Below are 72,089 nucleotides of genomic sequence, written 5' to 3'. Positions count from 1 at the left end.
AGTGATTGCTTTGTGTCAGTGGACTGGGCCATGTTTAAGCACTCATCTAGAGATCTGAATGAATACACCATCGTTGCAATGGACTTCAGTAAAACAGCAGTGGTTGAGTGTGTCTCCACTAAATCATTCAGAGTCTTCCTCAGTAAGAAGCTCTAGATGAATCATGAGATCTGAAATCTGCTGAGGGCCAGATCAGAGGCATTCAAGTCTGGAGACCGAGAAAGCTACAAGAGGTGCAGGTATGATCTCCAGAAAGCCACCTCATGGGTGAGGTGGAAATTCTGGACCAAAAAATTTGGACTTGAATCAACGAGGGATGACCAACCTAGGAATTGGCCTAGAACATCACGGGTAAAGCCCTTCCAACTATTGAGAACATCTACATGAAACACTGTTGTAAGAAAGCAGCATTCACCATCAGAGAACCCCTCAGGATTTGCACCACCAGGTTCAAGAACAGTTACTACCCCTCAACCATCAGGATCTTGAATAAAAGGGGGTACCTATGCTTACTTGCCCCATCATTGAAATGTTCTTACTGCCACTGATCTCACTTTAAGGAGCCTTTATCTCATTATTTCATGTTCTCATTGTTTATTGTCTTTTTTTATATTTGCATTTGCACAGTTTGTTGTCTTCTGCACTTGGTTGAACTTTGGTTGGTCTTACATTGATCCTGTTACAATTACTATTCCATAGACTTGCTGAGTATGCCCACAAGAAAATGAATCTCAGGATTATATATGCTGACATAGATGCACTTTGATTATAACATTTATTTTGAACCTTGAACTTCAGAATGATCCCAGGTATGGAGCACTTGTCCTTTGAAGAAGAATTGAATAGGTTGGATCTGTACTCATTGGAGTTTAGAAGAACAAGAGGTCTACAAGACTTTTTGGGACTTGAAGGGATACAGGATTATTGGTTTCCCTCAAAGGATAGGCCTGGATCAGCAGGAATAACCTCAGGATAAAGAAGTGAGCATTCTCTCAAAGCCTTGGTATTCCTCGCCATAGAAAGGATGCAGGCTCAGCCCTCGAATATTTTCAACTTTGAGATGAAGAGCTTTCTAATTAGTCAGGGAATCAAGAGGAAAGTTAGATCACACAAAATCTTAAATGTCAGAGCATGCTTGAAGACTAGAAAGACATTTTTCCTGTTCCTATGTCTTGTGGTATAATAATCTTCATTAAACCCCACTTCATGTTGCAGTCACATCAGGAGTTGAATCTGTCAGATAGGAATTAGCTACCCTAGTCTGTGTGCCCAGGTCTGTCTCCTACTGGGTTGTTCAGTTATTTCAGTTTCTGAATACCTGGAGTAATAGTTAGACACTTTGGAAATTTTACCAGGTTCCTTATTCCACAGCATCAACACAACGTTAACTATTGAGTAGTACTTCAGAATGTGATGGCAGGATGTGCCACATTATCTCTGCAATGCCCTGAGGTGCCATAGAACAGTGAATAAAACATCACACAAGAGGTTATGAAGCCAGTGGTGACTATGCTGGCTCTTTGTCTGGCTATCCAATTAGCCACGTTCCCCAGCTGTTTTCCCACAGCTTTACACATTTTTTCCTTCAAGTGCGTAGAGCCCTTCAAGGAATTACAATGTTGTAGTCGCGCGCCAATGCGCTTCTAAAGAAACACACGGAGGCAGAGAAAGCTGAACTCAGAATGCCTTTACTGATTCAAAATCGCGCACTTAAATCACCTCTCCCATGGGCCCCCTCGACCCCCGGGGCGGACGTGACGTCAGACCGTCCCCGGAAGGTCCACCCTGAGCGGGTAGTTCCAAACGCGCTACCGCGTGTCGGCCCGCGGCTCCCGAGGGCGGTTCGAGTACCGCGTGTGCGGGCCACCACACCACCCTTCTCCCAGAAATGTTCGTCGGGGGAGTGGAGCCCCCAGTCTGTGTGGCCTGCCTGGGTAGCCGGCCTTGCCGGCGAGGTGTGGGCACCCTCACTGGTTGCTGAATGTCCAAGTGCGCCAGTTTGAGGTGGTCCACTGTAAAAGCCTCCTCCCGGACACCCACCTCCCCGACACACGTGGGTCTGTTGTGCCGGATCACCTTGAAGGGTCCCTCGTATGGCCGCTGTAGAGGTGACCTGGGCGTGCCCCTGTGAATAAAAACATACTCACAGTCTCGGAGGTCCTTAGGGAAGAAGGATGGTGTGGGACCATGCCTGGAGGTCGGGACTGGTGCCAGGGTCCCTACCTTGTCCCGCAGCCTCGTAAACACCACTGCTGGAGTTTCTTCCGAACCTCGGGCCTCTGGTACAAACTCACCTGGGACCGTCGGGGGCGCCGTACACCAATTCCGCCGAGGAGGTGTCCAGGTCCTCCTTGGGGGCTGTGCGAATGCCCAGTAGGATCCAGGGAAGCTCATCTGTCCAGTTGGGGCCCCTGAGACGCGCCATCAGGGCGGACTGGAGATCCCACTAGAATCACTCTACCAAACCTTTGGGATGGTACGCTGTGGTGTGATGTAGCTGGGTGCCCAGGAGCTGCGCCAGTGCTGTCCACAAACCAGACGTGAACTGTGCCCCTCTGTCGGAGGTGATGTCTGTTGGGAGTCCGAACCTGCTGATCCCATTTACAATGAGCGTCCTGGCACAGGACTCAGTGGATGTGTCTGCGAGCAGTACAGCTTCCGGCCATCTGGTGAACCTGTCTACCATGGTAAAGATATACCTGGCACCCTGGGAGACTGGCAGGGGGCCGACGATGCCCACATGGATGTGTTGGAACCTCCTGTGCGTTGGCTGGAACTGCTGGAGGGGATCCTTCACGTGCCGCTGGACTTTGGCGGTCTGGCAGTGTACGCAGGTCCTGGCCCAGTGTCCGACCTGTTTGCGCAAACCGTGCCAGATGAATCTGTCCGCTACCAGCTTGATGGACGCCCGGATGGACGGGTGGGCCAGGTCGTGCAGTGTGTCAAACACCCGGCACCTCCATGCTGCTGGTACCACAGGTCGGGGTTTGCCGGTAGACACGTCGCACAGGAGTCGATCCGCTGCCGGTCCGATGGAGACATCCTCCAACTGGAGCCCCGAAACAGCGGTGCGGTAAGCCGGGATCTCAGTGTCCGACCGTCGTGCTTCCGCCAGTGCTGCGTAGTCTATTCCTGAGGACGATATGCCTAGTGAGTGGAGGCAGAGGCGAGACAGTGTGTCGGCGACGATGTTGTTCTTCCCTGCGATGTGGCGGACGTCCGTGGTGAATTCTGAAATAAAGAACAGGTGCCTCTGCTGCCGAGCTGACCATGGGTCTGATACCTTGGCTGGTGCGAAGGTGAGGGGCTTGTGGTCCGTATACACGGAGAACTCCTTTCCCTCGAGGAAGTACCGGAAATGCCGGACAGCCAGGTAGAGCGCTAGCAACTCTCTGTCGAAAGCGCTGTACTTCATCTCTGGTGGCCGTAGGTGCCGGCTGAAGAAAGCCAGTGGTCACCACTGGTCCTCGACGAGCTGCTCCAGGACTCCACCGACTGCCATGTCGGATGCATCGACTGTGAGTGCCGTGGGCACATCGACTCTCGGGTGCACTAGGAGCGCCGCCTTTGCCAGCAGCTCCTTGGCCTGCTCGAACGCCTCCGTGGACTCCGCGTCCCATGCCACCTCTTTGGCCTTGCCGGCCATCAGGCTGAACAAGGGTCTCATGATACATACCGCCGCCAGCACGAACCGATGATAAAAGTTGGCCATCCCTATGAACTCCTGCAGGCCCTTGACCGTGCTGGGCTTGGGGAACTGGCGGATGGCCTGGACCTTGTCCGGTAGGGGAACTGTGCCATGTCGGTTGATTCTGTGGCCCAAGAAGTCGATCTCCGTCAGCCCGAACTGGCACTTCGCCGGATTGGTTACCAGTCCGTGGTCGCTCAGGCGTTGCTCCACATTGCTTGCTCTGCCAAAGGGCGTCTGCTTTAGTCACGACTCTGCGTGGGTCGCTGAAATCCTCACTGGCGAGGAGCAGGCGGATGTCCTCTGGCATTTGCTCAAGGAACAACTGTTCAAATAAAAGGCACGGCTTATGGCAGTCCATGAGCACCAGCATATCATTCATGAGCTCGGATGGCGTGCGGTCGCCCAGGCGGTCCACGTGTAGGAGCCGCGCTGCCTGTTCGCGGCGGGAGAGTCCAAAGGTACGGATCAGGAGCGCCTTAAGCTCAGTGTACCTGTCCTCCGTTGGTGGCTGACATAGGAAGTCGATGATCCGGTCTGCCGTCTCCTGGTCAAGCGTGCTGACCACGTAGTAGTACCGCGTGGCGTCGGCTGTAATGTCTCTGATATTGAACTGGGCCTCAGCCTGCTTGAAGCAAACATGGGGCTGAGTGGCCCAGAAAGTCGGGAGCTTCAGAGAGACCGCACTGTGCGAGTTACTCGAACTCATGGCTGGTCGCTGAGTCGCCAGCTCCAGTTGCCGTCTGGAACGTTGGGGTCACCAATGTAGTCGCGCGCAAACGTGCTACTAAAGAAACACACGGAGGCAGAGAGAGCTGAACTCAAAACGTCCTTACTGATTCAAAATCGCGCGCCTAAATCTCTCCTCCCATGGTCCCCCTCAACCCACGGCGCGGACGTGACGTCAGACTGTCCCCGGAAGGTCCGCGCCGAGCGGGTAGTTCCAAACGCACTACAGTGTGTCTGCCCGCGGCTCCCGATGGCGGTTTGAGTCCCGCATGTGCAGGCCGCCACAATGTCAAATAAATGATCAGATATTGTTAGGCTTCCAATCCTATGCATCTGTATATCATTTACACCATAGAAACCGGCCATTCTGCCCCACTATGCTATGGCACTGTTATAGCTGAGCATGAACTGCCTTCTACATCAGGCTGTTCTCACGCATCGATACATCCCCCTTGTAGCAGCAGTCACTGTTATCTCCCAACCTTTCACTGTGGAACAAATCAGCTGCTGAAGGAACTCAGAGCGTCAAGCAGAATCTGTAGAGGCAAGGGACGGTCAACATTTTAGATTGAGATCCTGCATCAAATACTTTTTATCTAAATATAAATGTCACATTTTTCCTTATTTGATAACTAAATCCCTAATAGATTGGCAAAGGTGTGGTTTAGAACAAGCAGAAGCAGGGAATGCACCTACACAACTGTCTGCTATAGCTCTCAAACCCCTCCTCATCTCAAACCTAGGAAAAGTAACATAAGCAACAAACAAAAACCCAGTAGGAGACAGCCCTGGACATACATTCTGAGGTAGCTAATTCCTATCTGACAGATTCAAGTCCTGATGTGCCTGCAACATGAAGTGGGGCCATACCAATTCAATAGTTTCAGTTTCTGAGTACCTGGAGTAATAGTTAGATACTTCGGAAATTTTACAAGACTTCTCCAAGACTACTTAGCTCTAGGTTCCTTATTCCACCGTGTCAACATACTGCTAACTATCAACAGCTGTAAGAAAATGTACCAGATGATAAACCACATATTAGAAACCAAGCAGACTTCAGTCCTCAGTGTTCATAATGTGAGGCAGCCCAGACTTGATACTATAGCATCAATGTGGGTGCCACCAGCAGATTCACTATCACCCTCCCAGAAAATAAATGAGGTTGTCGCCAAACACTCATCAATCTTTCTAAGTTTGGAGAGTATTTACTTATTTGCAGTGATAAGAAACAAGACAAAGTTCCCATCTATGTCTTGACTCAATGCTAACAAACACAGTCATATCACAGGTGTTTCTTAACTGATAATGTAACGACGTGGTCAAGACCATTTCTTTGGAGTTACGGTTACACTCGTGCACAGATTGAATTTCATGAAGAATCATTTTTATCTGTTGTTTTCAAAGATAGAGTTGATTAAAATAATTAAATTTTACTTTTCATTCTTCAATAACAATGTGAGAAAACACAGCTGGGGGATCGTATGAAGCTCTACCTTTGTATGATAAGGATGTGAAAAACAATGACTTCTTTAGATAGAGTGCTAGAAAGATCAACAGTCAGTCTCATGCACAACATTATTAGTTTAATTGCTCATATACAATTTAAAAATCAGTTAAAACATAAACTATATATTAAAGAGATCAAATGGTTGAACTCCCAGGTTCTTCTCTCCACTGGAAGCAATGGGTTATCACTAACCACATCAGGGTAACCTACAGTGGATCTATGTCTTATGGATAAATGGATGCAGCGGGAACCCAATGTATTATGTAGAAGTTCAGAGAGCTCACTATATAGAGGACAGCTGATATGTGAAGTTGATGAAAGAAGTTCAAACAGTTCACTATATGGTGGACAACTGATCTACCCACTCCTATTCAGGAGTGAAAAATCAGAAAGAACTGAGATGTGGCTCTTATAAATCATACTAAGTCTTTAGACAGCCTCCTCCATGCAAAACTAGCTAGTTAGGGCTTTGATCACTCATAAAGAACATGCAAAGAATTTTACAAATTAGAAACTTTTAAAATATTAATTTACCCACATTTCCAACTACATCCAATTGATATTACAGAAAAAAGTTCTAAGTTCTAAAATCCTTTTCAGAAGGGTTTAATAGCATTCATTTATGATTTGATTATGAAAATAAATTCAGGTATATCTGATAAAATTAAGATTGAATAGGAAAGAGAACGCTAACTTTATTTACCTATAGAAAAATGGAAAATTTTTTTCAATTAGTTAACGTCCTCTTTATGTGCTAAACATACATTGATACAATTGAAGGTGGTGCATAGGGCACATATGTCTAAAGACAAATTAGCTTGTTTCTGTTCACATTTAAGCCCAATTTGTGATAGGTGCCATTCTGAAGTTGCTTCCTTGACTCATATGTTTTGGCCTTGCCCTTTCTTGTATAAATATTGGAAAGATATCTTTGATATTATTTCTACTGTTTTGCGTATTAATTTACAACCACACCCTGTTACTGCAATTTTTGGGTCACCAATGATGGAAGATGGTTACTGATCCCCTTCAGCCTGTCGGATGATTGCCTTTTTAACATAAATGGCTAGAAAGTTTATTTTATTGAACTGGAAAGAGGTCAATCCCCCTACTACATTACAACGGTTTTCTCAAACTATATCTTGTTTAAATTTAGAGAAAATTAGAAGTGGCACCTCCGACCCTGCTATTAAATCTGAAGAAACTTGGAGACCATTTATTCAACATTTCCAGATGATGTAGTTTGACCTTTTCGAATCCTTTTTTTTTAACTTAAAATACGCGGATAGAGGAGTGGAGTTAACGACATTAATGATTCTATCCAATGTAATATCTTAGCCTGTCTTTTTTTTCCTATAGTTTTGTTTTTAGTTTTATTTAGTTTAGGTTACTATCACTTAGTTTAATTAATAAGTTTTTTTTTCTAATTTGGATTTTTTTTAGATTTTTTCTTCATCTATCCCTTCATCATGGTTAATTATATTTAGAGTTTGGGAAACTTTATATATCTGTATTATTACCAATGCTATATTTGCAATGTCAATTATTAATAATGTAATCCCAATCTCTGTTCATTAATATTGTTGTTATGTTCATAATTTTGAAAATTGATAAAAAGATTGGAAAAGAACACGTAAAGAATCATATGATAGATAATCACTCCTTTTTCAAGTTCTGGGCACCACAAGCAAGGCCAGCATTTAGTGAACTGCCTTTGAGAAGGGGCAGTGAGCCACTTTGAACTGCTGCAGTCTTTCTGACGAATATATTCTCATTGTGCTATTGAGTGGGGAGTCACGTGATCTACACCCAGCCACAGTGATGGGCCAGCAATACATATCTAAGTCAGGATGGATGCAACACCGACGAGAACGCGGGGGTGTCCGCATGACTGAGCTGCAGTTCTGTGAGAAGAATGACTAGCGGTATACACTACAACCACTGTGAACTGGCGATGGAGGGATGAATCTTTAGAGTGGTTGAAAGGGGGTGCCAATCAAGAGAGCTGCTTTGCCTGGGATAGTGAGGGGTTTCTTGAGAGTTATTGGTGTTTCACTCATACAGCACAAGTAGTGGAGAATTTTCCATCTCACTCTTGACTTCTGCCTTGAAAAGCATTTATACGTCTTGAGGTGTCAGGGAATGAGTCACATTCTGCAGGCCTGCCCTTGGACCATGGTACTTAGCGACAAGATTAGTTGATTTTTTTGTCAATGATAGTCAGGGACTCAGCAATGACACCATCATTGAATGTCAATGATAGGTGGTAAGAATTCTGTATTATTGACAGAATTTAATTTCTGCTACAATCAGCATTCTGTAGATGCGCAATGAAGAGTATCCTGACTGGTTGCATCATGGCCTGATATGGAAAAACCAAAGCACAAGAATAGAAAAATCTACAAGAAATCTACACAGCCCAGCCCATCACAGGCACCATTGAGCACATCTACAAGAAGAGTTGGCACAAGGAAGCAGCATCCACCATCAAAGACCTCCACCATTCAGACCGTGCTCTTTCCTCACTGTTGCCATCAGGAAGGAGGTACAGGAGCCTTAGGTCCCACAGCACCAGGTTCAGGAGCAGTTATTAACCTTTAGTCATCAGGCTCCTGAAACAGCGTGGATAACTTCAACTCATCTCAACAATGAACTATCCCACAACCTACTGGTTCATTTTCAAGGACTCTACAACTCAAGTTCTCAATATTATTTACATACTTACTTTTTTTATTTGCGCAGTTTGTCTTCTTTTGCACTTTGTTTTTTTTTCAGTCTTTGTGTGTAGTTTTATTCATTGATTCTATTAAATTTCCCTGAGTTATTTTGAATGCCCGCAAGAACATGAATCTTAAGTTAGGGTATGGTGATGTACTTGGTCACTGATCTCTAGGCAGAATACACTCCATCTACAACCACGCTCTGTCTCCCACGGGCAAGCCAATTCTGAATCCACACAGCCAAGTTTCCCTGGTTTCCATACCTCCTGACTTACTGAATGAGCCTACCAGGAGGTATCTTATCAAATGCCTTACTAAATTCCATATACACCAAATTCAGTGCTCCACCTTCATCGTGTTGCTTTGCCACTTTCTCAAAGAATTCACTCAGGCTTGTGAGGCATGGCCTGCCCCTCACAAAGCCAGGCTGATTAATTCTAATCTGACTGTGTTTCTCCAAATGCTCATAATCCTGTCCCTAAGAATCCTCTCCAATAAACAGCACACCACAGCCGTGATTGTTCTATGGTTCCTAGGGCGATCCCTACTCCCTTTTTCAAAACAAACGAATAATATATGCCACCTTCCAATCATCTAGTACTACTCCTTTGGCCAGTGAGGATGCGAAGATCATCTCCAAAGGCACAGTAATCTCTTCTGCTTCCCATAGTAACCTGGGGTATGTCCTGACTGCCCTTGAGACTTATTTATCCTATTGCTTTTCAAAAGTTCCAGTACGTCCTCTTTCTTAACGCTGCAATATCCTAGCATATCAGCTTGCTTTACTCTGTCCTCTCAAACATCAAGCTCCCTCTCACTGACTGATTTGGGAAAAAAAGTATAAGTAAATTATTTCACCTTGAAGCTATGTTCAGGTCCCTATTGTAGATGAAGCGTTAATAATCTGAAAGCTGAAATGTTAAATCTCTTTCTGCCTCCACAGATGTTACCTGACCTGCTGAGTATTTCAAGCATTTTCTGTTCTATTTCCTCAAACACTTCCCTTCTAAAGTTCAAGGTTCAAAGTAAATTTATTATCAAAGTATATATACGTCACCATATTCAACCTTGAGATTCATTTTCCTGCAGGCATACTCAATAAATCCATAACAGAAAAATAACCACAATAGGATCAATGAAGGACCACATCAACCTGAGTGTTCAGCCAGTATTAAAAACACAACAAACTGTGCAAATCCAAACAGTAGGAGACAATAATAATAAATAAGTAAGCAATAAATATTGAGAACATGAGATGAAGAGTCCTTGAAAGTGAGTCCATAGCTTGTGGGAATATTTCAATGATGGGGCAAGAAAAGTTGAGTGAAGTTATCCCCTTTAGTTCAAGAGCCTGATGGCTGAGGGGTAACAACTTTTCCTGAACCTGGTGGTGTGAGTCCTGCGGCTCCCGTACCTTCTTCCTGATGGCAGCTTTGTGTCGTTGTGTTCATTGGTGGGGAGGGCTTTACCCATGATGGGCTAGGCCATATCTGTTACACTTGGTAGGATTTTCTGTTCAAGGTGTTTCCAGACCAGGTTGTAATACAGGCAGTCAATATACTCTCCAGCACATATCTATAGATGTTTGTCAAAGTTTTAGATGTCATGCTGAATCTTCGCAAACTCCAAAGGAAGTAGAGGCATTGCTGTGCATTCTTCATAATTGCACTTACGTGTTGGGCCCAGGAAAGGTCGTCTGAAATGATAACACCAAGGAATTTAAAATTGCTGACCCTCTCCACCTCTGATCCGCTGATGAGAACCAGCTCATGGACTTCTAGGTTCCTCTTCCTGAAGTCAATAATCAGCTCCTTGGTCTTGCTGACACTGAGTAAGAGGTTGTTGTGTGGGCAGCACTCAGCCAGATTTTCAATTCCTTCCTTTATGCTGATTCTTCACCACTAATTTACAGCTTCAATGTGTATTTCTTGCTGCTGACTAATGAAATGTCTTTACAATGAAAATAGTTTTTCTTAATCCATTAAGTCACATTATTCGGGGGTCATTTGCAAAGCTAATGTTCACTAGCCAACACTGGTTCTCTCAAGAGGTATGTAAAGTGAGAAGGCAAATGCGCACTGTGATGTTGCTAAAATACTTCACTGTTTGAGCCTTTTCAATATTAGATAATGACATAAAACCGCCAACTTGGAACAGCAAGACCGTAAATGTCAATAGCATATTACAGTTTCAGCACAGAGGGCTTCACTGCCTGTGGTTTAACAGAAGAAGCATTTGACAGTGCACATTTTACACGTTGTGTAAAGAATGCCTCTTATAGAGAAGTTAGAACTATCATATAATATAGAGCACAGTTTGCTAATAGGACCAAAGAGAAAGAAGTGGCAACAGTTTTAACTTCACTCACCACCCATTGTGGAGTGTATATCATCCGGAGGAAACACAACAACATTTCTTATTCAAGATCAGATCCCAAACTATAACCTTTACCATGAAGTCATACGCCGTTGTGACTTAGAAATACACTGTTACCACTAAATTGTGACTAAACCTGTATACCTGCTCATTAATGCAAATCTACACACAGTGGCCATTTTATTGGATACACCTGTACACCTAATCATTAATGCAAATATCTAGTCAGCCAATCATGTGGCAGCAAACGCAATGCATAAAAGCAAGCAGACTCGGTCAAGAGGCTCCGTTGTTCAAACCAAACAGAATGGGGTAGAAATGTGATCTAAGTGACTTTGACCGTGAAATGATTGTTAGTGCCAGATGGGGTGTTTTGAGTATCTCAGAAACTGCTGATCTCATCTTCACGCACCATAGGCTCTAGAGTTTACAGAGAATGGTATGAAAAACAAAAAGTATCTGTTGAGCAGAGTTCTGTGGTTAAAAATGCATTGTTAATGAGAGAGATCAGAGCAGAAAGGCCAGATGGTTTCAGTCTGACAGGAATGTGCCAATAACGCAAATAAACCACAAACGTTCGAGGTCGGTGGAGGTGCAAGAAGAGAAGGAGTGAGTGAGGGGATTGGCAGAGAAGGAGCGGTTGATTTAAGACCCGGTCAAGACCCAGCCTGCAACGCAAACGTTCGAGGTCGGCCGAGGTGCGACAAGTGAAACGAATTAGTCAAACTATCAGCCAATATAATCAAGGTTTGCTCTAGGGGAGGGGCCTGTCGGGAAGCGGCCTTATCGAGGGAGGTGCCCTGTGAGAAAAGTGCGAGTCTTTTTCTCGAGAGTTTTCGGCGAGGAGGCTGAGAGAGGAGACTATGCCACAGTTTGAGAGGGTGAGAAGTGGTGAAGAAATGACAGGTCAACTGATTCAGTGTGATGATTGCATGATGTGGGAGGTCAGGAACATTGATGGTGCCTCTGGCTGCTACAACTGTGAAAGTATGTCCAGGTTCAGATCCTGAAGGACCATGTTGGGGTACTGGAGAGGCAACTGGATGACCTCAGGTTCATCCAGGAAACCGAGAGTTTTCTGGACAGGACCTGCAGCGAGATCGTTACACCAAAGATACCGGAAGAGAGAAGGAGTGGGACGATGAGGAAGGGATGGATGCTTGGAGTACAGGAGACCCTGGGGGATGTACCTCTTGAAAACAGGTTCACCCTCTTGGAAGCTGTCGGGACAGAAGATGATGCCAGTCTGAGAGGTGAACAGGTCTGCGAGTCAAAAATTGGCACTGAAGCAAAGCCGAGGAGACAGAAGTCAGGCAGAGCCGTGGTAGTAGGGGACTCCATAGTGAGAGATACACATAGGGGCTTCTGCGGCAACAGGCGAGATTTAAGGATGGTGTGTTGCCTCCCTGGTGCCGGGATCCAGGACGTCACGGACCGATTGCAGGGCATCCGCAAGGGTGAAGGTGAACAGCCAGGACTGGTGGTGCATGTCGGCACAAATGACGTCAAGAGGAAGAGGAAAGAAATTCTGCAGCGTGACTTCAGAGAACTAGGAAGAAGGCTGAAAAGCAGGTCCTCCAGGGTGGTTATCTCCGGTTTGCTTCCAGTTCCTTGTGCTGGTGAGGGCAGGAACAGGGAGGTAGGGGATCTGAATGTGTGGCAGAGGAGCTGGTGCGGGAGGCAGGGATTTAGATTCTCAGACCACTGGGGTCTGTTTTGGGGTAAGGATGAATTGTACAGAAGGGACGGGTTGCACCTTAACAGACGGGGGACCAGCGTTTTGGCAGGCAGGTTTGCCACTGCTACACGGGTGTGTTTAAACTAAGTAGTGGGGGGGAGGGGACAAACTGGAAATATAAAGGTGGAGTTAAAGGGAAAGAGAGAATAAGAAAAGTTAAGAAAGACAGCAGAATTAACGGGGCAGAAAGCTCAGGAAGGGATCGGAGAGTATAGCCAAGTGCAATAGGAATTGATGTGAAAGGTGAGGGGAGTAAAAGTATTACTTTAAATGGATTAAAAGTATTATATATGAATGCACGGAGTATAAGAAATAAAGTGGATGAGCTTGAGGCTCAGATGGAAACTGGCAAGTATGATGTTGTGGGAATAACAGAGACATGGCTGCAAGAGGACCAGGGCTGAGAAATGAATATTCAGGGGTATACATCCTATCGAAAGGACAGACAGGTTGGCAGAGGGGGTGGGGTGGCTCTGTTGGTGAGGAATGAAATTCAGTCACTTGCGAGGGGGAACATAGAATCAGGAGATATAGAGTCAATATGGATAGAACTGAGAAACTGTAAGGGCAAAAAGATTCTAATGGGAGTTATCTACAGGCCCCCAAACAGTAGCCTGGATATAGGGTGCAAGTCAAATCAAGAGTGAAAATTGGCATGTCGCAAAGGTAATACTACAGTTGTTATGGGGGATTTCAAAATGCAGGTAGACTGGGAAAATCAGGTTGCTACTGGACCCCAAGAAAGTGGGTTTGTGGAATGCCTCAGAGATGGATTCTTAGAGCAGCTTGTATTAGAGCCTAACAGGGAGAAGGCAATTCTGGATTTAGTGTTGTGTAATGAGCCAGATTTGATAAGGGAACTCGAGGTAAAGGAGCCATTAGGAGGTAGTGACCATAATATGATAAGTTTTAATCTACAATTTGAGAGGGAGTAGGGAAAATCGGAAGTGTCAGTATTATAGTTGAACAAAGGGGACTATGGACCCATGAGGGAGGAGCTGGCCAAAGTTGACTGGAAAGATACCCTAGCAGGGATGACAGTGGAACAACAATGGCAGGTATTTCTGGGAATAATACAGAAGGTGCAGGATCAGTTCATTCCAAAGAGGAAGAAAGATTCTAAGGGGAGTAAAGGGCGACAAGGGAAGTAAAAGACAGTATAAAAATAAAAGAGAGGAAGTATAACATAGCAAGGATGAGCGGGAAGCCAGAGGATTGGGAGACTTTTAAGGAGCAACAGAAGATAACTAAAAAGGCAATATGGGGGGAAAAGATGAGGTACAAAGGTAAACTAGCCAAGAATATAAAGGAGGATAGTAAAAGCTTCTTTAGGTATGTGAAGAAGAAAAAATTAGTTAAGACCAAAGTTGGGCCCTTGAAGACAGAAACAGGTGAAATTATTATGGGGAACAAGGAAATGGTAGATGAGCTGAACAGGTACTTTGGACCTGTCTTCACTAGGGAAGACACAAACAATCTCCCAGATGTAATAGTGGCCAGAGGACCTAGGGTAATGGATGAATTGAAGGAAATTCGCATCAGGCAGAAATTGGTGTTGGGTAAACTGATGGGACTGAAGGCTGATAAATCCCCAGGGCCTGATGGTCTGCATCCCAGGGTACTTAAGGAGGTGGCTCTAGAAATCGTGGACGCATTGCTAATCATTTTCCAATGTTCTATAGATTCAGGATCAGTTCCTGTGGATTGGAGGGTAGCTAATGTTATCCCACTTTTTAAGAAAGGAGGGAGAGAGAAAACAGGCAATTATAGACCAGTTAGTCTGACATCAGTGGTGGGGAAGATGCTGGAGTCAATTATAAAAGATGAAATAGCGGCATATTTGGATAGTAGTAGCAGGATAGGTCCAAGTCAGCATGGATTTACAAAGGGGAAATCATGCTTGACTAATCTGGAATTTTTTGAGGTTGTAACTATGAAAATGGACATGGGAAAGCCAGTGGATGTAGTGTACCTGGACTTTCAGAAAGCTTTTGATAAGGTCCCACATAGAAGGTTAGTGTGCAAAATTAGAGCACATGGTATTGGGGGTAGGGCACTGACATGGATAGAAAATTGGTTGGCAGTCAGGAAACAAGGAGTAGGGATTAACGGGACCTTTTCAGAATGGCAGGCAGTGACTAGTAGGGTACCGCAAGGCTCGGTGCTGGGACCGCAGCTATTTACAATATACATTAATGATTTAGATGAAGGGATTAGAAGTAACATTAGCAAATTTGCAGATGACACAAAGCTGGGTGACAGTGTGAAATGTGAGGAGGATGTTATGAGAATGCAGGGTGACTTGGACAGGTTGGGTGAGCGGGCAGATGCATGGCAGATGCAGTTTAATGTGGATAAATGTGAGGTTATCCACTTTAGTGGTAAGAGCAGGAAGACAGATTACTATCTGAATGGTGTCAAGTTAGGAAAAGGGGAAGTACAACGAGATCTGGGTGTCCTTGTTCATCAGTCATTGAAAGTAAGCATACAGGTACAGCAGGCAGTGAAGACAGCTAATGGCATGTTGGCCTTCTTAACAAGGGGAGTTGAGTATAGGAGCAAAGAGGTCCTTCTGCAGTTGCACAAGGCCCAGGTGAGACCCCACCAGGAGTATTGTGTGCAGTTTTGGTCTCCAAATTTGAGGAAGGGCATTCTTGCTATGGAGGGAGTGCAGTGTAGGTTCACTGGGTTAATTCCAGGGATGGCGGGAAGGTCATATGTTGAAAGATTGGAGCGACTGGGCTTGTATACACTGTAATTTAGAAGGATGAGAGGAGATCTGATTGAAACATATGTAAGGGGGTTTTGTCTTTTATGTTACTGCGGAGGCTAATTAAAATGGCTTCTTTGTTATGTTATACTTAGGAATGCTTCTTTGTTATGTTAAACGCTGAGAAAGTTCTTCCCGCTAGCAGTTTGTTGAATCACGTTACTGATAAGAAGATGTTATGAATCAATTGGAATAGTTGTTATGATTTTGGTGTATTTGAAGATACTGTATGCGCGGGGTTTTGGGGCAGAAGGCGAGAGAGCGAGACAGAGGATGGACCAGGTGCTGTGATGTCCGCTAATGGGGTCGGAACCCGAGAAGGCTGTTTGGCGAGGAGACGGAGACGGACTTGTGTGGAGCATCTGGTCGACCACCGTTGTTGGTCCCAGGCGACCGGTCGAGGTGGTCCAAGGGGTCGCAGGGTGAAGAAGAAGGTTCTAGAGCTCCAACTGTTTTGTGCACGAAGAGATTGAACTTTGATAAGTGTGGTGCCTATTATTTTCCTTTTATACTTTATTCTCTATTAATTATATAGTTCCAGTAATATCTATAAACTGTAAATCATTTAATCGTATCTGGTGTATTGTCTGTTATTTGGGCGGGGTGGGGTACATCACACAGCATCCACACAAACTAATTACCCAGTTTGGCGGGGCCAAGGGTTGTTTCCCTAGACGACAGCAAGCCTTGCGAGCCGAGCGACCCTGAGGGTGGCCGGGGGGCTACACATATAAGATTATTAAGGGACTGGACACGCTAGAGGCAGGAAACATGTTCCCGATGTTGGGGGAGTCCAGAACCAGAGGCCACAGTTTAAGAATGAGGGGTAGACCATTTAGAACAGAGTTGAGGAAAAACTTTTTCACATGGAGGCTTGTGGATCTGTGGAATGCTCTGCCTCACCACGATCACAGTGAATGGCGGTGCTGGCTCGAAGGGCTGAATGGCCTACTCCTGCACCTATTGTCTATGGTCTATTGTTACAACAGTAGTATGCACTGTTTGAATGCATAATGCATCGAACCTTGAAGTGGGTGGGCTACAGCAGCAGAAGATGACACCGAGTTGAAAGGTGGACCTAATAAAGTGGCCACTGAGCGTATATTGACATTTCATCCGTATTAGATTAGCTCAGATTCAACTTTATTGTCATTGTGCCGAGTACAGATACAAAGCCAACAAAATGCAATTAGCATCCGGCCAGATGTGCAAAAGAATAATGTTATTACTCAAACAAATCCCTCTTCAAATCCATTTGGGGAGAGGTAATAAATGCCAGCCCTTGCAGCAACGACCGCAGCGCACCAAAGAGTATAAGGATATGTAAAATTGAAATTCCATGAGCCTCCTTGTTGGCAATTCAAAATGAGAGGTTAAAGTTATTCAGTCTGTTCAGTTTAGATCAGCAAGTCGTCACTCAGCTGATCCTTACCACCTAAAAACTTCCACAGAGCAAGAAATATAACAATTGCTCCTAAAATAATTACCATTTTATTGCATGTTAGCAAATAGTCTTCTGCAGCTTTTCTGTAAATTTGTAAGTACATAAAGACAAGGGCATTTTATTAATATGGGTGTTATGACATAGGCATCACGAATACACTAGAGATCAGCACAGTTTTTAATTACACTTGGATCAAAATGTACCTCCAACATGCGAGACGTCTAACTCTATTGTAAGCTGCACTAATGAAAAGAGCACATGCATTTCCTGTGGACATGAAGCTGTCAGAATGTAATTACATAACAGCCATAAGCCATAAAACATGAATATCAACACCTTCACAAAGCCCACAATGTCCAAAGGTTGAATGGATAACTTCAATACTGAAGTGCCTCATATATTCTCTGTATTTATAAGTTAAGTTGATCATCACAAAAGAGGTCAGAAGTAACTCTAATTCTGCTTCAGGAAGCTACTGAAAGAGTTGAAATTCATGCACTGTTGCTGCTTGTGGAGGAGGTATAATAACTGTGATCAGCACCAGTTTGCTGCCAATATTTATCTGGCATCATACGGCTTGTGATATTGCTGCCCACTTTCTGTCTATTTAGCAAAGATTTCAGCATAATTATTGCAACTTTCCTTTTATCATTTTGAATTCAATTGCTGCTGCAGTGATTAAAACACCACCAAAATCAAAGCAACAAATATACTACCTTTTGTATCTTAGTGTTCTGAATAACATCAAATATACGGTCAGTCCCCAAGGTTAATTAGAAAAGAGCTATAAACACTTTATTTTGAGTTGTTGTGATTTATTGTCTGCTGGAAGTTATTGTAGAAGAGGATGTTGAAGAGATTTTATATTTCAAAGCCTTCTTCGTGCTTTCTGTTTCATTAAACTATTGACTGGAAAATATTAAACCTATAAATAAAAGTGATTGGGCAGAACTAAAGAATTAGCTCAAAACAACAGAGTGGAACAAGAGATACATCATTTCAGGAAATGAGGACCAGGGTGTAATTCACACTTACAGCATCAGCTACTTCTTGCCTCTAATTCAAAGGGATGTGATATAATTCCCCTTCTGAGACCTGAAGCCTTACCTAATTCTGGGCTGACACCAAAGAGCAACATCATGTCTAGAAAAAGTGCCCTGTTTTTTTAATGAGATATTAAACTGAGAATTTACCTACTCTGCAGATGGATATAAAATGTCCCAAGGCATTATTCATCCAGGAGTTCTTAATAATAGCTTATTCTTCAGCAAAATCATTCAGATCTGAACATTATTACATAGTTGTTTGTGAGAGTTTACCGTGAACAATGGGCATTTCTTAAAACACATTTTCTCAGCAGTGCCTTCTTCTCATTACTACCATCAGAGAGGAGGTACAGGAGCTTGAAGACACCCACTCAATGTTTTAGGAATGGCTTCTTCCCCTTCACCAGCTGGTATTTTAGATATCTTTGTTCGTTTTTTCCACTACACACAAACACACAAACAACAGGAATTCTGCAGATGCTGGAAATTCAAGCAACACACATCAAAGTTGCTGGTGAACGCAGCAGGCCAGGCAGCATCCCTAGGAAGAGGTGCAGTCGACGTTTCAGGCCGAGACCCTTCGTCAGGACTAACTGAAGGAAGAGTGAGTAAGGGATTTGAAAGTTGGAGGGGGAGGGGGAGGGGGAGATCCAAAATGATAGGAGAAGACAGGAGGGGGAGGGATGGAGCCAAGAGCTGGACAGGTGATAGGCAAAAGGGATACGAGAGAATCATGGGACAGGAGGTCCGGGAAGAAAGACAAGCGGGGGGGGGGGACCCAGAGGATGGGCAAGGGGTATATTCAGAGGGACAGAGGAAGAAAAAGGAGAGTGAGAGTTGGAGGAACAACACCTTATATTCAGGTTGGAGGAACAACACCTTATATTCTGTCTGGGTAGCCTCCAACCTGATGGCATGAACATCGACTTCTCTAACTTCCGCTAATGCCCCACCTCCCCCTCGTACCCCATCTGTTACTTATTTTTATACACACATTCTTTCTCTCACTCTCCTTTTTCTTCCTCTGTCCCTCTGAATATACCCTTTGCCCATCCTCTGGGTTCCCCCCCCCCCGCTTGTCTTTCTTCCCGGACCTCCTGTCCCATGATTCTCTCGTATCCCTTTTGCCTATCACCTGTCCAGCTCTTGGCTCCATCCCTCCCCCTCCTGTCTTCTCCTATCATTTTGGATCTCCCCCTCCCCCTCCCCCTCCAACTTTCAAATCCCTTACTCACTCTTCCTTCAGTTAGTCCTGACGAAGGGTCTCGGCCTGAAACGTCGACTGCACCTCTTCCTAGAAATGCTGCCTGGCCTGCTGCATTCACCAGCAACTTTTATGTGTGTTACACAAACAAACACATGGGTTTTGTTGAACTAAGTGGAGAAGAGAGAGAAGGGGTGGGTTGAAGCTTTTCTGCTGCTTGCGTGTAGGAGGGGGGAGAAATGGGCTTTGGGATTCTAACTTTTTTTTACTGTCACTCATTCTTCAGGGTACTCTTCTGCTTTCGTGGATGTCTGTGAAGAGCAAGAATTTCAGGTTGTATATTGTATACATTCTCTGATATTAAATGGAACTATTGACTTTTGACTATATATTACTATTTTTATATAAAACATATACTAAATATTTCATGTATTGCACTGTACTGCTGCTGGAAAACAACTAATTTCACAACCTATGTCAGTGATAATAAAGCTGAATTTGATTCACAATTGTAACTGCATTTACATGTGCATAATTGACTACAGTGCACCACACACTCAAAGGTCAGTCTCTTATTCTCTTTGCACTTTGTATTAATTAGGCATAATATAACACTCAGGGTATGAATGCAGAGAGGAAAACAGCATTGCGTTAACAAGACTCCCTTTGAACAGTAAGAAAATATCATTGATGCCTTTACGTTAGGAAATAGCAAATTGGATTGACAGCAATCCCATTACATCAACTGACACAAAAGGCTGTATGGATAATTTCTCCTGGCTATCAGGTAACTTCTTGAGATCACCAGAAGAGATTATATGAAGGAGAGAAAATAAATGTCAAAGGAAGCAACTGTGCCTGGCTACCTGTCTGACAGTTTTCATACTACTACCCAAGGAAGTGAAAAGCTGAACTCTCAGATCTATCTATCTATCTATATACTCAGTACACATATATATATTGTAACGTAACCGGCAACAATGAATATCAATCGAGACAGCTTATATAAAAAATAACCAAACATTTATTAAACACGGATAAAGGATAAGGGAAAAAAAAAATGAAAACTTTAACCGGAAGTTAACAGATATGCAGCCGTTCACCAACTCACCACTCGGCTCTGGTTCTTAAAGCGTTAAAAGCGAAAACAGTTCTTAAAGCGATAAAGTCAGATATAGTTCTTAAAGCGATAACTTCGAAAGTCCAACAGATTTACACGTTTAATTGGGAGAGACTTCTCTGGAGAAGGATTTCTTCACAGACGCAACTTTACTGCTGGTTCTGTCCACAGGATTCACGATGCCAAAAATAAACAGTTTAAATCAACTGACCTTAAATTCCTTTAGAGAGAGAGAGTACCTTTTTGCATGAACTCCTTGCTTTTTTTGGCAAGAGTTATCTCGATGCAGGTCATACTCCTCCAACGAAGACTCAACAAGGTCGATCCTTTATTAAACTGCCAAACGATGCTGACTTCTCTCGATCCTTTGATTCTGTACTTCGATAAATTCTTCACTCTCCCTTCTACTGTTGGAATTGGGTAAATCAACACATCTAGCAAAAATTTCCAGTCCAATAATATGGTATTTTTCTATAGAACACAATACTCCGTTTCAAACATGCAACTGCATCGCAAAAACAAACACGCAACAGAAACGGAGACACAACACGTTCTACCTGGAAATCTACAAACTAAAAAAAAACCCACTGCGTCACCCGGGTCGACCCTTATATAGTCATGGGTCACATGTCATCACGTGACCTCACATGGGTGGGAAAATCACATCAGGTGACCTCCAAAAGACCTTTACATCATTCTCACAAAAAAAACACAGGTCTCCTTGAGCATGTATCAATATATATGTGTACTCAGCCCCCTGCTGTACTCACTGTACACCCATACTTGTGTAGCCAAGTTTCTATCAAACTCAATATATAAGTTTGCTGATGACACCACAATTGTAGGCTGTATCTCGGATAATGAAGAGTTTGAGTACAGAGAGGAAATTAAGAACCTGGTGGCATGGTGCAAAGACAATAACCCATTCCTCAATGTCAGCAAGACAAAGGAATTGGATTTTGATTTTAGAAGGAGTAGCGGACTGCATGACCCCATTTACATCGGTGGTGCGCAACTGGAACAGGTCAAAAGCTTTAAGTTCCTCGGGGTCAATATCACGAATGACCTGACTTGGTCCATCCAAGCAGAGTCCACTGCCAAGAAGGCCCGCCAGCAACTTTACTTCCTAAGAAAGCTAAAGAAATTTGGCCTGTCCCCTAAAATCCTCACTAATTTTTATAGATGCACCGTAGAAAGCATTCTTCTAGGGTGCATCACAACCTGGTATGGAAGTTGTCCTGCCCAAGACCGAAAGAAGCTGCAGAAGATCGTGAACACGGTGCAGCACATCACACAAACCAATCTTCCGTCCGTGGACTCACTTTACACTGCACGCTGTCGGAGCAGTGCTGCCAGGATAATCAAGGACACGACCCACCCAGCCAACACACTTTTCATCCCTGTTCCCTCCGGGAGAAGGCTCAGGAGCTTGAAGACTTGTACGGCCAGATTTGGGAACAGCTTCTTTCCAACTGTGATAAGACTGTTGAATGTATCCGGACCCGAATCTGTGACGTACCCTCCAAATAACCGGACCTGCCTCTCAGTTTTTTTGCACTACCTTACTTTCCATTTTCTATTTTCTATTTATGATTTATAATTTAAATTGTTAATATTTACTATCGATTTGTACTCCAGGGAGTGTGAAGAGCAGAATCAAATACCATGTGATGATTGTACACTCTAGTATCAATTGTTTGGCGACAATAAAGTATAAAGTATAAGGTATATATGTATGTATACAGTGAGCTTCATTCCTTCAATAATTTATAAAAGATCTTTATAGCCACTTAGCCCCACTGGTCTGTTCAATGTTTCAGTTGGATTACAATTGATCAACCTCAGTCCTGATCATTTGACCCAGTCCTAGAGCCCGGACTGAAGGAAAGAGTTTGAGATTACCACTGCCCTTTGTGTGCAAAATTGCTCCTGGTTTCACTTATAAATGTGGTAAATTAATCAGCTATGATCCCTTAAATTATATTTGCCCACCCAAAGAATCTTGTTGAATTTATGATTGTTTTAAAATTTAATTGTATTTAGAGATATAGCAGAGTAACAGACCCAATTACAGCATGCGACCGATGAACCTACTGCCCCGTACGTCTTTGGAATGTGGGAGAAAATCAGAGCATCTGGAAGAAACTCACAAAGTCACAGGGAGAACACACAAATTCCTTACAGATTGCAGTGGGAATTTTATTGTTTTAAGGATCTAGCCCTTTGAAATAATGATCAGTGAGGCATAGAGAGAATCTGTATTTACCAACAAGTGACTTTTATCATTTCAACTAAAAAGCACGTGGGTTCACAAACTAACTGCCTGTGTGCACACCTATTAGAATTCCCAGGAAAGGAGTCTACCCTAGCCAGGGTTCCTCATGGCCCCGATCGTCACCTGTCCCTGGGGTCCTCTACTCCCACGATGGTTGGTCTCTGGAGAGCTATCGGTGTTATATATTTTAAGGTCCCAACTCTTATAGTGTTTCTCATCAGTTGAACTGATGACATCCATCCCATCGGCTCGAGATCACCTGGCCTACTTGGGTCAACTTCCTACTGGCTCTGGTCCAGGGCTACAACCAGCATTTCTCTATGGTCTCTGCCCTTAGCCTTGTGCCTTTGTTTCTTTCAACTGTGACTGATTCAAACCAGTCAAACTAGGTGATCCAGACACTGAGTCTAACGAAATTACAGATTGCTTCTCCGCAAGCCTGTCACTTTACATAAATAGCTACTCATCTGAGAACGCTCTCAGGTTTAGCAGGTCATTGACTGAAACTCCTTGTGTCCTCATTCAATTGCTCTGATTAGATTACCCCAGAGCAAGAATCAATTCAGAGCTCACAAAATAGGTGAGGGGCAAGGACAAAATCTCACAAACTGGCCATCTCCATCTTGTTCAAGCACATGGCAAGAACAAAGACAATCAGATTATCTACTTCCACTGTCCTCAATTCATCTGAATCCTCTGATTTGTAGGCTGAAGTTCTTTCTGGCTAACAGAACCCGGGTCGCTGGCCTGGGTTATATGAACTGCTACGCTACCGTGCAGCCCCTAAACATACAGGGAAATGTGTCATTTGAGTTAAGTCACATCAGCAACACTTGTGTTGGGGGCAGCCCACAAGTCACGCCACACTTCTAGTGCCAACATACATACCCAGAATTTACCACTCCTAACACTAACTATACGTTTTTGCAATCTGGGAGGAAACCGGAGTAGCCGGAAGAAACCCATGTGGTCACAGGGAAAATGTACAGACTCCTTACAGTCAGTGGCAGGATTATTTGATCATCTCACTTAGATCTCTCCTAAACCTAATCTCTGTGGAAACTCTGCAAGCCAGGCTTCTACAACCCCACCTTGTATTTAACCTCATCTGTTTCAGTATCATTCTGTAGAATCTGCTCTGTACTTCATTCAAAGCCAATATTGCCTAAAATTGAAAGTCTTTTCATTGATGTCAACTAGCCCATTGAGTGACTAAAACATAAGAGATTCTGTAGATGCAGGGAATTGAGAGCAAGACACACAAAATGCTCAACAGATCAGGCATCATCTATGGAAAGGAATAAAGAATCAATGTTACTGTACAAAATATTGCATCAACTCAGAAGAGTTTCTTTAATAAGATCTTCCAAACCCATGAATCCTAACACTCAGAAGGACAAAGACAACACATAGTTAGGAACCTCACCATCTGCAGATACTTCTCCAAGTCGTACAGGATCCTGACTGAGAAATATGTCATCTCAGATCTACGAGGCTCAATGCGACGTGCATGAACGGTTGCTAAGTGATAAAGGTTATCATGGCTCAAACTCCCATGAGAAACCAACAGACACCATCCGATAACCCAAACAATGGGAGCCCACAACTGCCTGGAATATCATAGATCTCCTTCCATGGGAGTTCTGTAACAGAGATTTTGAAACCTTGAACAGTCTGGTGGTGCCTGCAGTACTTGGCTGAGAAGGTCACCACTTTCGTAAGGAGTTGCTGTATGTTCCACAATCCAGCATTCATGAATGACCACTTGTTAAAAGCTGCACATATGCCAAAGGTTTAGCCCCCTCCACGCTGGTTCCCTCTCACCCAGTGCTCTCTGAATCATCAGTCAAAGTAAAAGAACGCAGACGAGGCAGGGCCCAGGAAAATTACATCTAACCAGCAGTTTAGTGCTCAACCTGTGATTGTCTCCTATTGTTGTCTATGATGCAATAGTCATCACTTAGCCCAACAATAACCTGTCATTCAAGTTCAAGTTCATTGTCATCCAACCATACACATGTATACAGCTAAACAAAACAACGTTCCTCTGGAGCCAAAGTGCAAAACACAGTACATATGGTCACACACAGCACAGTACATACAGTCACACACAGCACAGTTACACACAGCACAGTACATACAGTCACACACAGCACAGTTACACACAGTACAGTACATACAGTCACACACAGCACAGTCACACACAGCACAGTCACACACAGCACAGTACATACAGTCACACACAGCACAGTTACACACAGTACAGTACATACAGTCACACACAGCACAGTCACACACAGCACAGTCACACACAGCACAGTACATACAGTCACACACAGCACAGTTACACACAGTACAGTACATACAGTCACACACAGCACAGTACATACAGTCACACACAGCACAGTTACACACAACACAGTACATACAGTCACACACAGCACAGTACATACAATCACACACAGCACAGTTACACACAACACAGTACATACAGTCACACACAGCACAGTACATACAATCACACACAGCACAGTACATACAGTCACACACAGCACAGTCGCACACAGCACAGTACATACAGTCACACACAGCACAGTTACACACAGCACAGTACATACAGTCACACACAGCACAGTTACACACAGTACAGTACATACAGTCACACACAGCACAGTACATACAGTCACACACAGCACAGTTACACACAGTACAGTACATACAGTCACACACAGCACAGTCACACACAGCACAGTACATACAGTCACACACAGCACAGTACATACAGTCACACACAGCACAGTTACACACAGTACAGTACATACAGTCACACACAGCACAGTACATACAGTCACACACAGCACAGTTACACACAGCACAGTACATACAGTCACACACAGCACAGTACATACAGTCACACACAGCACAGTCACACACAGCACAGTACATACAGTCACACACAGCACAGTACATACAGTCACAAACAGCACAATCACACACAGCACAGTACATACAGTCACACACAACACAGTTACACACAGTACAGTACATACAGCACAGTACATACAGTCACACACAGCACAGTCGCACACAGCACAGTACATACAGTCACACACAGCACAGTACATACAGTCACACACAGCACAGTCGCACACAGCACAGTACATACAGTCACACACAGCACAGTTACACACAACACAGTACATACAGTCACACACAGCACAGTTACACAGTACAGTACATACAGTCACACACAGCACAGTCACACACAGCACAGTACATACAGTCACACACAGCACAGTACATACAGTCACACACAGCACAGTTACACACAGTACAGTACATACAGTCACACACAGCACAGTACATACAGTCACACACAGCACAGTTACACACAGCACAGTACATACAGTCACACACAGCACAGTACATACAGTCACACACAGCACAGTCACACACAGCACAGTACATACAGTCACACACAGCACAGTACATACAGTCACAAACAGCACAATCACACACAGCACAGTACATACAGTCACACACAACACAGTTACACACAGTACAGTACATACAGCACAGGACATACAGTCACACACAGCACAGTACATACAGTCACACACAGCACAGTACATACAGTCACACACAGCACAGTTACACACAGCACAGTACATACAACACAGTACATACAGTCACACACAGCACATATAGTCCAATCCAGCACCTACAGTCACAAAATAACATTGGCACAGGTCCCTGAGTGTCATGGCCTGAAGATTGACAGATTGACATAAAGTGCGAGGTACATTTTTAGTAAGGCAATCTAATGATACTGGCACAATTCCTCTTTTTCCTTAAGAGTTTGTTAATATTCAGTATGACATTTACAACTTTGACAGCTTCTATCAATGTGTGGTGGAGAGTACATTGACTGGTTGCATCACAGCCTGGTCCTGATGGAAACACCAATGCTCTTGAACAGAAAATCCTACAAAGAATAGTGGATATGGCCCAATCCATCACTGGTAAAGCCCTTCCCACATCTGAGCATATCTACACGAAGTGTTGTTGGGGAAAAGCAGCATCAATCATCATGGATCCCCACCACTCAGGTCTTGCTTTCTTCTCCCTGATGCCATCAGGATGAAGGTACAGGAGCCTCAGGACTCACATTGACAGGTTCAGGAACAGTTATTACCCCTCAACCATCAGGCTCTTGAACCAGAGGGGATAACTTCACTCAACTTCACTTGCCCCATCATTGAGATGTTCTCACAACACATAGACTCACTTTCAAGGACTCTTCACCTCATGTTCTTGAATATTAATTGCTTATTTATTTATCTATTTATCTATTTATTCTTAAATTATTATTATTATTTTTATTTATTTATTTTTGTAGCTGCACAGCTTGATGTCTTTTGTACACTGGTTGGAGGGTTTCATCGATTCTGTTGTGATTATTATTTGATGATGGGTTTTTTGAGTATGCCCGGAAGAAAATGAATCTCAGGATTGTATAGAGTGACATATTTGTACTTTGATGATAAACTTACTATGAACTTTGAAAACAAGCAGTCATATAAATATGTGAAACAGCAGCAATGGAAGATTAAAATGTGACCAGTTGATCAGTGACCGGGACTTCCAGCCAGGGTGTACCTGTGTGCTGGGCGCAGCAGGGTGTGAAGAAGCATTTCTTGGTTCAATCAAGCATTTCTTAGCAATACAATTGCCCTTTATCATAGAGAAGTAGAACCATTCAATCAGAGCAGAAGCAGAATCAGAATCAGATCTAATATCATTGACATATGTCCTGAAGTTTGTTAACTTTTCGACAGCAGTACAATGAAATACATGATAAATGCATTTAGAGAAAGAACTGCTCACATTAAGAATATATATGTGTATTAAATAGTTAAGTTAAAATAAGTGGTGGAAAAAAATCAGAATTAAAAAAATAGTGAGGTAGTGTTCATGGATTCAATGTCCACATAGAAATCGAATGGTAGAGGGGCAGGAGTTGTTCCTAAGTCACTGAGTGTGTGCCTTCAGGTTTCTGTACCTCCTTCCTGATGGCCACAATGTGAAGGGAGCAGTTCCTGGGTGGTGGAGATCTTTAATGATTGACGTCACCTTCCTAACACACTGCTCCTTGAAGATATCTTGGATACCATGGAGGCCTGTACCCATGATGGAGCTGACTAATTTTACAAGTTTCTACAACTTATTTAGATTTTCTACAGTAGCCCCCTCCACCCCCCCCCCCCATACCAGACAGTGGTGCAGCCAGTCAGAATGCTTTCCATGGTACATTTGTAGAAGTTTTCAAGTGTTTTAGGTGACAGACCAAATCTCCTCAAATTCCTAATTAAATATAGCCGCTGTCTCGTCTTCCTGAGGAAGAGGATTTCTTGGAATGTATGCGGGATGGTTTTTTGAACCAACATGTCGAGGAACCAACTAGAGAGCAGGCTATTCTAGACTGGGTATTGAGCAATGAGGAAGGGTTAATTAGCAATCTTGTCGTGAGAGGCCCTTTGGGTAAGAGTGACCATAATATGGTGGAATTCTTCATTAAGATGGAGAGTGACATAATTAATTCAGAAACAAAGGTTCTGAACTTAAAGAAGGGTAACTTTGAAGGTATGAGACGTGAATTAGCTAAGATAGACTGGCAAGTGATACTTAAAGGGTTGACGGTGGATATGCAATGGCAAGCGTTTAAAGATCGCATGGATGAACTACAACAATTGTTCATCCCAGTTTGGCAAAAGAATAAATCAAGGAAGGTAGTGCACCCGTGGCTGACAAGGGAAATTAGGGATATTATCAATTCCAAAGAAGAAGCATACAAATTAGCCAGAAAAAGTGGTTCACCTGAGGACTGGGAGAAATTCAGAGTTCAGCAGAGGAGGACAAAGGGCTTAATTAGGAAGGGGAAAAAAGATTATGAGAGAAAACTGGCAGGGAACAGAAAAACCGACTGTAAAAGCTTTTATAGATATGTGAAAAGAAAAAGATTGGTTAAGACAAATGTAGGTCCCCTACAGAAAGAAACAGGTGAATTGATTATGGGGAGCAAGGACATGGCAGACCAATTGAATAATTACTTTGGTTCTGTCTTCACTAAGGAGGACATAAATAATCTTCCAGAAATAGTAGGACACAGAGGGTCCGGTGAGATGGAGGAACTGAGGGAAATACATGTTAGTAGGGAAGTGTTAGGTAAATTGAAGGGATTAAAGGCAGATAAATCCCCAGGGCCAGATGGTCTGCATCCCAGAGTGCTTAAGGAAGTAGCCCAAGAAATAGTGGATGCATTAGTGATAATTTTTCAAAACTCTTTAGATTCTGGACTAGTACCTGAGGATTGGAGGGTGGCTAATGTAACCCCACTTTTTAAAAAAGGAGGAAGGAAACCAGGGAATTATAGACCGGTTAGCCTAACATCAGTGGTGGGGAAACTGCTAGAGTCCGTTATCAAAGATGTGATAACAGCACATTTGGAAAGCGGTGAAATCATCGGACAAAGTCAGCATGGATTTGTGAAAGGAAAATCATGTCTGATGAATCTCATAGAATTTTTTGAGGATGTAACTAGTCGAGTGGATGGGGAGAACCAGTGGATGTGGTATATTTGGATTTTCAAAAGGTTTTTGACAAGGTCCCACACAGGAGATTAGTGTGCAAACTTAAAGCACACGGTATTGGGGGTGAGGTATTGATGTGGCTAGAGCATTGGTTGGCAGACAGGAAGCAAAGAGTGGGAATAAACGGGACCTTTTCAGAATGGCAGGCAGTGACTAGTGGGGTACCGCAAGGCTCAGTGCTGGGACCCCAGTTGTTTACAATATATATTAATGACTTGGATGAGAGAATTAAATGCAGCATCTCCAAGTTTGCGGATGACACGAAGCTGGGCGACTGTGTTAGCTGTGAGGAGGATGCTAAGAGGATGCAGGGTGACTTGGATAGGTTAGGTGAGTGGGCAAATTCATGGCAGATGCAATTTAATGTGGATAAATGTGAAGTTATCCATTTTGGTGGCAAAAACAGGAAAACAGGTTATTACCTGAATGGTGGCCGATTAGGAAAAGGGGAGGTGCAACGAGACCTGGCTGTCATTATACACCAGTCATTGAAAGTGGGCATGCAGGTACAGCAGGCGGTGAAAAAGACGAATGGTATGCTGGCATTTATAGCAAGAGGATTTGAGTACAGGAGCAGGGAGGTACTACTGCAGTTGTACAAGGCCTTGGTGAGACCACACCTGGAGTATTGTGTGCCGTTTTGGTCCCCTAATCTGAGGAAAGATATCCTTGCCATAGAGGGAGTACAAAGAAGGTTCACCAGATTGATTCCTGGGATGGCAGGACTTTCATATGATGAAAGACTGGATGAACTAGGCTTATACTCGTTGGAATTTAGAAGATTGAGGGGAGATCTGATTGAAACGTATAAAATCCTAAAGGGATTGGATAGGCTAGATGCAGGAAGATTGTTCCCGATGTTGAGGAAGTCCAGAATGAGGGGTCACAGTTTGAGGATAAAGGGGAAGCCTTTTAGGACCGAGATGAGGAAAAACTTCTTCACACAGAGAGTGGTGAATCTGCGGAATGCTCTGCCACAGGAAACAGTTGAGGCCAGTTCATTGGCTATATTTAAGAGGGAGTTAGATATGGCCCTTGTGGCTAAAGGGATCAGGGGGTATGGAGGGAAGGCTGGTACAGGGTTCTGAGTTGGATGATCAGCCATGATCATACTGAATGGCAGTGCAGGCTCAAAGGGCCGAATGGCCTACTCCTGCACTTATTTTCTATGTTTCTATGTTTCTATGTTTATAGCTGTATCAATATGTTGTGTCCAGATTAGATCCTCAGAGATATGATGCCCGACCTGCTGAGTTCCTCCAGCGTGTTGTGATTGTTGCTTTGACCCCAGCATCTGCAGATTACTTTGTGTTTACCATTCGCTACTCCGCTGTGAAGTCTCTTCGAGGTATGCCTACCCTGAAGAAGTTTGACACTCAGGAACTTGAAATTGCTCACTCTCTCCTGTTCTGATCCCTCAGTGAGGATTGGTGCATGTTCCTTTGTCTTACCCTTCCTGAAGTCTGCAATCAGCTCTTTGCTCTTGCAGACATTGAGTGCAAGATTGTTGATGCGACATCACTCACCTAACTGGAATGCCCCGCTCCTGTACGCCCTTTGGTCATCATCCGAAATTCGGCCAACAATGGTTGTATCATCAGCAAATTTACAGATTGCATTTGAGATATCAGTGGCAACACAATAGAGCAGTGGGCTAAAGGCACATCCCTGTGTTGCGCCAGCGTTGATTTTCACTGAGGCGGAGATGTTATTTTCAATCCACACAGATCGTGGTCTTCTGGTTAGGAAATCAAGGGTCCATTTGCAGAGGGAGGCACAAAAACAGATCTTAGTGCTGACCAGGCTGCCTACCTGAACTAGTCCCATTTATCTGCATTTAGCCCATATCCTTTTAAAACTTTCCCATCCACATACCAGTCTAAATATCTTGAGATTGTAATTGCATCTGTCTCCCCCACTTCCTCTGGCAGCTCCTTTCAGCTACCCATCACCCTCTGTGTGAAAACCTTGCCCTCAGAAACCCTTTAAGTTTTCCCCTCTCACCTTACACTTCTCCCGTCTAGTTCCAGATTGTCTTACCAGGTACATGGAGGAATCTAAGGTGGGGGCTTATATGGGAGGCAAGGTTTGAGGGTCGGCACAACCCTGTACTGTGCTGTACTATTCTATGTTCTATGTTCTATGAATTATCTTGCCCATCCATCATAGTTTGCCCCCATGGTTTTACGAACCTCCACAAGGTCATTCCTCAGCCTCCTTTTCTCCTTTGCTCCAGGGAAACCAGTCCCTGACTTATCCAGTCTCTCCTTACAGCTCAAGTTCTCCAGCCCCAGCAACATCCCTGTGAGCCTTTTCAAGATTCCAGATTGTTTATTGCCATAATCCAGTACACAAGGGTAAAGGAGATCAAAATAATTGCTACTTCGGATCCGATGCAGATAAAAAACTCACAATAAGCATAAAGAACACAACAAAAAACAAAAAATATATAAAGCAATCCTATAAAACATGATGTACTAAATAATTGTTATGTACATAGACAGATTGTATCTATAGAAAGTGATGGTCGGTGATATATACAGTGGTGGTGGGGTGGCTTATATTCCATCTGAGTACCTTCCAACCTGATGGCTTGAATATCAATTTCTCCTTATAGTGAACAAATGTTCCCCCCTCCCAACATTTTACTTCTTCTCCCCACCTATTACTTCCCCTGGGTCCCGTCCTCCTTCCCTTTCTCTAATGATCTGCTCTCCTCTCCTGTCAGATTCCTTCTTCTCCAACCCGTGACCTTTCCCACCCGCCTGGCTTCACCCATCGCCTTCCAGCTAGCCTCCTTCCCACCTTCCCCCACTTTTCTATTCTGGTATCTTCCCCCTTCCTTCCCAGTCATGAAGAAGGGTCTTGGCCCAAAAGGTGGGCTATCAATTCATTTTCATAGATGCTGCTTGACCTGCTGAGCTCCTCCAGCATTTTATGAGTTTGTAATGGGTGGAGGTATTGATCAGCCTGACGGCCTGGGGGATGTAACTGTGTCTGAGTCTAGTGGTCCTGGCGTGGATGCTGTGCAGATTCTTCCCCGATGAGAGTGGGACAAACAGTTTATAAGCATTGTGGGAGGCTAATCACGTCCTTTCTAATAGCATGGTGACCAGAAATGCACACAATATTCCAGGCTTCCATGTGTGATAACTGTATACCACTTTCCTCCTGAACTTGACAAGGAGGGACAGAAGAAAGCAAAGGATCAGATTGTATGAAGCTGGCTGGTCAAGCCAGTCCTAGAGCAGAACTTCTGTAAGAAAGCTAAAGGAAAGACATAGAGACCATCAGGAAACAGTGCCTGGGGCAGGGGAAAAGGATGAATATTCTGCTACAGGAACAACATCACCATCATATGGAGGAACAATAATGTAGAGGAAGATGCTTCTCAGCAACAACATCAAACAAAAATTATGCTAAGTCCCATTTAGGCAGTTGAGTAGATACTGGGTCACAGGGAAGGCGTCAAGGGAGGGAAGAGAGACAAAGAGACAGAGTGGTGAAAGGAGTTAATTTCAGAGTTTAAATCTCAGGCAGTTGAGGCGTGCCCACAAATGGGAAAGAGGTTACATCTGAAGGTGAACAGGGTGTCAGAATTTGAAGAATGCAAGTATTCCAGGGGGTGAATGGCAGGGGAGATTAAGAGTAGTGAGGTTATGGAGGAATTTGAAAAAGGGAATGAGATTTTTAAGCAACACACGTCAAAGTTGCTGGTGAACGCAGCAGGCCAGGCAGCATCTGTAGGAAGAGGTACAGTCGACGTTTCAGGCCGAGACCCTTCATCAGGACTAACTGAAGGAAGAGTGAGTAAGAAAGTGGGAGGGCGAGGGGGAGATCCAAAATGATAGGAGAAGACAGGAGGGGGAGGGATGGAGCCAAGAGCTGGACAGGTGATTGGCAAAGGGGATATGAGAGGATCAGGGGACAGGAGGCCCAGGGAGAAGGAAAAGGGGGGGGGGGAACCCAGAGGATGGGTAAGGGGTATAGTCAGAGGGACAGAGGGAGAAAAAGGAGAGAGAGAGAAAGGATGTGTGTATATAAATAAATAACGGATGGGGTACAAGGGGGAAGTGGGGCATTAGCAGAAGTTTCAGAAGCCAATGTTCATGTCATCAGGTTGGAGGCTACCCAGACGGAATATAAGGTGTTGTTCCTCCAACCTGAGTGTGGCTTCATCTTTACAGTAGAGGAGGCCGTGGATAGACATATCAGAATGGGAATGGGATGTGGAATTAAAATGTGTGGCCACTGGGAGATCCTGCTTTCTCTGGCGGACAGAGCGTAGGTGTTCAGCAAAGCGGTCTCCCAGTCTGCGTCGGGTCTCACCAATATATAGAAGGCCACATCGGGAGCACCGGACGCACTATATATTGGCCCTGAAATGTCGACTGTACCTCTTCCTATAGATGCTGCCTGGCCTGTTGCGTTCACCAGCAACTTTTATGTGTGTTGCTTGAAATTCCAGCATCTGCAGATTTCCTCGTGTATGAGATTTTTAAATTCATCGTCAACTGGAAGCTAATGTAGGTCAGCAAGCAGACTGGATGAGAGCATGGAAATTAAGTTTTGGAGAATTGAATCGATGAACCATTCAGGTGTGAAATTGAATCAGTAAATTTAGATGAATCTGCGGTTCCGATAACGGATGGGTAGAGTTATGTAATGTCACGGAGGGAGAGCTAAACAGTCTTAGAGGTGGCAGGCAGATGCAGCCCCGATTCCAATCAATTTCTCGGCAACTTTCAAACCAAAGTGGTAGAGATGTAGTGGTGTATAAATATACAGAACAGGGAAATTAAATGTACGCAGCCTACATGGTGACACAGTGCCCCATAGTGTACACTGTGTAAAACTGCATCAGCTTTCAAGAGCCACTCAAGTGAGCTCTGTGTTCTCTGGGATACATAAGGAAAAATAAAACTGAAGTTCAGGATGAGATAAAAGCGCCACCTTTGTTATTCCAAGGTCAAAGATCAAAGGTCAAGTACTGATTTAGACCAAAGGTTGTGTTAAATCTGCTATCTTCTGTCAGTTTTAAAACATGTATGTTGCTAAGGAGTGACAACACCCTTTTCAAGCCTCTCCACATCCTTTTAACAACCATACTGTCAGCCTGATACAAAACAAGCCACGTTGCCTGTCTTGTTATTGCCATTAAACCTGGGTATGTCACACTTGTTTGTATTATACATAACCTCACCTCAACAATACGTACTTAATCCTCTTCCCTACGCTCCCTACGCTTACTGTGTGACTGCGCGGCTAGGCACAGCTCAAGCACTATTGATAAATTCACCAATAACACCACTGTTGTCAGCAGAATCTCAGGTGGCAAATGAGGAGGTGTACAAGAGTGCGGTAGATCTACTCGTTGAATGGTTTCGCAACAACCACCTGGTACTCAACGTTAGCAAGGCCAAGGAATTTGGGAGAGCACACACAGAGTCAGCAACAGAAAGCCCATTCATATATGTTAACTCTTTTGCAGAATTATTGAACCAATCTTGATTTCCTGCTCTTTTTGCACAACCCTCTAAATTCTTCCTCTTCAATAAATTACCCATTGCTTTTCTTTTGAATGTCACAACTGAGTTTGCTTCAAGAACACTTGTAGATATTGCATTCCACATCACAGCAATCAAATGTGCAATTAATGTTTAAGTCATCTCCAAATCACCAACAATCTGTGCTCCGCAGTTACCTGTCACTCTGCCCTTGGAACTTTTTTCTCCCGATTTACTCAAAAGATAAAGTCACCATTTTATACTGCATTCAAAGTTCATGACTGGGCCTCTTCTACATCGAGGAAAGCAAACACAGATTGGGGAATCACCCTGCAGAGTATCTGCATACAGAGTGCAGGAGTGGCCCCCAGCTTCTGTCACCTGCCGCAGTTACTCTCTGCTCCATCCCCATTCTGATCTCTGTTTGTGGCTTTCTGCACTGCTACAACAAGCAAGTTCAAGGATAATACCTCATCTTCCTGTTGTCACCTGTCCTATCCACCGTGACTGTTTATCAGTCTGTCATGTGACACCGTGTGACTAGTTGATTTTGTGAGCTTTGCCATCTATCATTTTGTGTTGATCTATTAATCTCATGCTTGTGAACGTGTTTATTGTTTTCAGGTGACTACGCGTCAAGCAAATCTGTTCAACTGCACTGTACATGATAAGTGCTCTGTTCCAACTTCTTGATTTCTTCCTTAAGTGCAACAGGCAACAAAGGTTAAATCTGCGACACTCAATCTTTTCGAAAACATGCTCACATTTGAACAATGAGCATAATTAGAAAAGTTGAGGAATACTATGATTCACAATACCCCTGGAATGTTTACGTCAAACATTAGAACTGTTTTCTCACAGCAAATAACATCACTGATCCCAGTAAAATAAAAGCCAGCATCTTCCTCAGTGCACTTGGTCCAAAAATGTACGATATCAACTGAAGTTTTGCCCTATTCTTGAAACCCCAGCACCAAGGAATTACCATGAGCTTCACTCCTTTTTGGTCATGCTCAATTATTATGCCAGATTTTTGCCTCACACAGCCACAGTTCTTGCTCTGCTTAAAGATCTATTGAAGGAAGGTACGAGGTGGCGTTGGGAATTAGCAGAGGAATTTGCTTTTCAGAGAGCCAAACAAATGCTGACTCAATCCCAAGCATTAGTGCACTTCAGACCCGGGGCACCAATAGTTTTGCACTGTGATGCCTCCCCAGACTGTGTTGGTGTGGTGCTAACGCAGAAGGATACAGATGGTGAAGAGAAGCCTGTTGCTTTCACATCACACACCCTTAACCCAGCAGAACAAAACTATGCACAGTTGGACAAGGAAGCATTGGTGGTTGTTTTTGGGGTCCTGCATTGGTGGAATTGCTTGGTGAGAGCAAGACCATGCCATAGATGGCGTCACCAAGGATGCAACAGTGTGCCCTATACGTGTTCCCTCACCAGTACATGGTATCTTATGTTCCCAGTAGAAACAATTACACCGCAGAAACCTTAAACCAACTTCCATTACGTGAATAACCTCACGAGTCAGAACTTCTAGGCGAACTAGTACTACTGATGGACTGGGTCAACGCATCTCCGATCTCCGCTTCTCAGGTAAAAGAAGAAACTGAGTGAGATGCAACATTGGCACGAGTAAAAAGGTACGTAGAAGATGGAAGCCAATGAGTGTGGCCAAAACTGTGCATTACTATGCAAACTATGCTAGACGTCAAAACGAACCTAGCATCTGCAACGGTTGTGTACTGTGGGGAAGTTGTATTGTAATTCCTTCATGGTTACGGTTCCCTATCTTGGAAGAATTATATTGTGCACACCCAGGAGTATTATATATGAAAACACGAGCCCAGAATTACGTTTGGTGGCTGAAAACTGATGAAGGTATTGAGCACATTGTTTGTGCATGCCGACCCATGTGACCTTTATATGCTCCTGTACCTATGCTTCCATGGCATTGGCCCACCAAATCCTGGAGACGTTTACACGCAGGTCCATTAGACGGTCACGTGCTATTGGTAGTCGTTGATGCGCATTCTTAATGGTTCAAGCCCAAAGCGGTGAAGACTTCGACCAGCCGGACAATGATAAACATTTTACCTACACCGTTTTGTATGCATGGATGTCTGATTATGGTCCCACATTTACAAGTGAGGAATTCAAACTATCTTCACAAGACAATGGAGTTCGATTGCAACATATGCACTCTTGTCACTCATTATCAAACAGTATGGCTGAAAGAGCTATTCAGACTGTCAAGCAGGGGATACAAAAGTTGAATGGGGACATGCACACCTGGACAAATCGGTTTTTGTTCAGGTACCGAATCACATCACGAGATTGGTCGATTTTGCGGGCTTGTCCATCTATCCATTAACATTGACCTACTAATCCTGTGCATGTGAAAGTGTTCATTGCTTCCCGATGACTATGAGTCAAGCAGACCTTTCCGGCTGCACAGTACGTGATAACCAATCTCCTGGTTTTTCCTTAATTGTAACACACCCATAACTTGAACTAAACTGGACTGAACTGATTTGGTTTATTTTTACCACATGTAGCAAGATACAGTGAGAAGCTTGCCTTACATACTGTTCATACAGATCACATCATTACATGTGCACTGAGGCAGAGAAAAGGTAAAGTAACAGCAATGCAAAGTGCAGCAGCTACAGAGTAAGTGCAGTGCAGGTAAACAACAAGGTGTAAGATCATTATGAGGTAGATTTTATCTATTCATTCAGAGATACAGCACATAATAGGCCCTTGCGGCCCTTCGAACGGTGCCGTAAGCAACCCACTGATTTAACCCTAGCCTAATCATGGAGCAATTTATAGTGACCAATTAACCTACTAACTGGTATGTCTTTGGACCCTGGGAGGAAACTCCATACAGGTGAGATCACATCATTACATGTGCACTGAGGCAGAGAAAAGGTAAAGTAACAGCAATGCAAAGTGCAGCAGCTACAGAGTAAGTGCAGTGCAGGTAAACAACAAGGTGTAAGATCATTATGAGGTAGATTTTATCTATTCATTCAGAGATACAGCACATAATAGGCCCTTGCGGCCCTTCGAACGGTGCCATAAACAACCCACTGATTTAACCCTAGCCTAATCATGGAGCAATTTATAGTGACCAATTAACCCACTAACTGGTATGTCTTTGGACCCTGGGAGGAAACTCCATACAGATGATGCTGGAATTGAACTCTGAACTCCAATGCCCTGAACTGTAATAGTGTCACACTAACCACTATGCTGCCATGGCACCCTGATTGTGAGGTTAAAACTCCATCTTATCATACAAGGGAATCATTTGATAGTCTTATAACAGTGGGGTAGAAGTTGTCAATGAACCTGGTGGTACATACTTTCAGGTTTTTGTACCTTCTCCCCAATGGGAGAGAGAAGAGCAAATGCCCAGAGTGGGTGTGGTCTTTGACTATGCTGGCTGATTTACAGAAGCCATGAGAAGTATGGACAGAATCCATGTTGGGGAGTGGGGTTGATGTACTATGAAGTACTGATCTGTGTCCGCAACTCTCCGCAGTACCTTGTGGTCACCTGCAGAGCCGTTCCCATACCAAGCCATGATACAAGCTTGCTTTCAAGTCTTAGTAGTATCTTTGGTGGTCCACTTACGAGGCTGATGAATGACTTTGTGATGGCCAAGCATCAAACTAATCTATTTGGCACCTTACACCATATCTATAAACTCCAGCAATAATTATGAATAGAAACATCAAGGAAGAATGAAACGTGGATAGATTTTCAAGTGTGCATTTATATCATGAAATTTCTTCTCACAGAGAATGGTGAATCTCTGGAATTCTCTGTCCTGGCTGATGGAGGAAGCTAGATCATTATAGTTATTTAATGTGGAGGTGGATAAATATTTCATAGATCAGGGAACAGAGGGATATTGAATAATGGCACAGAAGAAGAGTTGAGGCGAGTATAGATCAGCCATGATCATTTTAAAAGGTAGAGTAAGCTTGAGGGGCCTTATAACCTTATCCTAGCCCTATTTTTTTATGTTCTTGGTACTATAGCCATGTGCAATGGTACTGTGGCCATCTTAATAATTATTAGATGATTTTTGCTTCAAAAGCCAGATCGAAGATTGGTAGTGATTTTGGGCACATTCTGACAAGGAAAGATGCAAAACATACTTCCCTTTGTAGTCATGTACAATGTCAAACTGTAAACAGAAAAGATTTTCAGACAATGAACATCCTGGAATTATTTGAGAAAGAATTACGGTGATGTAAAAGACCGTAATTTCTTTATGGCTGCTGAGCTGACAAGCATTCAAAGATTTTCTGTATCTTCCATGCTCCTGAAAATGTATTGAATATTCATTGGAATGCAAATACATGAACACTAACAGTCGAATCTTTGAAACAATATTCAGACACCAAAATAAAAATCACATCATTGAGACTGCTTATAATGTATTTTTTTTCTTTATTATCAACTTTATTCACCTTTTACACGTACAGGTATTAGGAATTTGTTGTGGTCTGTTGGCGTTCAACATGAAACCACAACATTGCACAATTAGAAATAATAAAGAATTACAGTATATAAAAAATAAAGGTAGAGCTAAAAGTAGAGATATAGAATAAAATGTGCATAAATACAATATAAATAGCAATATAAAAATGGTTTAAAGTGTTTAAGTGCGGTGCAATGACCGAGGTAACAGATGGAGTGGGAGTATCATTTGACTATGTGCATGAATCAAAAGGGAAAGACACTTTGTATCTCTTCAAGTCTTAATTTCTATTAAAGTCAGGCTGTGTCCATTCTGGGCAAAATGCAAGCCACTTTCATGTCAATTTACATTGTATATTTTGACTGGCAGCTTTCACTGAATTTACATGATTACTTTTACACAGTTATTAAATAAGCCTTCTGTTTACATTCACATTTGCTTCTATTCCTCTTGTTTTCCTTCCACAATGTAATGACCCAAGCCTAAAGAGACTCAGCAAGCAAATGTTAGCAAGTCTCTAACAAAATGACACTCAAATATTCCTCTCTGATGTACAAACCTATTGTAGTGAAATGCATTTCCCAATCTTCCATGTCAATTTTCATACTCCATAGCTCCCACAAGATTAAGAAATTAATAAGCAAAAAGCACTTAACTGCATTAGCACAATGATATGCTCCTGAACTAATGCCTGTACTCAGGTTGCTGTCTTTCAATTGGATTTAAGGGCTCTTAATCTGTACAAATTGGCTGGTGAGTTTCCTACAAAGGCGATACTCTGCAGACAGTGTCTGATTACTTCTACTGGCCATGAAGTGATTTGGGACCAGAGGTTATAAATCCTAATCTTTTGTTTTGATTTTAATTAATCTAAAAGCTACGGGAGATAAGGTTGGGTATAGGGCTCTGTGAATACTAGGTTAGAGAATATCTTGAAATAATTTTAAGAGATATTGCTATATTCAGCCAGAGTAGAGATGATGAAGTAATTCCTCTGTCTGATAAGATCACACAGAATGGCTCCTTTAATAGATACAGGAGTGAAGCCCGGTGTGGTCTTCTGCTGCAGAATCCTGTCCACTTCAGGGTTCGACGTGGTGTGCATTCAGAGATGCTCTTCTGCACACCACTGTTGGAACAGGTGGTTATTTGAATTAGTGTTGTCTGCCTGAAAGCTTGAACCAGTCTGGCCATTCTCTTCTAACCTCTCTCATTAACAAGGCATTTTCACCCACAGAGCTGCTGCTTACTCGATAATTTTCCCCCCGTTTTTCACACTATTCTCTGTAACTTTAGACACTGTTGTGTGTGAATTCTGTTAGATAGATAGATAGATAGATAGACAGATATCCCAGGAGATCAGCAGTTTCTAAGATATGCAAACCACCCTGTCTGGCCCCAACAATCATTCCATGGTAAAAGCCACTTAGATCACATTTCTTCCCCATTCTCATATTTGTTCTGAACAACAATTGAACCTCTTGACCATGCATGCATGCTTTTAAGCAATGAGTTGCTACCAGATGATTGGCTGATTAGATATTTTCATTAACAAGCAGGCACACAGGTGTACCTAATAAAGTGGCCACTGAGTGTAAGTATTTTCCACTCACTGCATTTTTCTAAATAAATCACCCTATGTTTCTTGGAAGAAGTTGTCGTTGCTTATGTTTTCTTTCTGCCTTGAAATAGACTATTCTAATTGAACTGACATTGCTTGCTATGGGATAGACTGAGTATTCTTCTCTGCCCTACCTCCAAGTCATTGATTGATGCAGAGCTGTCTACTAAATCATCTGTAATTTTTGATCAGTTTCAAAAGCAGTTTTGACAGCTACTTGAGCAGTTTTCACATGTTGGTTCAGTGAATCCTTTAAGAGCAAGGCTGTGAAACAAAAGGACGACACAGCACCAAAAACAGAGACAATTAGTGGTGTGATGTCAAACTTGATCTCAGCTATTGTACAGACAACAGCAGTAACACCTAAGGCTATTTTGATAAGTGCTCGGGTTGTTTTACCTGGTGAGCGGATTTCAGATCTCAGCAGCGCCAAGGGTTTACCACTGCTGTCTGCCAACCTTTGCATGCACTTGTCGCGTAGATCTCGGTGATGCCAGAGGTAGACAAGCCCTGCTCCCAGCAATCCAATACCAGTGGCAAAGGACATGCCAGGAAGGGGAACCGTTCCCACTGCTCCTGCGAGTGCGGCGGTCACCCAGATTCTTTTCTCCAACATTTTTCTTTTCTCTTCTATTAATTCTGAAGTTACATTTGGGAGTGACAGCAAAAAAGCGGCCTTCTTTACATTGTACAGACTGTTTGCAAGCATGTCCTTTAGAGCAGGGAAATCATAATTATTGCGGTGGAAGCTTGAAATCAGATAAACAGCTGGCGTTGTGACCCCCATCTCTTCCAAGTTTGCGACGCAGTCCATCCTTATCTTTTGCAGCTCTGTGTTCAAAGTCATACCATCCATTTCCAGTGGGTGGAGGTCATTGTCAATCTTAGATTGAACAAAGTAGAGCTGTTTGCCTTCCTGTTGAACTGCCTTGGCAAGTGTGCCTTTGCCTCCTTTAAATCGGCATTCCGACACAATGATGAACAGGTCATACTTCCCAACATCTACTGTTTCCAGATACTCACTCAGTGGGCTAGTATCAGAATCTATTCCTGGAAGTTCTTCAATATGAACGTTAGGCAGAATAGGATGAGCATATATGATAGGCTCTTCATCAGTTTTCTCACTGCTATCCCTTCCCTCCTCATGCATCTCAAAGCCTGCCATAGCAGCGATAAAGGTAGACTTGCCCGAACGTTTTCCACCTGCAACTGCAATAGTAAGTTGTGCATTAACCAGGTCATCTAATTTATTCTTTATCTCTGGTATGACTGCTTCCAATCCACCAGCATTATAATTGCTTTTTAGTCGTTCAAGTTCTTCCATACTGAAGAATTCAGATGATGAAATCATGAAATCCCTGGAAAGAAAAAGAGATATTTTCATAGTGCACAGTTGATCCAGTTTCTTAAACCATTTTAAGTAGCATTCAATCTATGACACAGTGGCACAGCTAGCAGAGTGTCTCACTGTGACCTGGGTTCAAACCTGGTCTTGGGTGGTTTTTATATTGAGTTAGCACATTCTCCAAAGACATGTAGGTTGGTAGGTTAATTTTACCACTGTAAATTATCCCTATAGTACAGCCGCATAGTAAAAACTGGGATTGCTGATGGGAATATGGAGAGAACAAGCTACAGAGAAAAATTAATGGGGGAATAAGATTGCTTTGGGTTGAAAGAGCTTCTTGTAGGTGAATATGGAAAGTTAATATGTCAGAATTTAATTTGAAAATGTCTACTTGTGTAGTCAAGGGCATACAGATACATGCATTGACTGTTTTGCTATTCAGCATTTTCTTACATATTATGAGATCAATTGAATGGGGATTAGTATAATGGATTAGATGTCAGCATTTAGTGTCATAGAGTCATACTGTATGGAAACAGGCCTTTTGGCCCAACTCAACTGTGCCAGTTTTGTTGCCCATTGACCCTTGTCCCATAGCTCTTTAAACGTCTCCTATTCATGTCCGTAACTAGATGTGTTTTAAAGGTCACTAATGCGGCCACCTCAACCATTATTTCTGGCAACTCATTTCAAATGTGCAACACCCTTTTTGTGAAGAAGCTGCTCCAGATTTTGCTTTTAATTCCCTCCCCTCTGATCTTGAACCTATGCCCTCTTGTTTTTAGCACTCCTTCCCTGGAAAAAGAGACAACATGATTTCACCCTATCTATACCCTTCATGATCTTATACATGTAGTACCCTAGTTAAGATTTCTACTGCTATGCTGTGAGGTAGTTTATATTATCAGCTTTCTGTTAAAACAGTGTGCCATACTGAAAAGTGTGTTTTGGCTTCAGCTAACAATAAGGACACATTGTTATCGTTATTATTATTATTATTAAGTTTTCATATATTCTATAGTTCACAGAATATTCTAGCAGAACAGGCCACATTTGTCCCAGCTCTTTGAAAGAGCTGTACAAGGTAGTTCTTCACTCCATTTTTTCCTTACACCCTTCTAAACTAACACCTTTCAGTTGCTTTTCAACCAATTTCTTGGCTGCTGCTTCCACCATCCTTATAGCCAATTTGTTCTGGGCTTAGAAACCTACACTGTGAAGAGTTTCCCCTTATTCCTCTTTTGCCAATGTTAAAGTTTCTACCATCTAATTATTGCTCAATTTACCTGACCTTCCTTCGACTAAAACTTCTCACAATTTTGACAATCTCTCTTAGGGATCACTGTGGTAGTCACCACTCTAGGATGGAACAATTGGATCTTCTACAATCGCAGCATAACCAAATCCATTTTCAAATTTTGCCTCTAATCTTTCTAGAGCCTTGAGGTTCTTCTCAAAGTGCAGTGGCCAGAATTGTACATGATACTTTAGATTAAGCCCAACAGAAATTTGTATTAACTTAATAATATTTGTTGTTGTGTATTTAATATTTCAGTAATTGAGTAATATGGTAAACATATTGCTTGATTAAGCATTCTTGGTCATTTGAATACTTCATTATGGGTTAGACATAAAAGCACATGAATGGCGTACACCATCATGTCATGGCATGATATGTGTGCACCTCGCTTAAAGAACAAATGAAGACTCACATCTCCTCAGCTCTCTTGTTTTCTTTTAAATTAGTTTTATGTTTTGAAGTTACAAAAAACACAGCATAACTGTGGTGACAGTGGGGTGGCATAGTAGTGTAGTGGTTAGTATAATGCTTTACAATACCAGAGACCTGGGTTCAATACCCGCTGCTGCCTACCAGGAGTTTGTACATTCTCACTGTGACCATGTAGTTTTCTTCCAGATGCTCCAGTTTCCTCCCACAGTCCAAAGATCTATCAGTTGGCAGATTAATTGGTCATTGTAAATTGTCCTCTGATTAAGCCAGCATTAAATTGGGGGATTGTTGGGTGGCACGGCTCAAAGGGCCAGAAGGGTCTATTCCACACTGTATCTCAATAAATAAACAAAAAAAAACTTTTAAATGAACATGAGATGACTGAGGTTGCACAATGTTGAGAGGCAGCAAGATATTCATGCTAAAAAAACACACACAGCAAGAAACGGTCGAATGAAAAAAAAGCACAGCAAGACGATCAAGTTAAAAAACAGCAGAAAATCGAAGATTTCACGGGTTCAAAAACAGTGAACACCGGGTGATAACAATCATTAAAAACAAGGAGCAGAATGGCTGGCTCAGTTGGAAAGATTAACACATTTGATTACACAACTGATAACTGGCTCATGTATACTAAGCTAATTGAACATTATTTTGAAGCAAGTAGAATAACCGATGAGAGATGAGCACCAATTTTGCTGAGTGCATTGTATTTAAAGGCATACAGTTTGCTTCAATGTTTAACTGGTCTGACCAAATCAACTGAAATGAGCTTTGCTGATATCGTGAAAGTTATGCAGGAACATTTAGAGCCGAAACTAATGCAGAACACTTTAGGTTTCCTAAGCAGAATCAAAAGGAAGGGTAGTCCACTTTAGTGTACATAGCTGAATTGCAGAAGTTGTCTGAGTATTGTCAGTTCAGTGATGGACTTAATGGATACACTGACAGATGGTTTAGTTTGTGGAATGTGAGAAGAAAGCATTCAAACATGGCTCCTAACTGAAGCACAACATACATTTAAAAGAGCAGTTGAAATAACTGAATCAATGGAAACAGCAGAGGCACAAACGAGTTGCAGTCAGGAATGAAAGTGAGCATGAACAAAATTGCAATGTCTAAACAGAAACCAGCCTGGATGAATAAACTGTATTACTGTTGTGATAGGGGCTCATACACCAGACCAATGCAGGTGTAAAGGCGAAATGGGAAGTAAGTACAACAAAGTAGGATATATACAAAGAGCATGTTGGGCAGACAAAAATAAATACAGAGAAGAGATAAAGATAAAAAGTCAAGTTGCAGTTTCAAAATGAGCACTAATGTGCATACTGTTAATGGAAAATCTGATAATAAAAGGTGACACAGGACTGTTTAGCCTTGAGATTTACAATGTGACAACTAACAATAAATAAGTAATATGGCTTACACCAGAAGTGAATGGCAAATTAATTACAATGAAATTGGACCCTGGCTCGGCTGTTTCAGTCCTTCCACAAAATGAGATTGAATGGCATTTCAAAGATACTTAACTGAAGCCTGCAGATATCCAGCCAATAATTTATACTGGAGAAAAGATAACTCCTGTGGGAATGACATTTGTAATACAATGACCAACAAGCCACGTTGGGCTTGTATGTGGTAAAAACAGAGGCCCAGCATTGTGGGGTTGTGAGTGGCCAAGACAAGTACAACTTGTTTGGAGATCCATTCACCATTTGCTTGCCACATCCCCTGCATCTGAGTCAACTGAAAGAGAATTAAGAAAGGTACTGGATGATGCCCATCTGTCTTCATTCTGTACACCATGAACTGTTGCGCAATGGAAAATAAACATGTGTGGTTCCAGACTCTGTGTCTCTGTTTGGAAAACAGATCAAATCAAGGAAGGAACATGCTGCTCAGAGGAAGCATGAAGGTGACAAAAGCAGAGGTCTGACTACAACAATTTATGTAGGTAAGATATCTGAGAATGTTAATCAGGCAGTTACGTGCAAAATATAGCTTGGTTTTAAAGTGGAAGAGAGTTCAAGGACCTTCAGAAAAGTTGCAAGCATTTGGCTTTTGCGAGTATAAAGAACCAGAATCTACTCTGTGCGCATTAAAGTTATTGCGTGAACTTCAAATGGGAGGCAAAAAGCTGCTCGTAAAAGTAGATGCAAAGACCAAAGCCCAGCTGGAAAAATGGAAGGCCAAAAGGAGTCAATGCAGATATGGAAACAGAGGATTTGTCTGATGATGTTATGGATAAGGAAAACAAGAGGTGAGATTATATTGTAAAAGAGAGCAATAGAAGGATTAATAAGAAAATACTCCAGTGAGCTAAATCCCAAGATCAAGAGGCACAAACTATAAGGAGAAAATGGAAGGACAAGAAAGGTGTCCAGAGCTGTCAGAACCACTTCCTGCAGTCTCAGAGTCAACTCCTACAACCATCACGGAGGAGGCCCCAAAACCTGAGATTGTTTCTCAGCCACAAGTCTTACCTGCCATGGGATTCCCCTTGTCAGGAAAGATGTTATCCCAAAAGAGTAAGAAAGCCTCTACAGTGATCAAATATTTAGACTTAAATGGGACAATTTAAAACTTACTGTGCTGTGGTCGTCTTATATCGTATACTGTGTACTTGAGATGCATTTTATATTGAGTTGGAGTATATAACTAGGAAGGGAGGAGTATTTTGGTGTATTTGACTAATATTATAAATATATTATTTGATTAAGCAATCTTGTTCATTTAAATACCTAATTATGGGTTATATGTAAAAACAGGTGAATGGCGTTCGTCACATGCCACCACATTGATATATGCATGCCTCGCTTAAAGAACAAACTAAACTTCACATCTTAGTCCTGATGAAGGGTCTTGTCCTGAAACGTCCACTATACTCTTTTCCATATTTGCTGCCTGGCCTGCTGAGTTCCTTCAACATTTTGTGTGTGTTGCTTGCATTTCCAGCACCAGCAGATTTTCTTTTGTTTGTGATAATACTCACATCTCCTCCGCTCTCCTGCTTTCCTTTTAATTAGTTTTATGTTTTGAAGTTACAAAACATAACATCTGTGTTTCATTATTCAGTGTCTTTATTTTATGGCCACAGCGACCAATGCACTCCCTTAACCGCCTTGTCCTGTCTCTGTTGAACTCTGCTGAATTTTACCCCCACCTCTGCTGTGTTGTAGTCTGACCCTACTCCTGCACAATGGAAAAATGGTAACATTTAGATTACACTACAGTTAGATTATTCACCAAATTGAATGTGTTTCTAAGTATGTTGAAATATTTGCTCCTATTTTTGTACAGAAGTCTTGTGGGATGTCAGAATAAACATACAAATTTACTTACTTACTGGTTGTTTCACTGTTGGTGTTTAGGGCAGTAATGAAGACCTCGTTCTCTGCCTATATAGATGGATTCTATATGTTTCTGTAACAATTGTTTTTTTACCAGTCAGGGTTGTCAGCCCTGAGCTGAACCCCTGAACCTGGAGGAGTGGTGGACCACTCTTAGTCTGGCCTCTATCCTTTGAGCTGTTTGGCATGGGTAAACCTACCAAGAGACAAAGCACAAGGCCCCGACTCCAGCCAATATAGGTCTCTGGGTGACTGAGGCATGGAATTCTCCAAACCCCATGGCAAAGTGGTGGTCCTCTTGGACGAAACACACAAAAGAAAGAACAATTTGCACTTCTACTAAAACACAGGAAATATTCATCAGATCGGACAGCAGCTGTTAAGAGAGAAACACTATTAACATTTCAGGCCTATGACATTTCATGAGAAAGTCTTCTGGGTTTGTTTTCTCCTCTCTTGACTTCATTTGGAACAGAAGCTGTGGAGTTCCACTGATGTGAAACTGACTGTTTTGGAAACTTTTACAGTACAGTTTCAGCACAAGACTTTTCATTTCTGACAATGATTAATATTAACCATAATTTCTGTATATTTTTGAGCACTTAGCTTGGGCTGCAAAATTACTCAAATATTTCTCATGACAAAGAGTCCTGGGGAAAAAAAAGAAGACAAGGAAATCAAGATTCCCAGGCCCCAAGGCCAAGGTAGCTCTGAGAGCATCACCAGCAATTGAAGGCATCCATTTTAGTTTTTGGCAACAAGCGATCTGCTGGAGAACTCAGTAGGCTGAGCAGCATCGGGGGGGGGGGGGGGGGGAGGGAAGAATTTTTAATGTATCGGGATGAAATCCTGCATCAGGACTGATGCTGTAAGATGCTGCAGTCTGAAGCAATGCAAGAGGACCTGGAGGAATTTATCAGGGTCGGCATGTTGCCCAAACTTGCGGACCTGAGTTATAGGAAAAGTTGAATAGTTTAGCACTTTATTCCCTGAAGTACAGGATAATGAGGGGTGATTTAATATAAAATTATGATATATGATTTAATATAAAATTATGATATATGGTAAAAGGTGAAATGTTTAAGGGGAACATGAGGGGAGACTTGTTCACTCGGAGGGTGGTGAGGGAGTGGAATGAGCTGCCAGTGGATGTGGGTTCGATTTCAATACTTAAGAGACATTTGGGTAAGTACATGGATAGGAGGGGTATGGAGGGATACGGTCCACCTGCAGGTTGATGAGAATAGGCAGAATTTTTTAAAAAGGATCTAGTGCTTTCCTGGTGTATACAATGAATAAACTCTTTTCGGGCTTCAAACTGGGTACAGGTATGTATCGCTTATAATCAATGTTTTGTTGACAAACTGTATCATCTTCTTCAGGGATGAATCGGTTATATTTGATACCTGTAGCCGGATGGAAGCCCGAGAAGAGTTTATTAGGCAGAATAATAGCTTGCACAGATTAGATGGGCGAAAGAGCCTGTCTTTGTGTTGTAGTGCTCTATGATTCTATGATCTATGGAGGGAAATGTATTCTGGTGCTCTATTGCACATACGTAGGAGGAACTATTGTCATCTGCAATAAGGGCTCCTGCTGCGAATTGTGTTAAAGGGTCTCGGCCTAAAACATCAATTGTTTATTCCTTTCAATCGACACTGCCTGACCTGTTAAGTTCCTCCAATATTTTGAATATAATGCTATTTGTGTTAGAGTGGTCATTGACTGGAAGACAACACTGCGTTAAATTGTTATAATATAGGTCAATAGCAGCTGCATTTGGGTATTAGACGCATACACAAATCAAACAGATGATTTACAAACTGAATAAAGCCAGCACTTTCTTTGTCTTTTTTTTCCCCTAGAAGCTGACCAAAATACTAGCATATTTCTCAAAGTCCAGGGGATTGTCTGCTATACAGCTCACCTGAGCCTTTTCAAAGACGCTATAGTAGGGAAAGTTTTCTATTTATATCATACCATGACTCTGTGTTGTGCTTTTTGATATTAAATTGGGAGAGGTGTGGAGAAGTGTTGGTGCCTTACTCAAACAGCCTGAATACCAAAATTCCGTGAAAAATTAACGTATTCACAAATAGCAGCTGACTAGGAGAGAACACACAAGCTACCACAGAAGTGTATGACAAATTAGCTGAAATGTGGTAGGTAAATTTTAATGCAGCAGCGTGCTCTCTGAATCTTTTGACTTCGATTTCTTTAATTTTATCCATTATATAAATTTACAATTAGAAACTTTAACTCTTAATTGAAGCTAAATTCACGGAAATAAGGTATTTAATGTCATGGTGGAGCAGTACATGCCCCATTCATCCGGTTATTGACATCTGACACTGCAGTCTATTAGACGCAAGACGATGAATTGATTTCGGAAAAGGAACTTACAGCCCACGTGTTAGCATTCTAACTTAGAAACATTGGTTTCAACATATTTCATTTAGTTCTCCTTTAAGCTTCACTGTTTATGTCATGGAAGAAGGACTCCCGACCATTCTGTGTTCTATCACACCGGTTCTTACTGCAGCAGATACCGCGCGGGGCCGCATTCTTAATCACCAGCATGCGGCTGGTCCTGTATAATGGAGATCTTCAATTCGCACACAATGTGCTACCAGAGAATACCATCCAGCCGCTGATAAGATTGGGATGTGTACGGGTTATTATATTAATTCTGACGCCCAGCAATAACAACACGGGCAGTTTCATAATCCCACGTTACTTACGACCGACCCGCAACCCCAGCTGGCAGAAAGAGCCCCGCAGAGCAAACTTATCTTCAACATTCCCCTTACACCAAGTGAGCATGCAAGTAGAATCGTATCGGAGAAACATCAGTCATTACGACGAATATCGTCCGCCGCACAGGTCTTCTTAGCAGGTTCTAAAATTCTAAAGCACAATTCTCCAATAGAATGGGCCCAGGCAATAGGGCTGCGGAATAATGAGGCCTGAAAAAAATCTGCGGCAAAAATAGAAAGTCGCCGATATTACCCTTGTTAGAAATCGGGGGCAGACATGCTTATAGAGGCAAAATGTAGTTATTGCTATTAAAACACGATAGTGCTTTAACAGTACAGTATTGACAATACTACAGGAATTACATCTTGGGTCTCAGCCCGTACCTGTCTAGTGCCGAGGGTCTGCTGTCTGTCGAGAGGGATAATGCAAATCTTTTGTTATTAAGAGTCTGCAGACGCTGGAATCTGGAGCAGAAAACAAACTGCTGGAGGGACTCAAGGGGGTGAGGCAGCATCTGTAGAAGGAGATGGACAGTCGACGTTATGGGTCGAGGCTCTTCATCTTGTCATTCAAAGTTCAAAGTAAATTTATTATCAAAGTTGGTATACCATATACAACCTTGAAATACAATAGAATCCACGAAAAGTCACACACAGCAAAGACCGACAAACATCCAGTGTGCAAAAACGCGAATAATAAAAAAAGTGAACAAATAATACTGAGAACAAGAGCTGCAGCGACCCCGAAAGTGAGTCCTCAGGCTGCGGAGTGGGTTCAGCGATGAGGTGAATAAAGACAGTCCGGGGGACTAATGGCTGCAGGGCGACAACTGTTCCGGATCCTGGCGGCGTGGCACCCAAGTCTCCTGCACCCTTGCCGGATGGTAGGAGCGAGAAGAGAGGGAGACGGGCCAAACACAGTCAGGCGGAACGGGCCGAGGCGGGGGACGTTGGCTGGCACAGAGTAGTGGGGCGGGGGGCTCCGCTACTCCGCTATCACCCTCTATCTCCAACTATCATCCCCAACCTGTCTTCTAACAAGACGACTCTGAACGCGTCGTGGGATCTCGGCAACCTTGACGCTGCCACGACATTCCCTTTCTTTTCTCTAACCAGCCTTTCTCTGCAGCTTAGAACAAACTTGTTTTCTCACCCCGATGAACGGTCATCAGCCTGAAACATTAACTGTTTCGCTTACCACTGATGTTGCCCCGCTCAGTGCACACTTTCAGAATCGGGTTTAACATCACCGGCATAGGTCGTGAAATGTGTTGTCTTCGCGGCCGCAATGCTTCTTCCTACTTATTTTTATAACTACTGTATTAATCTGTTATTTGTTGTGTTTAAAGTATCCACATACATTTTGTTAAATTATTTAGCTTTTTGAAATTAGACACGTGGATGAAGAAACTTTGTAGAATATTATGTGTTTCTGTATCAGAATAAACAATATGGCTTTGAGACTTCAAAGCAATGTTCTAATTTTGGCGACAAGATACAAAAAAGGACTTTTGAGTTTTGCTTGTCAATGCCGGGGTTTTAAAATTCTCTCACATAGTTTATAATCCCTACCCACCTCTGTGATCAATATTCTCTATCTCTTCAAATCTTGCCATCCTCGCTTCTAGAGGCCGCAGGTTTGGAAGCTGTTATCAAACAGACATTGATAAATTGTCACAGTGAATTTAGCAAGGGTACAGCCACAGAATGCTTCGTGAGAGGAAATTAGTCCAATATTTCCTATTTCAATAAACATTTATTAATAAGAGAAATGGTCTACGTATCAGAAATGGATGTCAATTACGCATTTCTCTCCTCGAATGCTGCGTGCCCCGCTTCGATTCTCCAGAAGTTTGTTTTCTTTTAGCACCAAGATGACTGTATTTTAATAACTTCCACTGCAGTTTCTTTTTAAAGCCGCGTTTAGCCTGAATTTTCATTAATTCAGTTCATATCTTGCAGCGTATAGTTTCACTATTCTGTTTAAAGCCAATACTAATTTGAAGAGTTACTGCTCTGGATCACAAATTGCTAAAACTTAAGAGATGCCTCTCATTGAAATCTTTTTACTCAATGTAGACGCTTTGTCCAGGAGGCAGGGTCGAGGCTTTATTAAATTGAATTGACTTTATTGCTTGCATCCTTCAAATACATGAGGAGTAAAAATCTTTACGTTACGTCTCCGTCTAAATGTGCAATTTATAATAAGTATTATGTACAACAGGATACTCGATATAACATAGAAATACAGTAGCTCATAAAACCACACCCCATGAGTCCGTAAATGTAACTTGAACCTGTTCACGGACTCTCACGCCTTCAGCCTTTGCATGTACTCCTTCCCCACTGTCCAGCCCTCCTCCTGCAATCCCGGGCCGGCTCAACTCGCCGTTACCATGGCTACAAAGCGTAGGTCCCGGCAGCCTCTAGCAGTCGGACGTTTGAAATTGGCGCTCCTCGGGAAGTCGCGGAGATTGGCGGGAATTGTAGTCTCTATTACTTGGAGTAACCCTGAGCTGAGAGCCGTTTGTAAAGCGCAAAGTGGGGCATCCTTGTGTACTAGGGTTCGACTTCAACCGGATCAGCTACGGCCAGTAAGGGAAAGTCTCAGTGAAAGCCGCGGTGTAAGAGGAACGAAAATCTCCGATGTCCAGGCGGAACGTTGTCGGCAGGCGGAACCTATAGCACGACGGTTTCCGGTGTATGGCAGACAGGAGAAGGTGAGTTTACGTGTGTAGTGAAGGAGAAGGGCCAATGTTTGTTGTTACAGCTGGATGGAATTCTTGTTTGGCTTTCTCAACTCACCCAGAGCCTACGAGGTAGCTGACAGGGTCACAGGCGTTCGAGGGGGATGCCTCAGTGAAAATGGGCATGGCGAGATTATGTAACCTAAAGTTCGAAGCCGGCTTCAGGTTCTGTTTTGGTGACCGAGGGTATTTATTTTCCGTTATGCTGGGGACGGGACTGCCTCTTGGGGATGGAAGTTACAGCTGTGCTGCACGTGACCAGGCCACAGCTGCTGTGACGATACTTTGTCCAAAAGACGCTCACTCCCATCTGCTGACCGGTGCAAACTTGAGTTGACCTGTCTATTTTCCTCCATTCTCTCGCTCCGTCAATATTTTTCGTTTATTTGTTCAGGAGTATTAATCATGTTCATGAAGATTGGCAATTAAGCTAAGGAAGCAATTGAGGCATTATTACTGCATTGCAATGGCTTCAGTAAGCAGTTTTACTAACTTCCAGTTTTCTATCCCAGCTTTTGCAAAACAGCAGCTTAACCATTATGTTGTATGTTAGGCTTTAAGACAAAAGTTGCTTTACAGTTTTACTTGACAGTTAAATAAAATGGATCTTTTTAAAAACAGATACCTCCTAAATTTCAAAATGTTATAATGCCGTTTTCACTGCCCCTTTCTTCTTGTCCCTCCTCTCCCCACAGACCCACTCCAACTCATCATTCCAGTCTTTATTTTCAAACAAGAGAAAATCTGCAGATGCTGGAAATCCAAGCAACACACGCAAAATGCTGGAGGAACTTCCTTAATGCTGCCTGGCCTGCTGGGTTCCTCCAGCATTTTGTGTGTGTTTCCAGTATTTATTTTGTTGGGATTTTTATTTTCTTACCTCAGAAATTAACTTTAGAGTTACTTGAATCACAACGGGGCAATTTTAAATTGGATTTTGTATGAAGCTTAATGTCACTGAACATTCTTCAACCCTTTTCAGCTATCCCTTTTGGAATGAAAAATTAATTCTCTACTTGGGAATGTGGACATTGTTTGTCTTAACATTTTTTAATGTATGAACAATGTTCCACTTATCATATGCTGAACTCATTAATACAGGAGTTCTGCAATTATTTATGACATGACCTCAATCCCATGGGAGGAAATGTGAACTGCATGTAACACATGGCATGTTTGTTCCCAGATGCATTTTTCCTGGACAGGAATTTACGGTTGCATAACTGTGAATTATCAGATTTTGTAGGAATGCCAATATCATCAGATTTAACAAGGCTGCGGATTGGGTATTTAATAGCTTTGAAATTTATCTTGTGAGGATGAAAGGGCCATTTCCAGCAGTTTGAACTGCCCGTTAGTAACTGTCGTTTGGAGAATTAAAAATCTGCAGATGCCTGTAATCTACAGTTTAAAAAAGATAGGAAATGCTCATAAGGTAAAACAGCATATGTGGAAATAGAAGCTGGGTTAACATTTTGGCTCAAAGATCTTAAGATCTGGAAGAACTGAAAACAATGATTTGTTTCTCTAGTTATTTGCTCTGAGGGTTTCCAAGATTTTTGTGTTTTTTTTATATAGATGTTTGGATGTTGCTGCAAACACTTCACAAAATTGAAGAAATGATAGCAGTTTAATATATGTGAAGTACAGGTGGTGCAGCATATTGCCACTTCTAATGGGAAATGAATTATGTGTGGATTGATGGTAGCACTGATATTCAGACTAGGTTTAGCTTTGCTTCTATTTGGCTGATGTTAAGTGTTTCCCATTTTGGCAGATTTTATTGCATTTTCATCAAATGTATGGTCAATACGTATTGATGTATGTTGTTTTGAAATCCAGACTACTCTCTGCATCTGCCAGAATAAGCTTTGTGTGCCATAACAGTTGATCTTTGCAGAATGGTTCCAAAATGCAAGGTCACCACTTGGCCGCTCAGGTGTATACCAGCAATCCAGTCATCCCACTCTCTATCCTCCCCCCACAGTTCTGTAAACTCTTTTCCCTGGATAAATACATATTGTTTACTTATCCAGCTTTAAACCATAATCACTTTGTTTAGACGGGTCATATTCTGCATGGAGGCCAGTGACCAGTGGTGTGCTTCAGGAATCTGTTCTGGGACCCCTACTCTTCATGATTTTTATAAATGACCTGGATGAGGAAGTGGAGGGATGAGTAAGTTTGCTGATGACACAAAGGTTGGGGGTGTTGTGGATAGTGTGGAGGGCTGTCAGAAGTTACAGTGGGACATTGATAGGATGCAAAACTGGGCTGGACTGAGAAGTGGCAGATGGAGTTCAACCCAGATAAGTGTGAAGTGGTTCATTTTGGTAGGTCAAATATGATGACAGAATATAGTATTAATGGTAAGACTCTTGGCAGTGTGGAGGATCAGCGGGATCTTGGGGTCCGAGTCCATAGGACGCTCAAAGCAGCTGCGCAGGTTCACTCTGTGGTTAAGAAGGCATACGGTGTATTGGCCTTCATCAATCGTGGAATTGAATTTAGGAGCCGAGAGGTAATGTTGCAGCTATATAGGACCCTGGTCAGACCACACTTGGAGTGCTGTGCTCAATTCTGGTCATCTCACTACAGGAAGGATGTGGAAGCCATAGAAAGGGTGCAGAGGAGATTTACAAGGATGTTGCCTGGATTGGGGAGCATGCCATATGAGGATAGGTTGAATGAACTGGGCCTTTTCTCCTCGAGCAACGGAGGATGAGAGGTGACCTGATAGACGTGTATAAGATGATGAGAGGCATTGATCGTGCGGATAGTCAGAGGCTTTTTCCCAGGGCTGAAATTGCTGCCACAAGAGGACACAGGTTTAAGGTGCTGGGGAGTAGGTACAGAGGAGATGTCAGGGGTAAGTTTTTTACACAGAGAGTGGTGAGTGCGTGGAATGGGCTGCTGGCAACGATAATGGAGGTGCATACGATAGGGTCTTTTAAGAGACTTTTAGATAGGTACATGGAGCTTAGTAAAATAGAGGGCTGTAGGTAAGCCTAGTAATTTCTAAGGTAAGGACATATTCGGCACAACTCTGGGCCGAAGGGCCTGTATTGTGCTGTAGGTTTTCTATGTTTAACAACAATCACGTTACCTTGACTCTTTTGTTGAACATATTCATTCTCTATCCCTGGATTGTGATGCTTCATTATTCCACTTGAAGTTTATTGTTTCCCTTTTCAGATTTCACTATGCTCTTTTTTTTATTGTCACCTGCAGATTTGGAATTTATTTTCTTCACACAACTTTTAAGGCATTTATGTGTCAACCTATGGAGGTCTCCAGTAAATACTTAGCTCAAATTTGACAAACAACATTTCACAGCCACTGTTTCCTGTTTCAAAGCCAATATTTGATCAAAACTGCTACAGCACCTTTTATTCTATAGTCTTTGCTCTTGGTGATCGGTCTTTCATGTGATGCCTTATGGAAATTCATACATGTTGCATCAACTGTGCTTCCCTCCTTGACCTTGTTATTTGTAAAAACGTCTTAACAATTTAGTAATGATTTACTTTTAACAAATCTATGCTGTGTTTCTTTAATCAAACCACAGATATTCAGGTGTTTATGAAAGTTATCCCAGATTGTTTCTACAACTTGCCTTCCCGCTGAGTTTAAGCTTGTTAGTTTGTAGTTACATGTTCATTCGTACATCTGGTTTTGAAGAAGGGTATAACATTTGCTGTTTTCCAATCCTCAGGTGCTACCTCTGAATCTATGAATGTTTGAGAGAAAGTGGTCAGGGTTTTGTAGTTCCTTTCAGATGGCTTTTCCAGGATTTGCTCTTTATCAATTTTTACCCACCTAGAGTTTCAATGTCAGAGACTTTTAAGAGGTTCCTTCAGCATTAAGTACATCAGTCATGCCCTATGCCATCTTAAGTAAATTTATTTTATTTTGATCAGTTCCATTTCTCTTTTTGCAACTCTCTTGTAATCCATATGTCTATAGAATATTTTTGGATTCCTTTATATTCAGTCATCTTGTGAAAGAAATGTATAAAGGTTTTCTTTTAACGTTTCCTTTGGTATCTTTTGCTGTTTGAAATTCAGTGGAGCCATGTGATTATTTATTGAACAAACTGCCTATCCTCACATCAAAGGAAGATGATGTGGAAGCACAAGATCTGGATGGTAAATATAATGTCTTTAGATATTGATGTGTGATGTGGCCAAAGTACTGAATTATTTTTCTTGTTCTTTGCTTTCAGGTTTTTAACAAAGAGATCATTGCAGATTTGGCTCTGTCAGCACTAAGTTCTACACTGGCATTGACTATCATCTACCTACTTTTGCAATGCTCTTTTGAGCAAGGGTTGCTGCTTAAATTTTCTTGAATGCGATGTTTGAAATTCGGATGCTCTTCAACATGGAAATAATACCGGTTTCACATTTTTCAAAAGCTATCAATATCTGTATAGTTGTACAATATTACCAGATGAGCTAACTTATTGATAAGGACTGACCACTGTGTAATCATAGTTTTTTGATTAGTTTGGCAAGGCTGAAGGAATTGATAATTGCAGCTGCTACGATACCGGAACTACTTGGTTTTTCCATGGACAAAATGGCAAGAGTGACCACTGCCCTGAGTGGCACAGCCATTACAGGGCGAACAATGTTCTGCCATCTTGATGCACCTGCAAATGCTATTAGTGTTCGTAGAGATGCTGCCCAGGTGGTGGTGGCTGGCCGCAACATTTTCAAAATCTATTCCCTCGAGGAGGAACAATTTGTGGAGAAGGCCAATCTTCGAGTTGGGCGCAAGCTCTCTCTGAACTTCAGCTGTGCGGATGTGGTGTGGCATCAGATAGACGAGACCTTGCTGGCGACAGCAGCCACAAATGGAGCTGTGGTCACGTGGAATCTGGGCAAGCAATCTCGCAACAAACAAGACCAACTTTTCAATGAGCACAAACGCACAGTTAACAAGGTGTGCTTCCATCCCAACGAGGTCCACATGCTGTTGAGTGGCTCCCAAGATGGCTACATGAAGTGCTTCGATCTCAGGAAAAGGGAATCCGTGAGCACTTTCTCTGGTAAAGAATATATTCTAATGAAGTCAATGAAACGAGATCATTTGCAGATTTATCTTTAAATGTATTTTATAAGCACTAACATTTTTAAAATATAATTTCTTATGTTTCATTATTTTTGTAAGTTTACTTTCCTTGTCTTTAAATGAGCTGTAGATGGAATAGCAAAAAAAAAAGCCTTTCATGTCCTCATTAACCCAAAATGCTCTAGAGGTAATGAAATGCTTCTGAAATGCAGTCATTCATTTATTTGTTTATATATAGGAATTGTGATTTTAAAAAAAACTAAAATACCATGCTATTTATATTAGCATTAACAGATTGGTAATACGATGGTGCTTATATCTAGCCAAGTGATTGGGTTGAATCTCGGCTCTTAAGTGAGCCAGTGCTTCAAGGCTCTTGGCACTCATTGGTACCCCCATCTTGTCGAACATAATGTCCCAGGAGATTCATACTTAATAGATTGTTTGACTGCAGAAGATCTGATCCAATTCTTATCACATTCCAGTAAATCAGTCTCCTTTCCATCTTTTGTAGAGAAGGGCCACAATAATTACAGAATAATATGGTTTTAGTGAAAAAAAGACTGATTTTAAAACTGTTAAAATTGTACAAAATGGTGCTAATTTCCAGTTGTGTGCATATATTGACCCATTAATCATTTTTGGTCAATTTCTTTTTAAGTACAAAACCAAATTTATCAAACTGGCTTGTTTTTGTCATATTAAAGTGAGTATAACTTAAGTACAACTCCCTTTATGGAAAATAGCTCCAAAGTAACAGAGCCTTGAAGGGAAAATCATTAAGTTGTGTATAGTTCACCCATACATCTAACAGTAGACAATCTTGCTTGCTTTACTTTCTAGTCTGTGACTCTTCTGAAATCTAGAACTGCTGCTAATTTTGCATGATGGATGACATTCCATGGAACTTTGGATTTTATGTACTTTGACCAAAGTCATTGGCTTTAAATATATGTATTCTGCCATGTATTATTGGATGTTAATGTTGAACCTATTCTACTGACTTTGAGAATGGAACTTCTGTCTTTTATAGGTCAGTCAGAAAGTGTCCGTGATGTACAGTTCAGTGTCAGAGACTATTTCACATTTGCCGCTTCGTTTGAAAATGGCAATGTTCAGCTCTGGGACATAAGGCGACCGGATAGATATGAACGCATGTTCACAGCACATAATGGACCTGTTTTTTGCTGTGATTGGCACCCAGATGATAAGTGAGTAGAGTGCTACTTGAAATGTTTGGTGTTCATGTTTAGAATCTTATTAAGACATACTTGTTGAAAGACTTGATGCTAAATATTGCTTTTCTGAGTTTCCCTTTGCATTCATTGTTGAAATTTAACAAAACCAATCTTTCTAAAATTGACTGTACAAATCTCTTATTCAACATCATTCAAATTTCCAACAAATAAACCTTGTTAAATGTCTCCCTATCTTTATTGTAACTGGGCTGAATAATTCCTATGAAACTATTTTAAGCTTCTTACATTTTCCCTCATAGCACTTTAAAATTTTTCTCCATTTATCTCTTGCTTCTTAATTTTGTGCAGTGGTGTGTAAGAGGCAGCTAGATCTGGCTCTTGGCAAAGCTGCAGCATTGAAAAGGCTTACTAATGGGTGCCCAGATGGTTTTTGTACTTTATTCTTATTTTTCGAATTGGAAGTTGCCCAATCTGGATGCCCCTCCTGTCAATTCAAAGGTTTACAATCAGAATTCTACAGCTGGAGAACCGCAGGGAGGTGGAAAGATTCATTGATATCTTCTGTACTTGGGATGGTTTAAAGAAAAACAAGTAATCTACTTGAAGATGAGGGTTTTCCTGTTGTGAGCAGCAGAAGAAGTTGGGTCAGTGTTCCTTCACATGTAAAAAAAAAAGTGCTGGGTCATCATATTGAAACATTACCAAACATCTGACATCCCTGCACTCCCCAAATTCTGATTTACTCCATTTCCATTCTTATTGGTTTGTTATTGGTGGCTGTGCTTTAACTGAATTGGGTTTAACCTCTAAAATTCTCCATCTAAGCTTTGGCACCTCAGTTCAGATGATCTCTTTTAACTTATTTCTTTAAGCTTGTCCTTTTAACCAACTGTACTATTATCGCGTGGTTTGGTGTTAACTTTTGTTTGATAAACTTTTGTATGTGATGTAACATTTTGCTATACTGAGGATGCTTTTCTTAAATGCAACAACCGCTTCTATTAATATAGCACCCTTAATGTAACAATATGTCCCAGGCACTTCAAGGAAAAATAATTTGTTTAATGATAAATTATGCCTCCTTGTATCAGTTTTTTTGTTAAACAAATAACTAATATGAGGGGGCAAGGGTGCATAATTTTAAGGTAAACGGAAGAAAGTATGTCAGAGTAGTAAGTGTGTGGAATGCCCTGCCAGGGGTGGTGCATGTACATTTGGGGTATTTAAGAAACTCTTAAATGGGCATGTGGATGATAGAAAAATGGAGGGCTACGGAGGGGGGAAGGGTTAGATTGATTTTAGAGTAGGTTATAAGGCCAGCACACCATCATGGGCCAAGGGGCCTAAACTTTGCCGTACTGTTTTAACTTCTGTGTTTTTTGTTTTTAAAACCTGGGATCTGGTTGTGTGATATGGATGTTTCTAAGGACTGCCTTAAGGGAATTTTTGGACATTTGACAACTGTAGGCATGACTACCAAAAGAATTAAATTTGGGATCGATCAAGAGAACCAGAATTATAAGAAGGTTGATGGTAGCAGATACTAGGCTGGAGTTCAGAAATAAGAGAGGGTAAAGAATAACTATTTGTGGATGTCAGTAGTGAAGCCTTAAATGTGCCAAGAAGTCATTTCAAGTGATTCTCTATGAATAAGGACAATATAACGAGGTGAATGTAGTCCTTTCCAATGGCATGATGGTGGGGGAAGTATTGGTGATGTGCTTGAGCTGCTGACACATTGAGAACGTTAAGGTCAGATAGATTATCTTTTTCACAATTAGATATTGTTTCATTAATGAATTGGATGAGACCAGTTCCAATACTGCGGTAGGGAAAGTATAATTGAAATGCCTTGAACAAAAAATGACCATGACCTCTGGAGGGTTAGTGCACATTTAAGTTCTTGGAGATGGATAGAAGTTTGGAAAAGGGGAGCGATGCATTCTTACCAGTGTAGAGGATTACTTTGAGAAAAGAGATGATGACAACAAAATTGAAGAAGAGAACTGTATCTAAGGGGAAAATTGTTTAAGAATGTTAGCTGATATTGAAGCCAGGAAGGAAAATTATATGGTTAGCTGTAACAAGGCTGAGGAACTAGTTCTCTTGAAGAAAAATGAACTTGGATAGGACATGAAGCAAGAGAGGAGAGAAGTAAGAAAAGTATGTGATTTGGGACTAATCTGGGCACCTTTGGAATGTGGATGGGATGGGGATGCAGCAAAGGAAACTGAAGTGGTGATCTATATCTTCAGAGGGCTTCTTGGTTTTGTAGTGTTTGACTACATTGAAAAAAGAGGTGCGAGCACAAATCTCTGAGTACTCTGTACTTCACTAATAGGAAAAATCTGCATTTAACCCAAACTCTGCTGGCTTCTCCAGTACACATGCCTTTAAAGTGATCCTGTAACATTTACCAGATGTACGAGTATTGCAGTGTTTCAACATTAAACTGTACAATGCATTTCCCATTTTAATTTTTTTTGTGGGGTTAAACAAGCTGTAGACAAGTCTTAACAATCACCATAAGTAAATAATAAAATGCAGTTATTTTCAGAACTGGGAAATGGCAATAAATGTTGGCTTTGGCAGTGACACCATGTCCTATAAATTTACTTAAATATATATTTTAATGTTCTTTTTGCAGAGGATGGTTAGCTACAGGAGGACGGGATAAAATGGTGAAAGTGTGGGACATGACTACAAACAGGGCCAAGGAGATCTACTGTGTGCAGACTATTGCATCAGTTGCTCGTGTGAAATGGCGACCAGAAATGAAGTACCATCTAGCAACCTGCTCCATGATGGTAGATCACAACATCTACGTTTGGGACATTCGCCGCCCATACATTCCATTTGCAATGTTTGAAGAGCACAAGGATGTTACCACAGGAATTATGTGGCGCCATAATCATGACCCTTACTACTTACTTTCTGGATCAAAAGACAGTACATTGTACCAGCACATGTTCAAAGATGCCAGTCGGCCTGTTGATCGTGCTAATCCGGAGGGATTGTGCTATGGGTTATTTGGAGATTTGGCTTTTGCAGGAAAAGACAGCATGTTCACTACTGATTCAAATCGGAAAACCTATAGTGGTGATAGGCGTTATCCCATTTTTTTCTTCAAGAAGCCTGACTTATCGGAGCAATTCGCAAATGTATCCAGTGCTCTTAATGTGTTTGAAACGGAACAGGGCAGCAGCCCCATGTACTGGTTTGTCAACATGGCACAGCAGTATCTTCTAACTGGCCGCTCACTGGCTGAGCTCTGTGATCATAATGCAAAAATTGCTAAAGAGTGCTATCGTTATCAGGTACTGTTTACTTGGGTCAAAGGTGGATATGTCTTTTCGCTGTTAAATGTTTCTTGAGGTGGAGTTACCACAGGGCTTCTCCTGTTCCTGCACTGACTCTACAGAAACAGAGACGAAGTGGTATAGACCTCCTGGAAAGCACATGTTACATTTGAGGCAAAAGTGAGGGCAGCCATGAATTGACGTGCAGTGACATCATGGGAGCTTTAGTGGGGTTACTGCTGACAACAGATAACAGCAACCCAGAGTGAATTGGATTGTGAGAATGTTTGATTGAGTTAAGTGTGTTATAAATGATACGTGGACTCTACAGTTTGCTGACAATTGAAGGTCCCTGACTCCAGGTATGACTGAGATCTCAAGCATTGACACCATTTAAAAAGAAAATGTATATATTTATGTTAATGTAATGATACAGAGTGGAATAGGCCCTTCGAGCTGTGCAACCTCCAACAAACACAATTTGACCCGAACCCAATCATGGGACTATTTGTAATACACCTTCCTGTTCTTCCCCACACCAATCCCCCAACAACTGGTACTTTGAAGGTAGTAAATAACAGAGCTGTGAAAAGTAGGCTTGCAGTTACTTAGTGCCTTCCTCATTCCTTCCAAGCTATTCCAAGCACTGTCTTAAAGTATTCTCTTAGTGTGTCAAAGATAGAATCCTATGAATGGGATCTAAGTTATTTTATCAAGTCCTCTTAAAATTTGGGCTAAAAAATTGAAATTAATGTTAGTAAATTTGTGGATATTTTTCCTCCCATTAATTTTGGTCTTTTAAAAAAAAATTATTTCATGATGACTGTAAGCACTCTCGAATACCATGAGAACAGATTGTTGAAGTGAAATAAATCTGTCATTTCATGGCCAGATCTTGCCCACCATTGCCATCAGTTACTTTGAAGATTTAATTTTCGCCTCCTCTGTCTAGGTGGCCCAGACGTGGACGATGCTAAGGATTGTGTATTCCAATCCAGGTGCAATTTCGTCTGTAAATTTGAATCAAAGTATTGGCAAGAGTGGAGGATTACCTCTTATTAACAGGTGGGAAGAGTAGAGGCAATGTAGTTGTTTGGGGGGGTGGGAGAGGGAATAATGCTTTTAATGTGCAGTTCTTTAAGATCACTATTATGGACAGCAAAAAGGCTGTTTGGCCTCATTTCATAATTATTTGTTGCTATTTAGTCCAATATTGAATGTATAAATATTTTGCTGTAACTATGACTTTTTATTTTAATGGATTATATTCTAATTCAAGATCCTCATGTCGATTTAACTCTTAACTGCTGAATTTTCAGATCAGTCTTGTTTTTTCCTTCTCTAATATATTGAATAATCTCATAAATTCATGTTTTGTATTCCTCCACAGTTTTAAGGAGATCTCTGCACCCCTTGGCAATGAAACCAGAGGAAAGTCTGAAAATCGACAGGAGGTTAATCACATAGATTCCTCAAACCCATTGATTTCTGCAAATGAAGGTATGTGCAATTAGATTCCAATTAATCCAATTACTTGTTACTAGGGCATTGTAACATGTATTACTTGGATCTATTCATGCTGTAGGTTTGGTATAATAATCATACAAGTCAGAAGTATGAGTAGGTCACTTGATCCATCAAACATACCCTCTGTATTTCCATATGAAACTGGCTAATCTAGCCAGGCCACAATTTATTTCTGTCACAGACCCTCATAGCCCTCAATTTTCCAATCTTTGGAACATTTACCTATCCATTGTTTAAATACTTCTAATAAGCTATTCTCCATAACTCTGGCATAAAGAATTCCAGAAATGCATTGCCCTTTGTGAAATTAAATTTCTGCACGTTTCAATTTTATTTGATGGTTCCTTATCTTGAAACCATGCTTTGTCATTCTAGACTTTCCTATCAGTTAAACATCTCTATATCTCTTCTGTCAGGCTCTCTTATTTTCTAAGTTTCAAAAAGTTCATCTCAGATTCTTCTAAATCCTAAAGAATATAGATCCAGTTTAATAGGATAATCCTCTCATTACAGAATTAGCCTGATGAATTTTGTATGGTCTGGTTCCAGTGTTACTACCTCCTTTCTGTGGTAAAGGGACCACAACTGTATACAGTACCTTGGATATGGCTTTGCCAACCCTCTAAACGTTCCTGTTTTTAAACTGCAATATGCTACTTGCTGCTACTGCTGACTAACTTTTTATGATTCAACAGTTTTATCAAATGTGATTTCCCTTTCACAAATCAGTGTTGTCCCGCCCAATTATGGTAAATTGTCCTGTGATTAGGCTTGGCTTAAATCAGGAGATTCTTGGGCGGCACCACTCGAAGGGCCTATTCTGTGCTGTATATCAATAGATAAATGTGAAAAGGAAGCTATTCTCCAGCTGCTATTCTTCAAAATTTTGTACTGATATTACTGCTATAACTGTCAACTGTCACGTTTCTCAGTTTGATTTCTCTGCTGCTGCTTATGATGTCTGTTAGTGATGGATTAAATACTTTCTATGAGCAAAGATTCTTTTCCCCTTGTGGTATATAATCCAATTGAGATATTCCTTCTGCTATGCCACAGAAAATGAGGAAACAGAAGGTAGCGATGTGCCTGCAGATTACCTGTTTGGAGACGTGGAAGGAGATGAAGATGACCTTTACATGGTCGATCATGATAATGCTCCCGGTGAGTTGTTCTTCGCAAAAATTGTCAAGCAGAGTTGCCATTGTGTCACATTAATTTGCTGGTCAGAAGAGATCTCTTGGTGTAAATAGAAGATTTGCCAATAAGCAACTACTATTTATAGATAGTTGTTATATTGATTTCCTGATAGCTCTACACAAATGGCAGTTACAATGAGCTGTTTTAACAAGTTGGTTGATGTTGAAGAATAGATGGAACAACCAATCCGTTGTATCAAGAGATGTTGTCCAGCAAGCGAGTCTGTGTGGCTGATTTTTTTTTTAGCATTTTAGCCAGTGCAACTATAGCAGTTTGTCTAAGTAACATAGGACTTGTGTATATTACAACTTTGACATGCTCTCTGGTCCCTTCTTGTAATTATTGATATGTTAAAATTACTATCCATATATAAAAGTGCTATTCTTTAATAAGATCTTAGTTGTTTTTAACAGCAAAGCCAGAATTTCCTTACATGCTCTGTCTTTATCTGTCAGCAGAGGAACATGAATATATTTTGCCTCAGGAAGCATTTCCACTGCGACATGAAATTATAGATAACCATCCTGTTCCAGACCCACTTCAGGATAAAGTGGAATCTCCACACGTCAGTGGAAATGAAGCAGAGACTGTGTGCCTGAGCCCAATTGAATCCTTTTCCCTTATGTCAATCTCACAGCCACTTTATGATGCGTATCTACCTGCTGATTACTTCAATTCCCTTGTTAAAGATATGCTGTATTACTATGCAGAAGAGGGAGATGTGCAGATGGCTGTATCAGTCCTCATTGTACTTGGTGACCGTATACGGAAAGAAATTGATGAGCAGACTCAGGTAAGATTTAGTTGCACAATGTGGGGAGAGAGTTCTCTTTAAAAATGGGCAGGATTTGTGAGCAATTCTGACAGCCGTCAGATCCTGTTTCACTTCATGTATTGAAAACTTGATTTGTGTTGTTTATTTCTTTGCAAATGGATTTGCTTCAACAAAACTACCTCTATCGTGCACCAAGCTGTCCTAATTTTACAATGAAATACTGCTGACTAACTTTTTATGATTCAGCAGTTTTATCAAATATGATTTCCCTTTCATAAATCAGTGTTGTCCCACCCAGCTATGGTAAATTGTCCTGTGATCAGGCTTGGCTTAAATCAGGAGATTCTTGGGCGGCACCGCTCGAAGGGTCTATTCTGTGCTGTATTCAGTGCTCTATGATATGAAATTCAAGACTTTCTGAAGAAAATGAAAATTTACAATAGCTTTAAATAGTTCAGTTTTCTTCATCCACATTATCATCTCTAAAATTTGACGCTGCTTTATTTGTACTGTTTTCCAGGTGATAGTCAAAACTAAAATTTTGTTAATGCTTGGATATCAGGTTGTCTGTGTTAATGGTTAACTATATTAGATTAGTTTTTAAACCACTTAACCTTTATTTTGTGTGGTATTGCCAGAGTTGTAATTACAAGATATTCAATATCCTGGAATTGTGTGTTATATGCCATGTTTCTGTTGAACATAATTCATGCATGTAATTTCTCTTATTAATGAATATAGACTTCAGTGCCAGCATCGATGTGGAGGATGTTAATGAATTACAAATAACACATCTGCCTTGCACTGTTCGTTTCAGTAACTCTTACATTATACCAGTCTCCCCAACTGGTTTGTTCTTGCAATGTGCTACACTTGATTTGTCACCCTATTCAATATTACACCATATCAACCTCTAGGTATTTCTGGTTTTAATCCTACTTGTGCATACTAGCTCTTTCCTTCTCCTCTGTATACAAGCAGTTTGATAGAGGATAATGTGCTTGTCCGAGTCCTTTAAGTAATAACTTGTTAGAACGCTAATAATGTTGACATGCTTTTGGTATAATTTTGACCACCTCCAATCGAGTTTTTTTTTCCTCTAGAACCTGGGTCATCTGCTATACTCCTGTGTCTTTACCACTCCTGAAGTTCCATTCAATCAAGAGGCAAAGCAGATTATCCTCATCTTTGCTTTTGTACGCTCACTTCTCACTACTGCCATTTGGATCTACTGCAGTTTCTTCTATCACGGACTTGTTTACCAATTGATATCAGTAGCTGAAAGCAGGGATGTGAATACCATTTTGCTAAAAGTCCTAACTCTGTCTTTAGCTTTGAGTCAGTTGCTCTTCCCAAGTAGAAGCCTTTATCAGACTGTGTACAATTTACAAACAAGGCTTATTTTCAAACCTTGTCACTTTCATCATTTACTTTTCCCTCGCTTATTCACACTTCCTGAGAATTCACATCTATCTTGAGGCTTAACTGTAGCTTTGGAGCATGAATAATCTCAAAATTTGCTTGTTCTATCCAAGATGGTAAGTGTTATCATTCTGCTCCCACCTCCACTGGATTTGATCTACAACATGCAGGCTTCATGGATTTTGCTTCAAGTGAGACAACTCATCTTTCTGTCGACAGCATCAGTTCGGATATTTTTTTTGTTCATTTTTCTTTCTCATGCACCATCACTTGTCCGTTGACAGATTACAGCCTCATTAACCCTATGTAGCACTTTCCCTTCACTATCTCCTCAGTCTTGCTTCCCTCCAAGTTATTATTGCTTATTATCTGCTCTTTTGAGTTTGAGTCTGAACTACTTTATGTAAAATGCATTGACTAAACTGTTCTGAGAAAACTGACCATAGCTCTGTATATTTAGATTTTATTATTTATTGCCAGGAACACTGGTACACATCATACATTGACCTGCTACAGCGCTTCAAACTATGGAACATCTCGAATGAGGTGATCAAGCTGAGCACATGCAGCTCCATCAATTGTCTAAACCAGGCGTCAACCACTCTTCACATCAACTGCACCAATTGCAAGCGACCAATGAGCAGCAAGGGCTGGATCTGTGATAGGTGGGCTATGTCTAATCACTTGCTAACAGAGAAGCAGAACCTGAGTGTGCAACAAGCTGATAATACTGATCATTAAATTGTGCTGGGTCAAGCTAAAAATTTAATTACTACATAAACACATGAGATCCTGCTACAAATCCAGAGCAACACACAAGATACTGGAGGAGCTCAGCAGGTCAGGCAGCATCTATGGAGATGAATAAACGGTCAATGTTTTGGAAAAGTCTTGGTTCATAACATCAACTGTTTATTCCTCTTCATAGATGCTGCCTGACCTTGACTTCCTGTAAAAGTTCATTACTGAATTGTTTTAAATTAAAAAAAATTCTTTGCCCGAAACTGACAAAAACATCTTTAGCACTAGAAGTTGAAATTGTTATTTTGCATTCTCATCAACTTTTGGTATAATATAAAGTTGTGAAGGCACTTTATAACTGCAAGTGTATTTAACATATTCAAATCACCTAACATTAAGGCAACTTTTGATTTTCACTGAGAAATTAGTCAAGATTTTTAAAGCAGAAAATTAATAATTTTGAGGAGGTTTAGGATGGAAACATTAGAGCAAAAATGACAAATCAAGCCGTGCCAACCTGGGAAGTAGTGGAAGTAGCAAGTTTTCCATTCCTAGAGACTTCTATAATTTGTTGTGATCATACAATCGCATGTTTGTTTATTTACATCTAATATAGTGAATTTCACGAGCATAAGTACCATCTTGGAAAAAGAAAGATGAATGAAGCTGTAATTCTCTTCCTTCCATTTTTGGTTGCTGGAAAAAGACGGTATTTAAAATGTAACTGATTTTGAATCCATGACTGATGGATTGGAGCAGGATGATAACAATGGGCACTGCTTTCTCTAGTAGACCTGAGATGCATATAACACTGATAGTGCTGTAGCAAGCTGTTCTAGTGTAAGGACTAGTTACATCATCACATTCTTGATCTTGGTATCAGTCGTGTCCTAATGCCTGAATAGGTAGATTATTCTATTATAATATTTGTTTTTATCCTAAACAATATGACCATGAATTATGTGTGAAGGTTTACTGTTTATAATAATTACAACAAATGTCTTTAGTGAGAAGAGTAGCGGGTGCGTCTCATGAATTTAGATACGATGCTATTGTTTTGTCCTGAGTGGAGATGATGTAGTACTTTTTATTTAATTATTGCCTTTCTCAAATTGGAGTCAAGTTTTATTAACAGTGTGTTAGTCCATAAGGCCTAGGAGCAGAATTAGGCTATTCAGCCCATCGAATTTGCTCCACCATCCAATCATGGCTGATTTTTTTTTTTATCTCTGTCAGCCCCCTTCTCCTGCTTTCTCCCCATAACCTTGATGTCCTTACTAATCAAGAACCTATCAACCTTTGCTTTAAATATACCCTGTGACTTGCTTCCACAGCTGTCTATGGTAATAAATTCCACAGATTCCTCACCCTCTGGATCAAGAAATACCTCATCTTTATTCTAAAGGGACATTCTTCTATTGAGGCCGTGCCCACTGGTACCACGATAAGAAATATTCTCTCCATGACCACTCTATCAAGGGCATCCGATATTTGATAAGGCTCTTTGAGGTTCCCTCCCCATCCCCATTCTTCTAAACTCCAGTGAGTACAGGCTCTGAGTCATCCAATGCTCCTAAACCTTTTATTCTTGGAATCATTCTCCTATTAATTAATTACTATTGAATAAAAATCTGAAAGTTTGATGTTACAGTAAACAGATTAGCCTTAATTGTGTCAATTGTATTGTTTCCCAGGGTGCCATCTGTCCCTTGCCATGTTTTTGATGGTACAATGGGAAGATGTATCTGTGGATACTCTGAGCTCTATATGCACTCAATATGATGTAATTGTCAATGTTATGTGTGCTATCTCTCATTTTTTTAGATGCCGCCAGTGTGCCAGCATGTGTGCTGTTTGCCATCAGGTTGTAAGAGGATTGTTTGTTTGGTGCCAAGGATGTAGCCATGGTGGACACTTGCAGCACATCATGAACTGGTTGAGGACTAGTCCATTTTGCCCAGCTGGGTGCGGCCATCTGTGTGAATATACCTGAGAAGGCAGAGCTCAAAATCTCAACTCAACATTCAGCAAGCAACAGATGATTTTGTAATCTGTGGTTCTCAATAAATGGGACCACTGTTGAAAGTGTTTTAAATGAATATCACATTTTCCAAAAAAAAAAGATAAAATGAAAATTAATTAATTCATTCACTACAGAAAATTACAGCTAAGTTCCTAGCAGAAAATCTGAGGTTTTGTTATTTTATCTAGTTTTGTATGTTTTGAGGTGATATGGCCATGTAGCTGTCACAAGGAGCTGCCATGAATATACCTTAATCAAAAGGCAGTAGTCACTAGCGGAAACAGGTCATTGATGGCAAAATGCTCAATTGGCTCACTTTCTCAGATAAGTAATGAATTATCTCCTACAGACTGCGAGTAGCAAGCTCTGCTATTATGATGCTAATGAAAGCAGCTGGTACAGATTGGAATGTAAGTGGGTGTTATGTCTGTTTTAACATAGGACTAACTTCATGTCCAATTGTTTTTTTGGTATTTTTGAGCCTTGAATTTATTTACATGTATAGTGATCAGGCAGAGCACAGATGAAATAGTTTCAATCATATAATAAAGCCATCAATGACATTTAAGTATTTTGCTGGACCTTATTTGGAGAGTCAACATTCACATCTTTATAAAGAATAAAATTTTATCCCCGGTTAAAAAGGATGTTGACTACCTTTTGTATAGTATTATAGTTTGTACACAAGCTACTATTAAGTCTAAATGGAATGTCAGGTTTTGGACTTTTTGTAAAAGGGATTTAAAATTGGGAAATTTAGGAACTCTCCAATTCAGCACTAAAGATAAATGTAGGCCATAGTGGATCATGTGATAATATAAACATCTGGACATTTGGTATGTAGTTTTTCAAACTGTAAAATGTTTATTTTATTTACCAATATAGTGTGTATATTTTAAATGTTCTGTGTTTGCTCTGAACCTTGGCCAGAATGCTCATGTAGCATCATAAAAATCAGGCATGTAACAAACATTTAGTTATAAAGCTCCTACCTGCTGACAGTAAGTTTCAGGAATATCATTCCCCATTGGTTGGAGTATCAACAGTGATTCAATATTTTATTTCAACCAAAGAACTGATAATCTGACGTGGGGCATTATAAATTCAACCCTATTGTGCCTACCCCCAAATGAGACAGTTGCAATACATCTAATTGCTGCCACATTTTAGAAAATGCAATAAAATTGGAATAGCCAGCCTATGGTAGAATAAAGTGGAACTTAAAAGAACCAATTATGCAGCATGGCATTCAGTAAATAGTACTTAATCTTCTCTTCAATTGCATAGGGCATAGGCATCTATTTGACTTTGAGTGGCTTTCTTGAGTATGAAAATTTCTTTGAAGTTTTCTTGAATATATTCAGTCAAATGTTATTGTGTCAATAGATTACATTCCACATAAGTAGGGTCTTCTACTGTGTTGGAATTGTAAAGAAATATTTAAGTTTTGCAGTCCAGATAACTTGTATTTGTTATCTGGTGGAGTGTGATGCTGTGGCAGAGATTGAAGGTTCATTAAAAGGTGAAAATAGTCTTCCTTGTATTAAAATATTATCTCAAGACCAGAATATTTTGAAATCTATTTATGTAAAGTTTATTTTACATTCTGGATTCTGAATCCTTTCTGAAGTAACTGCTGTTAAAAAAAAATGCATAAAGTACAGTAAATAAAAGTGCCAGTGGTCAATACGTGTTTATCTCCTACCCACTACAAATCTCTGGACAATTTCATATTAAAGTCTACCTCTGACCAAGGTTTTGATCATCTTGCTTCATTTTTGGTTTGCTTTTCCAATTTGAGATCCTGATTCTCCCCCCCCCCCCCGCCAATCCCTTGAGTACATGGATGGGGAGGGGTACGGAGGGCTTATAGTCCAGGTCAAGGTCAATGGGTCTAAAAATCTGTTTCTGTGCTGCTAGTGTTCTATGCCTGTTTTGTCTTTATTGAGTTGCAGATACAAATCTTTACACACCTCTAAGTTGTATTATTGG

General features: G+C 41.6%; 2 protein-coding genes across 5 annotated transcripts; one reads left to right on the top strand and one right to left on the bottom strand.

Moving 5' to 3' along the window:
- Positions 1-39,286: 39,286 nt before the first annotated feature.
- On the bottom strand, positions 39,287-50,758 carry LOC140203473 (interferon-gamma-inducible GTPase 10-like). Of its 2 annotated transcripts, none has more exons than XM_072269540.1 (2): positions 50,476-50,758; positions 39,287-42,260 (listed from the first exon to the last, which is right to left on the bottom strand). In XM_072269540.1, the coding sequence occupies exons 1-2, from the start codon at positions 50,604-50,606 to the stop codon at positions 41,069-41,071; spliced, it is 1,323 nt and encodes a 440-aa protein (XP_072125641.1). In that variant the 5' UTR covers positions 50,607-50,758; the 3' UTR covers positions 39,287-41,068. The 2 variants fall into 2 exon arrangements, with proteins under 2 accessions (XP_072125641.1, XP_072125642.1); XM_072269541.1 differs by lacking the exon at positions 50,476-50,758 and adding an exon at positions 44,124-44,174.
- A 1,761-nt stretch (positions 50,759-52,519) lies between these two features.
- Positions 52,520-71,846, top strand: wdr24 (WD repeat domain 24). Of its 3 annotated transcripts, none has more exons than XM_072268915.1 (10): positions 52,520-52,811; positions 57,064-57,891; positions 58,948-59,125; positions 61,761-62,430; positions 63,365-63,477; positions 63,803-63,912; positions 64,996-65,100; positions 65,595-65,929; positions 67,814-67,998; positions 69,899-71,846. In XM_072268915.1, exons 2-10 carry the CDS (start codon positions 57,411-57,413, stop codon positions 70,065-70,067), a joined length of 2,346 nt encoding a protein of 781 aa, XP_072125016.1. In that variant the 5' UTR covers positions 52,520-52,811; positions 57,064-57,410; the 3' UTR covers positions 70,068-71,846. The 3 variants fall into 3 exon arrangements, with proteins under 3 accessions (XP_072125016.1, XP_072125014.1, XP_072125015.1); XM_072268913.1 differs by having other exon boundaries at positions 65,592-65,929; XM_072268914.1 differs by lacking the exon at positions 52,520-52,811 and adding an exon at positions 54,202-54,273 and having other exon boundaries at positions 65,592-65,929.
- The last annotated feature ends 243 nt before the right edge of the window (positions 71,847-72,089 follow it).

The sequence above is a fragment of the Mobula birostris genome, chromosome 9, assembly GCF_030028105.1.
Source record: "Mobula birostris isolate sMobBir1 chromosome 9, sMobBir1.hap1, whole genome shotgun sequence".
NCBI lineage: Eukaryota > Metazoa > Chordata > Chondrichthyes > Myliobatiformes > Myliobatidae > Mobula > Mobula birostris.
This window is presented reverse-complemented; position numbering and strand designations above follow the sequence as displayed.

Bases quoted from the DNA above. Each gene is read 5' to 3' on its own strand.
- wdr24 (XM_072268913.1), top strand. From the start codon at position 57,411: ATGGACAAAATGGCAAGAGTGACCACTGCCCTGAGTGGCACAGCCATT. The intron at 63,913-64,995 runs GTATGTGCAATT...GCTATGCCACAG, and splicing joins ATTGATTTCTGCAAATGAAG to AAAATGAGGAAACAGAAGGT. The intron at 65,101-65,591 runs GTGAGTTGTTCT...TTTATCTGTCAG, and splicing joins CGATCATGATAATGCTCCCG to CAGAGGAACATGAATATATT.
- LOC140203473 (XM_072269540.1), bottom strand. From the start codon at position 50,606: ATGCTGCCTCACCCCCTTGAGTCCCTCCAGCAGTTTGTTTTCTGCTCC. The intron at 42,261-50,475 runs GTACGGGCTGAG...TTTTCTTTCCAG, and splicing joins AGACCCTCGGCACTAGACAG to GGATTTCATGATTTCATCAT.